The 72,089-nt window shown below is 35.5% G+C and overlaps 4 protein-coding genes, 1 non-coding gene and 1 pseudogene across 6 annotated transcripts in view; 5 read left to right on the top strand and 1 right to left on the bottom strand.

Annotated features, from left to right (window-relative positions):
* The window catches only part of LOC116144406, a 31,654-nt pseudogene extending 23,537 nt beyond the window's left edge, over positions 1 to 8,117 (bottom strand).
* On the top strand, positions 4,785 to 4,891 carry LOC116144461. The gene has a single exon (XR_004130258.1). It is a non-coding gene; the product is annotated as a small nucleolar RNA R71 (small nucleolar RNA).
* An 11,398-nt stretch (positions 8,118 to 19,515) lies between the features above and the next one.
* LOC116144422 (putative white-brown complex homolog protein 30) lies at positions 19,516 to 28,077 on the top strand. 2 transcript variants are annotated; one of them, XM_031429872.1, is made up of 14 exons: positions 19,516 to 19,748; positions 19,844 to 19,920; positions 20,367 to 20,636; positions 21,193 to 21,256; positions 21,355 to 21,498; positions 21,691 to 21,725; positions 22,232 to 22,305; positions 22,765 to 23,690; positions 25,086 to 25,382; positions 25,540 to 26,013; positions 26,502 to 26,650; positions 26,909 to 27,198; positions 27,290 to 27,423; positions 27,924 to 28,077. In XM_031429872.1, exons 1-14 carry the CDS (start codon positions 19,516 to 19,518, stop codon positions 28,075 to 28,077), a joined length of 3,321 nt encoding a protein of 1,106 aa, XP_031285732.1. The 2 variants fall into 2 exon arrangements, with proteins under 2 accessions (XP_031285732.1, XP_031285733.1); XM_031429873.1 differs by lacking the exons at positions 27,290 to 27,423; positions 27,924 to 28,077 and having other exon boundaries at positions 26,962 to 27,146.
* A 1,528-nt stretch (positions 28,078 to 29,605) lies between these two features.
* Positions 29,606 to 32,352, top strand: LOC116144425 (translin). Its single transcript, XM_031429878.1, has 7 exons — positions 29,606 to 29,972; positions 30,141 to 30,237; positions 30,330 to 30,445; positions 31,353 to 31,397; positions 31,660 to 31,685; positions 31,800 to 31,935; positions 32,033 to 32,352. Exons 1-7 carry the CDS (start codon positions 29,606 to 29,608, stop codon positions 32,140 to 32,142), a joined length of 897 nt encoding a protein of 298 aa, XP_031285738.1. The 3' UTR covers positions 32,143 to 32,352.
* A 10,706-nt stretch (positions 32,353 to 43,058) lies between these two features.
* On the top strand, positions 43,059 to 51,515 carry LOC116144398. The gene is made up of 10 exons (XM_031429841.1): positions 43,059 to 43,230; positions 43,333 to 43,405; positions 44,421 to 44,529; positions 46,674 to 46,866; positions 48,050 to 48,099; positions 48,400 to 48,490; positions 48,583 to 49,181; positions 49,838 to 50,065; positions 50,145 to 50,201; positions 51,038 to 51,515. The coding sequence occupies exons 3-10, from the start codon at positions 44,476 to 44,478 to the stop codon at positions 51,242 to 51,244; spliced, it is 1,479 nt and encodes a 492-aa protein (XP_031285701.1). The 5' UTR covers positions 43,059 to 43,230; positions 43,333 to 43,405; positions 44,421 to 44,475; the 3' UTR covers positions 51,245 to 51,515.
* A 20,156-nt stretch (positions 51,516 to 71,671) lies between these two features.
* The window catches only part of LOC116144390 (indole-3-acetic acid-induced protein ARG7-like), a 513-nt gene continuing 95 nt past the window's right edge, over positions 71,672 to 72,089 (top strand). Inside the window, exon 1 of the mRNA XM_031429836.1 lies at positions 71,672 to 72,089. This exon is cut by the window's right edge and continues 95 nt beyond it. Within this exon, the coding sequence (XP_031285696.1) occupies positions 71,738 to 72,089 (352 nt within the window). The 5' untranslated portion in view covers positions 71,672 to 71,737.

Raw genomic sequence — 72,089 nt, 5'->3', positions numbered from 1 at the left:
GTCAGCCATCCGCAAAGGGCGACGAACTATCAAACTACTGTGATCATAACCGTCATCGTACGTCGTCTCAACTCCGTACATGGACAGTTATAGTCGCCCACACGCGACAAAACCTGACTACCAAAGGCTGCCACATTTAATGTGACATGACCGCGTGGAAGTTACATAATTGTCATGACTATTCATATTCCAAGTTTGTTAGGTGTCGTAGAAGAGAGAAGATCCAAGTGTGGAGTACGTCGACTGGGAATGAGTTCGACCCTTGAAGCTCGACCGAACCTGTATTCGGTGACCTACTGATGATGCCGAGCTTGATATCAAATCAAGCAATAGTCTTCGAAGCTCGACACAAGCATCAAACACTAGGGGGAAGATGTTATGTGTGATTTTTCCATCAAGCTCGGAGTCTCGCGAGGTTATAGCCTGATCCAGAGCCAGCTCGATGCCACCGATTGTCCAACCCAGCATTAGCTCGTCGAGTTATAGCTCAACCCAACAAAAGCTAGTCGCAAACAATCCATGCGATTGTTCAACTAATTCCCAGAAAACTTCAGATCCCAGATATCTCAGGAGGAATCAGATTGACAACAATCTTTGCGCAATCACAACGCTCAATCACGAGAATATCGGAGTTGCATTTCAATTTAATTGTAATCTCTTTATTTTTGCTCTTTCCCTTGTACAAACTGTGTATATGAACGCCCTCAAACAATGAGGAAATTATTGTAAAATATTGCTAGAATTACAACTGTAAGCTCTCACAGCAAATACAAAAAACAATGGACGTAGACTCAAGAGTTTATTTCGCCGAACCACTTTAAAATTCTTTTTGCCATTTACTTTACTGCATTCATTATTCATTCATTGCTGGTTATCTGTAATCACGCACACACCAGTTCCGATCCTGCCAAGGTTGATCAGATCACTCTAGTTGGTGCAGAGTCTTGTAGCAACACCTAGAATCAATTCTCTCTCTCTCTCTCTCTTTTATTAGTTATTTATTGTCGAGTTCTCAAAGTTCCTTAGAAGGAATGTCATAAATTTTGGCGTGTCCTTGTCAAAACAAGTAATGGAAATAAATTGTTTATGTAAATGCCACCATAAAAACAATGAATTCATTTTCAATTCCTATGTGATAGACAAATTTTTATTCATGGGGAATCCCTGAGTCCATATACCTTATAAATGCTTCATGTCTTCTGCAGCTATAACTCGAGATGGAGTCAGTCATATATCCCCAAGGTAAAATATATTACCTTTGCTAGTTTATCTCTGCAATTGACCACTGAAGTACATAATATCTAAAATATTAATGCTCAAACCTGATAAGCACAATGTTTCAGGTATCCATATCTCCTGTTCTCTATTTTCTTCACACACCAAAAAAAAAAGGATCATCATCTTCTTATTTTTATTTATTTATTTTACAAGGGTAGCTTAAAGATGTAAAGATATTTTGCATTGAGATATCATAATCACATAAACAAAAGAAATCCTCAAAAAATTACATGGTGCAGGCAATTACAATAAACAAATGACTAATAGCCATCTGATTTTTTCACTTTCAAAGATTACTTTAGCTGAAAAGAAGAGTAAATGCAGGAAAGATCTTTTATTTAAGTCAGATGATAACTAATATGAAGAAAATTCTACAAAAGTTTCTTTTGATAATTAAGTCAGTATAGTGGCATAATTTTCGAAGATTTTGTAGCTTAAACTCTAAAGATATGCAAATTTAGGTTCTGTTCTATGCTAGTCTTATTTCACATAAACATAATGCCTAAGTTCAATGATTAAAGGGATAAATATCAAATAATGGCCGAATTATGTATTTTGGATATACCACAGTCAAAACATGTGTGAATCCTTCTGGAAGACCAAATCTTACCAATCCAAAATCTGATAGCTTTGCATTCCAATTCTCATCAAGAAGGATATTTGAAGATTTGAAATCTCTAACGATGATCTGTAATAGATACAACAGAATAAAAAAGACAATAAAGTAGCCTGCTAATGGATAAGCTACACTTGAATCACACTATTAACTTTTCATTGAAAGACCCAGGAAGCATCCAAAGCACTACTACGTATCTGCTAACAAAACCTTGAACATGTTGAAATATTAAAAGCATAAATACCTGAAAATCCATTTCTTCATGTAGGTATTTTAAACCACGAGCAGCATCTTGGGCTATTTCCAATCTCAAGGTCCATGGAAGCATTGTCTCTTATTGAAGGGATAAATGCTGATCCAAACTTCCGTTAGGCATAAATTCATACACTACAAGCCGCTGAATTCTCCTTTCATCGTCCTCAGCATAGTATCTATCATTAACATTCACAATCATTCGTAATTAAAGGCAAAAATTAATGTCATCTACTTGTTACATGTTATTGCAATCCTAGACATATAAATTAATCCAAGAATAAAACCAAATTTCAAAACAGAACACAAAAATAAAAAAAAAATTCTCATAAATTCAAAATTTTTGGGAAGAAATTTCCCTAAGAAACTTCCCTTGCCCCCAACTTAAAATCTATATTGTCCCCAATGTACAAATATAAACAAAAGGAAAAAGAGAAAAAGAAAAGTTACCCATTTTTGCAATAGTGAAGTGCGAATAAGCGTGAAAGTTTAACCTCCTTTATCATTTCATTCCATCTTTGAAATCAAATTCCTGCAAAACAAAGAAACTTTCGGTGTACCTTATCAGTAACACACATCACTAGTTAAAATTCATGAATTTAGAGAAACTCGCACAACATCACTAGTAAAAAAAATTGTAGAAAATAAAAATGACTCAAGTACAAACCAACACAAATTCAAAATAAAAAATCAAAATCAAAGTAAAGAGCTTGGGACCTCCCAAGAAGTGCGTAATTAGAGTCATAAGCTTGACTTTTCTTTATCTTCAGTCTGGATTGTCAAGGAGAATCGCAACCCACTCATCTTCAATTCCACCATCTTCATAAGGCTTCGAGTGTGGACCATTCACCCTCTCATTTTCAATTTCGGCCTCTATAGTCATAAAGTTAACTAAACAATTTTCTAGGTGTGAACTAGGATAGTTTTCTTCTAATTTTTTATTCACTATATTATCAAGGACACTAATCTCAAAGTAGGTGTCTAAGTCGGACGGGCGCATCATAGCATCAAAAACATTAAACTCTACTTGATCATCTTCTACCCTTAAGATTAGTTTCCCTTGATAAACATCTATCAATCTCTACCTGTTGTTAGAAAAGGTCATCCTAGGATTAAAGGCATTTCCCGATCTTCCTCCATGTCTAATACCATAAAGTCTACTAGGAAAATCAATTTATCTACCTTAATCAAGACATCTTCTACCACCCCCCTAGGATATGTTATTGATCGATCAGCTAATTGGGAGTCACGGTGGTTGGCTTCACTTCTCCCAATCCAAGTTTCCTGTAAAGAGAAAATGACATTAAATTTATACTTGCCCCTAAATCACATAAAACCTTATCAAAATAACAACTACTAATAATATAAGGGATAGTAAAACTCCCTGGATCTCGTAGTTTAGGTGGTACTTTCTTTTGAATCTGCGCACTACATTCTTCCGTTAACATGACTTTCTCATGTTCCTCGAATTTTCTCTTATGCATGAGGATCTCCTTTAGAAATTTCGCATATTTCGGCATTTGTTCTAACATATCAACAAAAGGAATATTAATGTGCAAACTTCGAAACATATGAATAAACTTACCGAATTGCTTATCAAGCTTCTGATTCTTCAAACGGTGTGGTTACGGAAGGTTTGCATGACTTAAAGAAACTTTCTACTCAGATTCACACTTGCAGTGGCCACCACTTTCTTCATCACGACGATCAGTGCAAACTTCTAAAGAATTGGGAGCTAATTCACGATCACTGCGGCCACCATTTTCCTTACCACGACGATCGTCCTACATATTGATGATCTTCTCTTCATCTTCACGATCACCACGGTGACTTCTGTTCTTCCTTTAGATTTTTCTCTTGTTCTTGCTTCCGTTTTTTGTCCTCTGAATTCTCTAAGGTTCTTCTACTCCTCAAGGTAATTGCATGCACTTGTTCCTTAATATTCTTCTCTGTATCACTCAGCAAAACTCTTTGAACTCTTCTCGCTAATATGTTATAATTTGCCCAATTTGAGTCTCAAGGTTTCTAATAGAGGCTGACTGATTTTGGGCAGGATTTCATTCTTCTCAAACCTCTTGCTTGTCTCTTCAATGAACATGGTAAGTACATTCTTCAAGTTAGATTTCGACTCTTGAGCTTGAAAAACAGGAGGTTGTTTATATTCATTATTGCTGTTCCATGAAAAGTTCGGATGCTTCCTCCATGCTGAATTATATGTGTTGGAATATGGATTCTCTTGCCCCCTTTGAAAATTATTGACGTAATTAACTGTTCAGGCTGAGCAAAAGGATTCCCTTCTTGACAACCCTTGGATGAGTGATTTCCTACACAAAGTTCGCATGTTAGAGAAGAGGATTCAATTACATTTATCTTTAATACATTACCTAATTGCTTCTGGATGTTTGACAGTTGAGTAGCCAATGCGGTGTAATCGTCAACTTCGTGCACTCCTACTGATTTCCTTGTTGAATTTCTCTCTAAAGTCCCCATGTAGTTATTGTTCGCCATCACCTCAATCAAATTGTATGCTTCCTATGGTGTTTTGTTATTCAATGCTCCTCCACTAGCAGCATCTATCGTGGCTTGAATATTTGGCAGCAACCCTTGGTAGAACGTTTGCACTTGCAACCAGATTAGTAACCCATGGTGAGGACACCATCATAAGAGATCCTTATACCTTTCCCATGCTTCATATAATGACTCAATGTCTTGTTGGTAGAAATTGGTAATCTCACTTCTTAGCTTGGTAGACTTGGCAGGTGGAGAATATTTAGTGAGGAATGTTTGAGCTAACTTATTCTATGTCGTGATGTTCCCAGATGGCAGAGAAATCAACCAAGCATTAGCTTTATCCCGAAGAGAGAATGGGAAAAGTCTTAGCCTAATTGCATCATCAGATACTCCATTATGCCTGAATGTGTCGCATAACTCCAGAAAATTGGCAATACGCAAGTTAGGATCATCATTAGACAACCCTGCGAATTGGACCAATTGTTGACTCATTTGAATAATTGCTGGCTTGATCTCAAAATTATTCGCTTGAACTGGTGATCTCCTGATGCTAGAATAGCACCCATCAACAGTAGGACTAGAGTAGTCCTTCAATGCTCTTTGAACCACTACCGCTCCACTAGCTGCACTGCCTCCTGGGATATCCTCATTCTCATTATCTTGATTTTCCATATTGGGATTTATAATTCTCCTATTAGCCATTGATTTTTCTAAGTTGGCGTGCCTCTTTTCTTTCCTCAACTATTTAGTCGTTCTCTCGATCTCAGAATCGAAGGGATTAAGATTAGCACCACCTTTAGAACGTAAGCTCTCCAAGATCTAAATAAAAGAAGCAAACACAACAAAATAAAATAAAAATTAGTTTCTAAGAAAAAATAAAACAAATCAAATTAGCAACTAAATATTTCGTATTGATATTGGTAAAAAAAATAGTTCCCTGACAACGGCGGCAAAAACTTGACAAGCTATTCACAAGCATACGAAATCGCGTAAGTAGTAAAGCTCAAGTAAACGACTGTCGAATCCCGTGAGAACTACTTACCAAGTACCAAACTAACCTATTTGATTACTATTTGATAAAACAGAATTTTAAGAGTGATTTGATAAAAAATAAAACAAACTTAAAACTAAAACAAGAGCAGAATTTTATTAATACTTTGGTGAAAAGTCAATAAGACTAAACCTGTGGCACATATTTCACACCAATTTAATCCTATGCGTTGACAATTATTGCTAACCTAATTAAGCTTATTTTAAAGGTCAAACTCCGTAATATTTCACTAACTTTCTGTCGAATAATTAGCGAATTAACCCTTAAGCAACAACCCAAAATATCTCTAAAGTGGATTTGGAAGCTAAGAGATCATTAAGTTCTATGGAATTTACCAAAACCTCACAGATCACAGTAACCTATCTCTAGCATTTGCTCAATCTATGGTTTTATTACTTTGGACTAATTAGGTTTCTTCTCTCGATCTCAACCTAACCCATAAAATCATTCAACTCTCAGACCTTAAGAATTGAAAGCATTAAGTGAAATAATAAAACTTAGAACAAAACTTGTATAATTCAATGCATATTTATAAGATTGGGCTATATCTTAGCCCTAGACAATAAATTTAGTTCATTCTTTCAATAATAAAAACAACCATTGTATTAACAACATGAGAACAAGAAAGAAAAATAGAAAAACTTCTCTAATTTGTGAACCAAAACTCTCAGAATTCTGATCTCCAAAGAGTAGCCGCTCTTTTTCCCTTCTCATCTCTCTAAAAATAGTTAAAAATCCTTATTTATAGTGCTAGGGTTTAGAGCTTAATTAGGAAATAATTAAATGCCTTAGACAAGTCAAATTCGGATAGGAAATAAAATAGCCCATCTAGGTCCGCATTCCATCGCTGCTGCAAGAGAAATGGACGATGCAGTGATCATTCTTTCTGTCCCACGAATCTGGAATATTTAGAATTTGGAAAAGTAATCAACACAAACTTTGTAGCCCTCTGAATAATATTTCCAATGCCATAAGAATCATAAAATTTCAATTTCTACAGCTCAAGTTATGATCAAAAAATTGAAGCATGCTCATCTTGAATAATTTCCAGGTTTCAAGTCCTATCTTCAACGCATCACAACTTTCTCATTTCAATTCCGATTCTTGCATAGTTTGTTTGTACTCGTCACAAATTTCATCGACATCATTCTTCTTCATTTGAATATCTTTTATAACCTGAAAATACCCAAAATACACCCCGTGATCCCATAAAAGGTATTTATGAAGTAATTAACTCAAATTTCACAATAAAAACACATTTTCCCACAAATAATCCAATTCAATCACCAACAAAATATGTATTTTCAAGCTCTTATCAGTATCCCACCAATTTTACAAGGTTTGGATTCTCGACAACCCAAGAAAATTCACCTCTATCACATATTCCTTGTGTCCATGTCAACCACAAGTTAAAAACCTTAATTCAACAAAAACAGAGCATCTTTTTTCACAATGTACATCAATCAGCCATAGGCTTAAGATAGTGTTTTCCAGCATTACGTACAGTATTTTACGCTTTATAACAAACTGTAGAATAATAAATTCTAGCAATAGAGATGATTAAGTCATTATAAGAAACAAATAACTATGGAAGAGAAGGGGTGGGGCAAAACATTTGAATTACTACTACATGGTTATTTTGTCCAAATGCTGAAGGCTTTGCTAATTTATAGAGTGAATGAAAAAGAATCTTACCATAATCTTGCACTAATTATCTTAGACTTCGATGAATTTATTCTTTACATGCCTACAAATTGAAATGCCATTTATTTTTAGCAGTCCTTGCACTGAATCTCCAAAACTATTAGCTGTATAATAATTTCTTCAAATACTTGTGAGATTGTAGCATCATTGAAATCATAAGATATAGAAGTGGGATTAAGCCTACTTAGCAGCAGTCTTAAAACACCTGAACCTGAAGTAATTTATGATAGTTAACAACTTTAATCGGTTCTAACTTTAAGTGCTTCTACAGTGAGTACAAAACAAGTGAACATTTAGAACATTAGCAATAACAAACTTCAGGCAAAAATCTTAAAATAGCAAAGAACCCTTGTCTGCATCCTTCTTTTACCAAGTTGTTTCACTGCAACTTCAACTCTTGGAGATGGATCTTCTGAATTCTTGATCAACCCCTTAAAAACATAACGGATCCCACCTTCTCCAACCAAAACAGAGGGACTAAAATTCTATGGTGAACACTTGAACATTACTGGGTTTCTCAGACATAGGAATTAGACGCCTTCCCGTGGAATCAGTGTCGATGACTGATACATTATGTGTATTTGGTTCAACTCCATCATCAGTAGCTATAGAACACGAAGACGGCATTGAAACTAATGACTCTAAGGTCCTTGGAAATATAGGTTTATCTCTCTTGTCTCTATTACCGAAATGGAATCGCTTCATATCCCTCAATAAATCAAAAGATAGAAATTTCCTGAGTGCAGAACCAGATGCGAGTAAAATAAGAAAGCAACTCAAATAAACAAATGAATCTAAAACTTCAATATCGGAGTCTGTGACAGTCAAAGAATGCAGAAATAATGAAAGTTGACCATGGTAATTGTTCAAGTAGAATAAACCAAAATCTATCTATAACAAAAATACAAACACATTCAATCAAATTCAATGAAATAACTATAAATTTCCTAGATGAACACAATTTGCATTCTTCTATCTTTTCTTCTACATAATTTTAGTTTTTTGGACAAAAGTCAAGCATATGAAAACCATGAACTCAAATGATATGAGTTATTTATCTCTGAAACACAATCTATAAACTTTCTGCAAGTTATCATCACAAAAAGTGACATAGAACGTCTGGCGGATGAATTCATGGATTGGGCTGAACATCAGAAGTTCGTGCATAAAGCCCAAAGGGCCTAAATTAGTATGCCGCATTCAAATGGCCATAACTTTTGATCCAAGAAGAGTTTCTTGGCCTATAAGATACCGTTGGAAAACTTATTTCGAGCCCGTAGACATGGCAACCACTTTAGTTTCGAGGTCAAAATCCACTTTTTTGGCATGTTTCGAGGCTATTTTAGTTAATTGTGTGTTTTTTCCTATTTTATTTCAAATTTTCTTGTTTTAATTGATTTAGTTTTTGTTTCCTGTTGTTATTAGGAGTTTATTAGGGTTGGTTGTCACCCTATATAAACCTATTTTTTGTTTTGGAGAGAATTCAATAAATTAATCAGATTTGACTTTTTGATTTTAAGCTTTAAGTTTCTGGATTGAGACTTGTGTTATCAGTTCTAAAGGCATAGTCGAGTGCTAGCCTTGTTTTATCACGCTACTCGCTACGTCAATTGGTATCAGAGCAAGCAAAGTTCGTCTGATCTAATGGCAGGTGATGTAGTTGTAGGTGGCGGCGGTTCTCATGACGAAGATCAGGGAGCTGAGACCTCGCAAGGGGTGGTGTTGAGTGCTTTGGAGCAACGAATCGATCTCAGATTCCAGTGTTTAGGACGACGCTTTGAACAACGATTTGAAGAAATTGTAGATCGACTTGATGCTTTGAGCATAGATGCCAACAAAAATAAGAATGACAAAAGACAACATACCGGAGATGATGTCGCTCACGAACGGCCTATTGGCAGACCTGTTTTTGCAGATAGAAATAGACAACCAGTTTACATGGAAGAGTCAAACGAAGAAGATGATTATTATGGAAAGCTTGAGCGGAACGTTGGGTGTGACAGAAATCAGTATGGTGACAAAGAATCCAACGAGTTCAGATAAAGGTAAATACTCCTTGATTTAATGGTAATTTAAATATTGAAGATTTTTTGGATTAGATGGCAGAAGTAGATAGGTTTTTTAATATATGGAGATTCCAAAGGGGAGAAGGGTGAAACTGGTCGCATGTAGATTGAAGGGAGGAGCTTTTGCTTGGTGGGAAAGATTATAGGCCAGAAGATTTCGTGAGGGAAGAGTACCAGTTAGAACATGGTATAGAATGAAGCAACTGTTACAAACGGATTTTCTTCCTCCTGATTATGAACAGATCTTGTTCCAACAGTACCAGAGATGTCATCAAGGACAGAAATCTATGCATGAATATACCGTAGAGTTTATGAGGTTGGCGGAAAGGAATGACTTGAGAGAGACTGAAGGTCAGCAGGTTGCAAGATATTTGGAGGGTTTGAAAGCAATTGTCAAAGACAAAATAGGGGTGCAAGTAATGTGGAATTTAGCAGAAGCATGAAAGTTTGCATTAAAGGTTGACCTGTTGTTGCAAGAGAAGGGTAGACCAGACTATTCGCGCAAGAATTACAGTGGGGAGAATTATATAACAAAAGTGAAAAGAATAAGGCAAGTCAGAATGTTCCTGCACGCAATGATTGGTTTAAAGAAGAAAAGGAGACTGGAAAACAGAAGATGATAGATACAAAGGAAGGGCAGAAAGATGCAAATCCCTATGCAAAACCGACCTCTAGGAAGTGTTTCAAATGTAACTAACCTGGTCATAGATCAAGCGACTGTCCCTTCAGAATAGCAATCCATGTTGTGGAACAAGGAGAAGAGGATGATGAAGTTTATTGTGGTCCAGCTGGGGATGATGACGAGTATGAGGATGATGAAGATGATGGCCAGAACTATGTGGTAAGAAGACTGATGCTAACGCCAAAACAAGAGGACAACACCCAGTGACATCAATTATTCCGAACCAAGTGCACTATCACTAACCTTTTATTTGATGTGATTATTGACAATGGTAGTTGTGAAAACATTATTAGCAGAGATGTCATTGAGAAATTGGGTCTGAAAACTGATAAGCACCCCAACGCATACACTATCGGGTGAATTAAGGCAGCGAAGAAACTTTAAGTAACAGAGCAGTGCAAGGTTCCTGTTTCCATTGGGCAATACAAAGATGAGGTATATTTTGATGTTGTGGATATTGATGCTTGTAATTTATTATTTGGTAGGCCATGGCAATTTGATGTGGCAGCACAACATGATGGGAGAGAAAATACCTATAAGTTAGAGAAAGATGGCATCAAATTCACCTTGTTGCCAATGAAAAAGAGTTCCAAAACCAAAGCTTCTAAAGTGGAGGGGCAAACCTTCTTTACTATTACGCATTTGGGGTTAGAGTTAGAAACTGCTTTCAAGGTGTCATGGGTGATGCATGCACTAATTGTGAAGAAAATATTGATGATCGAAGAGGAGTTAAAGACAAAAAAGTACCCAAAAACAATCAAGCCATTGTTAGAAGAATTTAGTGAGGTGATGCCGGAGGAATTATCCAATGGGTTACCACTTATGAGGGATATTCAGCACCATATTAATCTAATTCTTGGAGGTAGCTTGCCAAACCTACCTCATTATAGGATGAGTCCAAAGGAAAGTGAAATTCTGAAAGAAAAGGTGGAGGAATTACTGGCAAAAGGGTACATCTAAGAGAGCATGAGTCCATGTGCAGTTCCTGCCTTACTAACACCAAAGAAAGATGAGAGTTAAAGGATGTGTATGGATAGCAGGGCTATAAATAAAATTACTGTAGGGTACAAGTTTTCGATTCCTAGGTTGGATGACATGCTTGATAGGTTGCATGGGGCACAAGTGTTTATGAAGATTGATTTGAGGAGTGGATACCACCAGATTCGAATTAGACCTGGGGACGAGTGGAAAACAACTTTTAAGACAAATGAGGGCTTGTATGAGTGGCTTGTGATGCCATTTGGGTTGTCGAACGTGCCAAGTACTTTTATGAGAGTAATGAATTAGGTATTAAAACCTTTTATTGGGAAATTTGTAGTTGTTTATTTTGACAATATTCTGATTTATAGTCAAGCAGATGAAGGGCACATTCAACACTTATGCGAGGTACTAACAATTTTCAGAAAAACAAGTTGTACGTGAACCTAAAGAAGTGCAGTTTTATGACAAAGAGGTTGTTGTTCCTAGGCTATATTTTTGGGGTAAATGGTATTCGAGTAGATGAAGAGAAGATTCGAGCAATTAGGGAGTGGCCTACCCCAAAAACAGTAAAGGATATACGAAGTTTCCACGGGTTGGCGACCTTCTACAGGCGTTTTATCAGAAATTTCAGTAGTATTGTAGCACCTCTTACAGAATGTCTGAAGAAAGGGAATGTATACCCCCGCAGTCAGCATCCTGATGCTATAAGGTATGTAATTCTACCCTTAAAAGGATTTTTATCAATAAAAAGGTAAAATGGTCATTTTCCATGCATTATGAGACATGAATGTTGTAAAGTGTTAGGAATTGATGATACTGATAAGAAATATGGTTAAAGGGTCATGAAGGAGGTTAGTAGGGTTAAACGGCATAAACGGTTCCCAAGGGGTATAATGGTGTTTTCATAATAATTTATAGGAATCAAGTATCCATAAAAGTGTATTATGGGTAAATTAGTTAATTATCTTATGGAATTACTTGGTCACCAAGTAGAAAAGAGAAGTCAATTGGCATTAAAGGAGTGTAATAATTATGTTGTAGTGAAAATGACCAAAATACCCTTATATGCAAAATTTATACCAAATGACCCATATATCTAACTTTTGACGGCCAATCCCATTTGGGAATTAAAAAAATGAAATGTTTATAAGATCTTTTCTTGGTTAAGTCGGCTAATACTCTTAGAACACCAAACTCTCTTCTTCAATTCTTATTTTCCTCCATTAAAGGCTTTAGTTCAAGCTCTCTCTCTCAAAATTTTCATAGGATTTCAAGTTGAATTTTGAAGGACATCACCATCCACACTTAAAGAACTTCAATTTCAGGGTTTAAGGTGAGTTTTAAAACCCTAGTTTGTTGTCTTTTTTAGTTAAAAGAGAAATTCATAAGTGATTATGTGTGTAAGGTAGAAAGGGTAAACCTTTGGAGCTAAGAAGGAGTGTCTTTGTGCTTTGAATACTAAGGTAAGGAAAAAAAATCTCCTTTATGACTACAATTGATAACACTTAGGGTTGATGAAACTTACATCTATTTATGTTAATTTGAGTGTGATTGATAAGAGTGTAATTTATATATTTTTATTCCTTCCATATTATTTTTTTTGTTATGTTTTATGCCTAGTTGAGTTGATTAGAGTTTATTTTGTAAGTTTGGCATATTTGGATAGACTTTATGAAATAAGTGAGAAAAGATTAGGAAATTCCAGATTTTTTGTTATTCTGACCAGTGCTGCATTTTTCAGGTTTTTCATGGAGTTAGATTTCTTGATTGCAAAAGTGTTCTTCAGAAAAAGTAAAGTAGATGAATCAAGCTTTCCAGGAAGGTATTATGGGTGAGAATCCGAGTTTTTTTGGGTCCTCATTAGTTGTTGCAAAACCGGACCTGGAATCCTACTCGCAGAAGGATTCCTGGCTGAGTGTTGAGTTTTCGAATGGGCCTAACTGGAGTTTCAGATATTGGAAGCAGGTGATTCAAAAGCCCAGATTCATCTACACATATGGGACTACAACTTTTATGAAGTGACCAAGCCCAGAAGAGTTCTTTTACATTGCAAGAATCCTGGTGCAAACTGGAGATGAATTCTGTTTTCCATATCTTATAAGATTTTGACAATTTTGGAAGTCTATCTTTTAGCAAAGATCTAGGAAAGTAATTTCCGTGATTCCTAGGGTAGAATTAAGGAAAGCACATGTTATTTATTATGAGTTGTTAGGTTAAAAAGGGGGGAAGAGGACAGCAGTAGAGTTTAGTTTTTTTTCGGTTTTCTTTTACTTTCTACGTCAAGATTTGAGGTTGATCTTTCTTCTTTAGTTTAAGGGGATTTTAAGCCTGAATTCATGTCATTGGTGTAACTTAACTTCAGTAACATTGTTCTCAATCTCGTTTTTATTGGAATTGTTTATGTTATTCTGTTTCAATTGTTTATAATTTTCTATTTGAGTGATTTAGTAATGGCCTGCTAAGTTGTTTAATCAGAATTTTATCTGTTAGAATTAGGAATTGTGATACGTAATTGTCCTATTTCTATTCAATGAGTAACACATGGGGATAGATGATTATGGACAAGTTTTCAGTCTGTTATCTTGAATAACATAACCTAAGTTAAATAATTCGAGCCTGCGTGATTGTTGCTTAGATTGATCTATTTTCCTAATTCTTAAGGCTGCCATTGAATTAAACTTAGAGAGCTTATTCTAGGTTGTTCAAGGGTTAGGATCTAACTGAAGAGCTTATTTCAGTAGTGACAATTAAGGGAAAATTCGGGTAACAGAGCTTGTTGTTTCCTAGGGTCAATAGTTCCACAATAACGAGATAGAATAATGTTACGGTTAGTTCATGTCCAATGCATGTTGAGGTGGATCTTGAACCGAGAACTGATTGTCTTTAACCTGATATTTTCTACCATTGGAGATTTATTTGTTTCAATTTAGTTTGCATTGATTATAACCCCTTTCATTACTGTTGTCATGTTTAATGTTTAGGATTTTATTTTATTTTTCTGTTGTTTTCGTTGTGGTTATTGGTTGGAACATAGGATTTAATCGAATCATTCCCCGTGGGATCGAACCTTGCTCACCCTATATACAATTTAGTAGTTGGGTTAGTAAGGTTAATTAATTTGGTGCATTCGGCATGCTACCAGTGATGCTATGTTTTGGTTATGGATTGTTTAAATGGGTGTGTTGATTGGTGTATGTGTGCATATGTAGGATGATTATGCCAATTAAGAGATTTATAGATGGACGATGTTTTGGCACTTTTTGGTTTTGTAAAAAGGGAGGTTTTTATGGCCTTTTATACTTAGAATGATATGGCAAATACTATGAATGTGCAAATGAATGTGACATGGTTAAAAATGAATACAATTCGGACTTGGCTTTGGCTTTTTAAGACTTATATTGTACATGCTTCGCTGAATCAGTCATAACTGAAGTTATAAAAGTCTGATTGAGCTGATTCTTGAAGTGTTAAAAATTTGAGAAATAGACCTAAAACTTTTATGTTTTAGCCAAAAGTCAATTCGAATTGGAAGATGAGAAAAAAATTACTTGAAAAGTGACAAACTGTATGGCATCCACCTCCTTAATAAAAATTCCCATCTTTTTTATAATTTCTAATAAACCACTGAATAATCTTACTATTGAAATTCCTTGTGTTGTATGAGAAATCGAATGAATTATTTAATGAATTTAATAGCAAAATATTCATGTCATGGAGTTTTGCTAAATTGATTGATGAATTGTGCTATTGACCAAGGGTACATGTTAAATGAATGAATAGTATGATTGATCGTGGGAGATGTTATCCCATATGTTTGCATTCATAATGATAATGCATATAACTTATTTAGTTGACTTATGAAAAAATTTATGAAATGTTAAAGAATGAATTCCATGAGTCTTTGGAGGTATAAACCAAGATCAGAGGAATGAAATCTTTGTGGAAACCATGAGTCCTTTGAGGTGACGACCAAGAACAAGGTAATGGTTCAAATGAATCCAATTGGATAATAAAGACTAATGAAAACATCAAGTACAAAGATAGAAGAAATAGGCATGCCATGTTTATGAATATTGCACAAGTCATATATGTTCTATGTTATATTATATATGGTTATGTTATGACTTATGTTTATGAGGAAGGTCCAAAGTGTATGACATGTTTTATGAACTTGATAATGTTCAATGAATGAAGGTCATGTCTTGTAGCTAGGTATGGTCCTGAGTAATATGCTTGTATAATGAACCTTAATAGTTTATAAATGGTCGTATTCCCTTACTGAGCAATTAGCGCTCACCCCACGAAATTTTTTAAAATGTTTTGCAGGTAAGGATTGAAGCTTGAAGCTGGGAGAGGCTACCAGGGAATGACATGCGCATGAAGGAATGCTTTTTCTATGTTTTGAATTTTTGTTGAAAAATAACATCAAATGGTTTTTGGTTTATGGATGTTGAAGTAAATATGTTTTAATAAACCTAGTATGACCATTTCCTCGTCAAATGAATGAAAAAGGTTAAATGATATTATATACTTATGATATTAACTCCATAGGAAGCTAAATTTCTTGAATCATTTTATGGATATGGGATGTTTAATAACATGCTTTAAAAAAAAACAAAAACAAAAAAACAAAGACAAAGACAAAACAGACAAAAGTATCGGTTTTGAAACAAACTCATTTCCTATGCGTGTCTTTTCTAGGTTCTCAATGGCCAAGGGTTACTTAAAAATACCCGGCTAGTGAGGGGTTTTACAGGGAAGTTCCAATGGAGTGAGGAGGCTGAAACTAGCTTTGCTGTGTTAAAGGAGAGACTGTGCACTGCCCCTATTTTAGCACTGCCCAATTTTGAGGCCTTGTTTGAAGTTGAGTGTGATGCTAGTGGTGTGGGAATAGGAGTTGTCCTTTCACAAAATAAGAGGCCAGTAGCTTACTTCAATGAGAAACTCAGCGATGCAAGGCGTAAGGAGTCTACGTATGATAAGGAGTTTTATTTTGTTGTGCGTGCTTTAAAGACTTGGGAGCACTATTTAGTGGGGCGTGAGTTTGTTTTGTACTCTGACCATGAAGCATTGAAGTATTTAAATAGTTAAAAGCGAATTAGTAGAGACATGCATGCCAGGTGGACTCAGTTTCTGCAGAAATTTCCTTTCAAGCTAAGGCATAAAGTAGGAATATAGAATAAAGTAGCAAATGCATTGAGTAGACATGTTGATTTATTGGTGACCATGAGACAGGAAGTTGTGGGGTTTGAGACAGTGAAGGAATTATATGAAACAGATGAAGATTTTCAGAAGATATGGGAACAGTGTTTTACAAACCAATCTGCTGGAGATTTTCACATTCATGATGGGTTTATCATGCAAGGCAACCAGCTTTGCATCCCTAAAGTTTCTGTGAGAGAGAAGCTTATTCGAGATTTGCATGGTGGAGGTCTTGCTGGTCACCTCGGGCGTGACAAAACGCTTACTGCAGTTGCTGATCGATATTATTGGCCACACTTGAAGAGAGACGTGACAAAATTTGTGCAGCGATGTTACATATGCCAAACTGCCAAAGGGTAGTCCCAAAGCACTAGGTTATATATGCCTTTACTTGTTCCAGAAAATATTTGGGAGGATCTATCTATGGATTTTGTGCTTGGATTGCCTCAGACACAAAGGGGCATAGATTCTGTTTTTGTTGTGGTTGATAGGTTTTCCAAGATGGCGCACTTTATTCCTTATAAGAAGACATCAGACGCAAATGGAATAGCCAAATTGTTTTTCAAGGAGGTTGTCCGTCTGCATGGGGTGCCTAAATCCATTACTTCTGATTGAGACAGCAAATTCCTTGGCCATTTTTGGAGAACATTGTGGAGAAAGTTCGATTCGTCTCTGAATTATAGCAGTAAGGCTCTTCCACAAACCGATGGCCAAACTGAAGTTGTGAACAAAACTCTTGGCAATTTGATTCGAAGTATTTGTGGTGATAAACCAAAACAGTGGGATGTAGCCTTATCACAAGCAAAATTTGCCTACAACAGCGCTACTCATAGCGCCACTAGAAAGTCTCATTTTTCTATTGTGTACACCAAGACCCCGCAACATGCCCTCGACTTGATCAAGCTGCCGAAAGTTCCTGGTGTTAGTGTAGCGGCAGAAAGTATGGCTACTCAATGGCAAGATGTTCAAGCAGAGGTGAAGCAGAAGTTAGAGCAAGTTAATGCCAAATACAAGAAAGTTGCAGACCGACATCGCAGAAAACAGATTTTTGAAGTTGGCGATCAGGTTATGGTGTTTCTTTGAAAGGAAAGGTTCCCAGTAGGGGCGTATAATAAGCTGCAGCCTAAGAGGTATGGGCCTTACCAGATTTTGCAGAAGATCAATGACAATGCCTACATTGTGGATCTGCCAGACACAATGGGAATTTCCAAAACGTTTAACATGGCGGATATTTACCCATTTCACTCCTCTGAGAAACCCTTGTATCCCGATGCCTAACTTAACTCGAGGTCGAGTTTTTCTCAAGTGGAGGGGACTGACGTAGAACGTTTAGCGGATGAATTCATGGAGTGGGCTGAACGTCAAAAGTCCATGCGTAAAGCCCAAAGGGCCTAAATGAGCATGTCTCATTCAAATGGCCATAACTTTTGATCCGGGAAGAGTTACGGGGCCTGTAAGATACCGTTGGAAAGCTTATTTTGAGCCCGTTGACATAAAAGCCACTTTAGTTGGTTGGAGGTCATTTTTTAGGTCAAAATCCACTGTTTTAGCATGTTTTGGGTGTGTTTTAGTTAATTGCACTTTTTTTCCTATTTTATTTCGAATTTTCTTGTTTTAATTGATTTAGTTTTTGTTTCATGTTGTTATTAGGAGTCTTATTAGGGTTTTTTGTATCCTATATACACCTATTTTTCGTTTTGGAGAGAATTCAATAAATTATTCAAATTTGACTTTTCGATTTTAAGTTTTAAGTTTCTCGATTGAGACTTGTGTTATCAGTTCTAAAGGCGTAGTCGAGTGCTAGTCTTGTTTTATCACTCTACTCGCTACATCAAAAAGAGAAACTTACAATTATCAATCTTGACAGATGGGTTTGTAAAAACTTGTTCCATTTACAAAATTCCAATTTGAATGAATGTAAAGAGAAAACAAATGTTATGATCTTGAGATAAAAGTCCATACACGGCGACTAGAATACCAAAGCGAGTCAGTTCTTCAACCACAGCAATGAGTAAAGCCCCACATTCTTTCATCAAATTATTTTATTTAGGCTAAAAGTTTGACAAAGTGAGCGAAATGAATAAAAAATGGAACGGTAATTTAAGAAATTGGAATGTATTGATTGATATGGTCTAGCGTTTCATAAGTTGATCAATATTATTTAACCCCTTCCAAGTTTTGGCTAATCAATTCATATCCGATTTGAATGGGTCCGACCAACGGTTCAGGGGAATTAAATTTGATAAGGGTAGAGCGTACAGGTGATCGACCAAGGGACTACTTAACAATTAGCCGGTGCAATCTCAGTATGATCATTGACCCTTCCCGTACTCCTGTCCTTTCATATTCTACTTTTTTTTAAATTAAACATTTGTATCAATCTAACATCTAACCAGAGTTGTTTATGAAATGATAATGTTTTGATTATGACAATAAAGTTGTTAATGAATAATAATGGTATGTTGGGCATGCTTTGGTTAAATAATGGGGTGAAATCTCCTGGTATCATTTCTAATTCAAGATAGTGAAGGTCGGTTACCAAAAATCCAAAAGTGGGTTTAGTTAGAACAGAGTGCAGGTTCATCTCCAAGAATTGGATACTTCGTTTGGAAATGAATGTAAAGTGTTTGATGTAATTTCTCAATGATCCAAAGGTAGAAATATAAGGTAGATGTACAGTTTAGAAGCTAACACATAGGACAGTTAGGTATTTCAGTTGCTATGCACGCACACAATCACATAGCAGTTTCTCCTTTAATATAGCCACTCATTGCTTCCCTCCATTTCTCCACCAACTCCAAGACCAAAAAAAATTCACTCAAACCCTTTTGGCCAAAAATTCTTCTGCAACATTTCAGCATTTCATTAGCATTTTCAAGCACCCTGTACTTCAATATAATGAAGTGATGAGGTGTCACGGTTAATCGCATTGGTATTATGCAGAGATTTTAGCATCCCATTACTCAAATTCTTGATTGCTGACACGTGAAGGGTTATATTTTGAGTCCAACTGGTATATTATTTAAATTGGAAGTATTTAAAGGTTGTTGCTGGCTAGTGGCAATGCCGTAGTCAGTCACCGTTTGGATTTACATTATTCAAGGATTTTATTACCAAGTTATTGGATGGTTTTTGCTTAAATTTGTGATTGGGAGAGTTCTAGAGGATAGAAATGGGTGAAGTTCGGATTAATATCTACTGGGTACCCCATGTTATATTGTCTCTAATTTTAATTTTAAGTTTATTTCCAATTGTGCGGAGTGTGGATGAGAATGCCTATAGTAAGACAGGAGACCCAGCCATTTCTCGTCTAGTTACACAGTTCATCTATGCCCGCCTTTCCAATCTCACTAAAGTGTTAATCCGTGATATCCAGACTCAGTTGGGCTTCTGCATAAAGAATGTGTGCGTAAATCCAGAGTTTCTTTCGTTGGTTGCTTTTTTGTGTTTATTTTTCTTCTTTTTATTTGGTTTTAGTACCTGAACTCCTTGTTTTACAGTGATGCTGATTGGAATGAAGCATTTAATTTTGAAGGAGATTTGGATTTTTTGACAAATTGTATCAAGAAAACAAAAGGTATGACATTATGTATTGGTGTTGCGGTGATGCTCTTGAAGTTTCAATTCATACATGATAGAGTGCTGCAATGATGCTCATAATTGTGTGTATAAGCACAATTGAACTTTTTATACAAAACCTTGAAAAAGGGGCTAGTGACAATACATGTTTATAGTTTTCTCACTCAGTTGATTATTTCTCTGCTGAGTATTCCAAATGACGTGAACTCGCATCCTGTCAAGCTGTTGGTACATGATCATTGGAGTCAGTGTCTTGATATGTTCCTTTTTCTTGCCAACTACTTGGAGAATTGCGGGCTGATAAAATTTAGCCATAGCATTTCTTGTCTAAGTAGTTTGATGGCATGCACAAACATTTTATTTCTCTTCACTTCTGGCAGAAATATATCTATAATCCAAATAGTTCTCCTTGTTTCTAATGAAGGGTATCATTTTTACTAGCAGAGGATCTTGCACAACGACTATGTACAGCAGCGGAGATAAAATTCTACTTCAACAGTTTATTTGGGAGGGGTTCAAAAACAACCAGTTACTTGAAACCAAACAAGAACTGCAATTTGACCTCATGGGTTTCTGGATGTGAACCAGGATGGGGTTGTAGTGCTAACCAACATGTTGAACTTCAAAATTCAAAAGTCATTCCTTCTAGGACTCAGACTTGTCAACCTTGTTGTGAGGGGTTCTTCTGCCCACGGGGTCTTACTTGCATGATACGTAAGTATAAGATGATCCTATTTTTATTGTTAGCATATATTCATGTTTTATTTTGGTTGGAACATCTTTGTTCTTAGATGGTTCATAATTCACTTTTATCTCTTCTATATTGTTTATGAAACCATTTGCTTTGAACACGGTGATAATTTTTTTATTTGTGGGAGTTTTAAATACAAGAGAAATTCCTCAATTTTTTTTATCCTAATTTCAGAAAACATGAATAGTGATCAGCCAAAGTTCATTAATTCTGGTGATAGGAGAATTATATTATGGAACTAGAAACCATTTATAGAGAAACAAAAGGAATAGACTAATAAATGAATTATATTATCTTCTTTCATACTTGGGGAAGGATTTCATCTCTTTTAACTCGGAAGCATATGACCTGCTGTTGCCCTAAACAGTGGGATTATTGATTAACTTGTTCTTCAGAAAATATTTCAAAAACCTTGATGCCAGTTTTGTATAATATGTAAGTTGATGCAATGGACCTTTACTCATGGAAGCAAAAGGGTATCTAATGCCTTTGTTGTTTTCCATGTTCATATGAATGAAGCTTGCCCACTAGGATCTCACTGTCCACTTGCAAGACTAAATAAAGCAACTGGAGCATGTGACCCGTAAGTTCACGTCCGTTCTTCATATTCTTTGTCTTCCTCTCCTAGGTTCTCATAATCTATATTATGCAATAATGTTTATCAGATGATAAAAATTGCAGATACAGTTACCAAGTTCCTCCTGGAAAACCAAATCATACTTGTGGTGGTGCACATATTTGGGCAGATATTGAGAGTAGTGACCTTTTCTGCTCCCCAGGATCATACTGCCCAACTACCACTAGAATAGTTCCTTGCAGCGCTGGGTACTGATTTTATCCCAGAACTCACATTTTTTCTGCCACCTGTAGCAGTTTATGCAAGATATTCCAATGCTTGGACTCTGAATTACTATGAACAGTTCATTTAATTATCTCAATAAATGAATTGATGATATAGTGTAACTGTTTGATGATCCATATCTGGATTCACTAATATTATGTTTCATGCAATTGCAGACATTACTGCAGGAGGGGTTCCGTTTCTCAAGAACGTAAGTTCAGTTAGTTTTATTGGCTTATGATTTTTACAGCTTTAAATCTAAGTTCTTGACCTTTCTTGCTAGAATTCTCCATCAGTATATGTTGAATTCATACATGATCTTATATTATATGTTAGTCAATTCAAAATCAATCAAATTTAGGTAGAAAAATTTAGAGAATGGCGATCGATTACAGCAACAAGTGTTGGATGAATTATATTTCAACAAATTCTGAATATTTAATGCCTGTTTGTGGTTTTTGTAATTTATGAATCAAGCACTCATTCCTAAGCTTACCCTTAGTCTGGTGTAGTCAAATATGGATATGATTCTCAAAATATTTTGATTCTTCGATAAAGAAAAATTGAGTTGTTGTGTGTGAGTAAGATATCATCAAAATGGTTACATGTGTCACATCTTCTATGTTTTCATTGGAGTCTTGAAAGCCTGCTTAATGCTTTTGGTTGAATTATGAATGACTGGATAACTGACTAGATTTTTATATTACTGTCTTGCAGCATGCTTCAAGTTGGCTACATGTAATTCAAATACTGAAAACCAAAATATCCATGCCTATGGTGTCATGCTTCTTGTAAGTGTTTACGAAAAATTCATTTAAAAACTCTTTCTTAACCTGGTTATATGGTGAGTTGTTTATGCACAATCTAAAGTATTCTCAATTCTGGCTTTCAACTCATAGTTCGTGTCTGATACTCTCTTAAGATTTTCAATCAGAACATTGAATGCATTTGTGGTTAATTTATATGGAAAGTGTTATGCGGCAATATATTCCTACCCTTTTACTGTATACATTCTACTTCACTGATCATATACTAGTAGCATCTCAAAATTTTGTTCCCAAAGTCTTGATCACTCTTTACTCTGAACAAAGAAAAAGGAAAGAATAATAAATTCGTAACATCGTAGTGAAATCTCCAAAATTTTTAATACAGAGTGTCCTCTTGCACTTGCAAAGCAAGCAATTTTAGATGACCTGCTAGCACCTGTTTTAGTGTGATAACATATGACATTTCTTGACACGCCAATGTAGGTTGCATTGATTACTCTGCTGCTCATTCTTTATAATTGGTCTGACCAAGTTCTCAGCACTAGGGAAAGAAGACTGGCTAAACGCAGAGAAGCTGCTGTAAAGCACGTACGAGAAACTACACAAGCACGTGAAAAGTGGAAACATGCAAAAGAAGTTGCCAAGAAACGGGCAACTGGGCTACAACAACAGTTATCACGGACATTTTCTCAAAGAAAAACCACAAGGCAATCAGAGCAGCTGAAGGATTTTGGTCCAGCTAATCCTAGCTCTGATAATGTTTCTTTGCCCCTAAAGCCTCCAGGTACTTCAAGCTCATTTGAGCAATCATCTGCAGCTTCAAAAGCCAAGAAAAAGGAAGAAAATAGCCTAAAAAAAATGATGCATGCCCTTGACAGTGACCTGGATGGTTTCGAAGGCTTTAATCTGGAGATTGGGGATAAAAATACTAGAAAGCAAGAGCCTAAAGGTAAAAAACTGCATTCTGACAGCCAAATTTTCAAGTATGCGTATGGTCAACTTGAGAAGGAGAAAGCTCTGCAGCAGGGACAGAAGTTGACTTTCTCAGGATTAGTCTCAATGGCTGCTTATGGTGACATCAAGACCAGGCCTGTGACTGAGGTTGCTTTTAAAGATCTTACCCTAACTTTGAAAGGAAAAAACAAACATCTGCTGAGATGTGTCAATGGGAAAATTAGGCCTGGGCGAGTTTCTGCTGTCATGGGTCCATCTGGAGCTGGAAAAACAACATTCCTTTCTGCTGTAGCTGGAAAAGCAACTGGGTGCACTATGACAGGTTCCATTCTAATAAATGGAAAAGTTGAATCTATCCACTCATATAAGAAAATTATTGGTTTTGTCCCACAAGATGACATTGTGCATGGGAACTTGACTGTGGAGGAGAATCTCCAGTTCAATGCAAGCTGCAGGTAAGTCTACAGCATTCGTTACTGTTTAAGATTCTAAAATATTGGTGTCAATTCTCATAGAACATTAGCGACTGGGGAATTTTTCTTAAATGTTAATAGCTGTCATTAACTTTTAAGATTGTCGCATTTGCTTCATGTTGTTTGTGAATATTAACCTCCTTTAAGGACTAGGAACTTGATAGTATTAGTAGTGCCTCTTGCAATTGGAATCACTTGGTTTTGATTTTAATAATTGCGATCACTTTAAAGATGGTCTCAACTGGTCTACACGAATAAATTTTATATTAACTACTATCTTTCTGCTAGTTAGGTTAACAAATTCAGCTAACTCAGCTCCTTCAGTCTTCCACTCTCCCGTCTAATTTCTTGGGCTTGAGTCTCGTTCCGATGAATGACTTAAGTATCTTTCTGATAGTTTTAAAATTTTACTTAAGCTTTCAGGATCTTGCTCCCCAGCCCAGAATTCAAGAAATATTTTAAAGAATCCATTTCTATGAAAGACATCAGTTGGAGCATGCTGTGTCTTGTTTCATGCCGACAAGTTAAAAACAATCATACAGTTAACATTATATATGCCAAAGGAAAATATATTGAAAATCAAATAATTATACCTGCCTAGTTTTAGTATTCAGATCTTTGAATTCTTTCTAAATAGTCTAAGACCTTGTGTTCCTTAATTATGGCCACAACTTTTTTCAATGTTTGGAGCATTTATCATTCAAAAACATCACTTTCAAAATGCAATTTCCATAGGATTTATTTAGTAAGTCACTTATCCTTTCCTGTGGGAAGCAGACATATTGTCTAAGTTGTGAGCTCTGGTGCCCTTTAAATTTTTGTCTCCAAAAACTCTGACCTTCAGTAGTAGGTATAAACTCAAAGAATGGTTTACTTGTTTTCTTTTCTTGGTTCCTTTTCTTGTTCTTGTATCAAAAATTTATCTGGTTGTGGCACAGTCCATGCACCTTTTAGTTAATGTAACCTAATCTTCCACAACAATGATCTTCGCTGATGGAGAAAGAAACAAAGGCTACTCAGGCTACTCAGGCTACCTATTATGTTTATTATCTTTCATGAACAAGGCCTCTCATATCCAGTTATACAAGCATAAACCATCCTTTAAAAGGCATGCTCGTAGTTGATCTCTCCATCTGCTTTGAATGACAATGTCTTATTCATGCCAAATTTTGTCCTTTCTACTAAAATTTCTTACAACTATAATTTTCATTTTGGAACCTTCTTTCAAATTATTGCCGAAAAATTAGTCTGGTTTCATGTTGTTGATCCATCCCATAATTTTACTAGTGCATCTACATTCTTTTGATATTTTCATGTTTCTCTTTGTTCCAATCTAACTTTGTTTAACTGATGTTGCGGGATTCCAAAAATATGGAGACTATCTGCCGGTATGTCAAAACCTGATAAGGTCCTAGTCATTGAAAGAGTTATTGAGTCCTTGGGACTACAGACGGTAAGAGATTCACTTGTTGGGACAGTGGAAAAGCGAGGAATCTCTGGAGGGCAGAGGAAGCGAGTTAATGTGGGGATTGAAATGGTCATAGAACCTTCACTCTTGATCTTGGATGAGCCCACTTCTGGTTTGGACAGCTCATCCTCACAGTTGCTTCTTAGAGCGCTTCGACGTGAAGCTATTGAAGGGGTTAATGTCTGCATGGTAGTTCACCAACCAAGGTATGCTTGTAAAGGAAGAAATCATATGACCTTCTTTTCCTTGTTCTTCCCATTAACTCTGATCATCAAGGTTATAAACAAACTTTCGCATGATATAGCAATTTTTTTCGTTAAAATCTGCGTAGAGCAAAGATAACATTGCTTTCTTCTTATCCAGTTATGCATTGTTCAAGATGTTTGACGATTTAATACTTCTAGCCAAAGGTGGTCTGACCGTGTATCACGGATCTGTGAAGGAAGTTGAAAAATACTTTGCTGGCCTTGGGATCATTGTACCAGAGCGTATTAATCCTCCAGACCACTTCATTGACATTCTAGAAGGCATAGTAAAACCAAGTGGAGGTGTGAATCATCAACAGCTTCCTGTCAGGTGGATGCTACATAATGGGTATCCTGTGCCTGCAGATATGCTGCAATATGTTGATGGAGATTGTTCCTCCTTGGTCAGTCATGTAGCAGATCCTAGTGCTGGAGCCACTGAACAATCTTTTGCTGGAGACTTGTGGCAGGACCTAAAGTCTAATGTTGAGCTAAAGCATGATCATATACGACACAACTTCTTGAACTCTAAAGATTTATCCAACAGAAGAACTCCTGGCATTGCTCGTCAGTACAAATATTTTCTTGGGAGGTATAAAAAAAATTTATCGTTCTTTCCTAATGTAGAAACACGAGTAGGCAGCTAGCCAAAATTCTTCATTTCTTAAGATACCAATGGAGGAAAATTAACATAAGGTTTACCATTGTCTTCAGAGATATAATATGGATGATTGACTAGAGCAGAGCCATGCCCCTTTTTATATCACACTGACAATTTAAAACCTTCAAAAGAAAGTTACACACTTTTGATTGGCTATTTTTTTCAGTCACAGACAATTATATAATCATTACTTCAGGCAGAATGCTCGCTCCCTGGTATCATAAGTTTTCTATCAAATTGTATGAATTTTAATATGGAAGTTAATCAGTAGTTGGGCAACGTACCGATTACTTAAACTGGTCTTTTTAGATTAAAGCTTATCATTTATTTGAAAAGGTGGAGCTGGTTTCCTTTTGGGGACTACATGAAACTTATTTCAGTTTGTCACAATTTTATAATATAGAAAAATATTTTTTCAGGGTTGGAAAACAGCGACTACGTGATGCCAGAATGCAAGCAGTTGATTATCTCATTCTATTAGTAGCAGGTGCTTGCTTGGGAATTCTTGCGAAAGTGAGCGATGAAACATTTGGTTCCCTTGGCTATACTTATACTGTCATTGCTGTTTGTAAGTTGCAAAACTCAAAGTTGCTGCTATTCTTGATAATAATCAATTTGATTTTTTTTTTTTTTTTTTTTTTTATTGGTATGGACAAAGAGATCTAGAAGTTTTACTTTGCCACTTCTCATCCATTTCAAATAATACACTACTGTCATGGTCCTTTCCAACTAGAAACTGCTGTGAAAAACTTAGAAATATAATCTTCAATTTATGTTTCTATTGCTATTTTCTAGTCTTATTTTGCATAAACTTGCTGATTTGCAGCACTACTATGCAAGATCGCAGCATTAAGATCATTTACTCTGGACAAGTTGCAGTATCAAAGAGAGACTGCATCTGGGATCAGCAGCCTAGCTCATTTTCTTTCCAAGGATACATTTGATCATTTCAATACGGTCATCAAGCCACTGGTTTTTTTATCAATGTTCTTTTTCTTCAACAATCCCAGATCAACCTTCGCAGATAATTACATCGTCTTAGTTTGCCTTGTATATTGTGTGACTGGAATAGCTTATGTGTTTGCAATCATCCTTGAGCCTAGTCCTGCCCAACTGGTATGTTCTAGAGGATATGAATTTGCTTTGTCTCATTAACTGGAGGATGTTCTTTTATCTAATGAGATGATTCTTCCTCATTTTCTTGCAGTGGTCAGTGCTTCTTCCTGTTGTTTTGACTCTTGTCGCAACCCAGGACAAAGATAGTGAAATTGTAAAACATTTGGCAAAATTGTGCTATACAAGATGGGCTCTAGAATCTTTTGTCATTGCAAACGCCCAAAGGTTTGTGCTGACTGGAATTCTCTTTTCATTATGTATGATTGCATAGGCACCAAATACACATTCATTATGCAGTAGAACATTTCCACTGAGCAATTTATTTTTTCTTACGGGGTAGAAGGCATGAGCTCAAATATATGGAGTAGAGAACCAAATTACTTCATAATTCATGAATAACTGCACACTGAAATTTGCGTGCTCATGAGAAGTTGTTTAAGAGATGATTCACCTGTGTTGGCTGTCTTTTCAGTCTTTTTATAGCGTGAGAACACAAGAACACATAGATATTAACATATATGCCATAGATGTGATCTTCTAGAGACTATTGCAAATTGCATAAGGAAAAATGATTCTGATTGTGACTATTTGACATCACCTTTTTTTTTTTTTTTTTTTTAAATTCTTCAACTATGTAAGCAATAGCTCTCTCATTTTAAGAGTTGAAAGCCACTGATACGTTTCCAGAACTGTGATATAAGCTCAACATCTTTCTTGTTCCTCAGATACTCGGGAGTCTGGCTGATTACTCGTTGCAGTTCATTAATGCAAGGCGGGTATCATATTGACGATTGGACTCATAATCTCATCTTCCTAATTCTTACAGGCATCATTAGTCGCATTGTAGCTTATATATCTATGGTGACTATCAAGAAGTGATTTAGGAGGTTCATTTTAGTTGATTCAATGGTGTTTAGCAATGAAAAGTCCGGTTGATGTCTCTTGTATCATGGTAAAAACTCAACATGAGAGGGGATCATGTAAATACCCAAAAGAGAAGCAAAATTCTCTTTAGCAATAGGAATTCACTACTAACCGTTAGGTAGACATGTAGATAAATAATAAGATAGTAAGCAAAAAAAAAAAATTGCTTCTTGTATAGGTGAAAAGAATTTAAAGAAAAAGGAGTTTTTAGTTCATATTGCACCTTGTTATTCTATAGAGAAAATGAGGATAGCTAACAGTATATTACACTTCTTGTTATGGAAGAGTGAAAAGAATTTATAATATTTTACAATTTTGTGTCAGTATCATGGTTTAAGGAATAAGGAGGTATTTGATTTGTAACAAATACATAAATGTAAAATGTAATTTATGAAAATAATCAAATATAAGCTAATGCAATTCTGTATAAATTAGGGGTGGGTGGGTCCCCGTACCTGCCCAAATTCAAAGGAACCGGAATTGGAACCAATCGGTTCCTTAGATTTAGAATTGGAATCGAAACCGGCCGATTTTGGTTCCCAGAAGCCAAAAACCGAAACCTGAAACAGAGGTTTTGGGTACCCAGGTTAATTTTAATTACCCCTATTCTTTTTTTAAATGACAAATAAATCCTCCAAAAATTACAAATACACCCCCAATTGTTCACAAAAATTATAATTCAATCCTAGTTCTTACTTGGGTACCCAAATCTTAGTTTTGGTTTCGTTTCCACCTTTGTAGGAACCGAGAACCAAAACTGGAACCAGTTAGTTCTTAATTTTTAGAATCGAAACTTACCTTGTGAGGGCCAGTTTCGAGTAGGAATCGGAACCAGAACCCCAAATACTTGCCAGTTCCGGTTTCAATCAGTTCCCCCTAGTATAAATAATAGAAAAAGGTAAAAATCCATTTTTATTTAAAGAAAATATCAAACCTACATAATTTTGCTTTGAATTTATGTTTTATATATCAATAATATTATTTTCACAATTTTCTCTCACAACTTCTGACATGGTAATTCGTTATTGGTTAGCTCGCAAATAGGTAGACAAGACCCATACAAGCAGGCATGACTCATTTTACGAGCTGACCAATAACGAATTATTACATCGAAGGTTGTGAGAGAAGGTTATGGGCCTCGCATTACTCTTTATATATTATGGATTTATTTCTCGTGGGATTGTTCAATTTTAACTACACTCAACCTATTTGAAAACTATCAAAAACCCTTAAATTTATTAAGAATCTTCCTAAAATATCAGATTTTTAATACCGGCTTTAATCAAAAAAAAATATGAGCCCTTGGATTTTAAAGTGCTTAATATCCAATCGACTACATTATTCATATAATATTCAATTTAGGCTGATGTGGCACGACACGGTGCCGTTGATTAACAAGTGTTAAATTGCAAGCGTCAAACATTTCATCGTCAGAAATATATACACGTATATATATATTCAAAAAGAAAATCTACTTTAAAGCATGAAATCGGCGTTTAGGAACGCCGTCGCTTTCAAAAGACTTTCTCACCGGTCGCTCCATAAACCCTCACACTCTCCTCTCCACTTTCCCCTCACTGCCGCTCCTCCGCCATCTCCGTCGCTTTTCTCTGGCATCAAATCCGAAACTTTTCGCCCGCTCTCTGCACCTCTACGTTACTCCTCAATGACGGACGGTGGGAGCAACGCGCCGAGCTCTTTACAGAAGCAGTTCGAGGACTTCCGTGTCCAGCTGGAAGAGTCTGGAAGCGTGCGTGAGCGAATAAGAGGCATTGTTCTGGAGATCGAGTCCACCACGAGGCTCATGCACGCTGGCCTCCTTCTTGTTCACCAGTCCCGGCCACTTCCTGGTAACCAAATTATTTAGATTTAGTAGAACTTTTAGCTTCTTCTATAAAACATGTAAAAACGCTTATATTAGTTTGAGTAAATTTTTTTTTTTTTTTTCTCTTTTAATATATATGACAATTTTGTAAAAGGAATGAAATGGTGTAAGTTTCACTATGATGTGGGTGCAGAGGTTTTAGAGAAGCCTAAGGCTCAAATTGATGTGCTGAAGGAGCTTTACGGTCGACTGGCTAAGGTTCTATTTGAATGTCCTGGGGAGTATTACAGGTGAGCATAATTTCTTAGAAAGTTGGGATTGTTGATTATTTGAATTCAGTAATATATGGTTGGTGGTTTTTTTTTTTTTTTTTTTTTTTAAGGTATCATGGTGATTGGAGAAGTGAAACACAGAATGTGGTTTCTCTGCTTGCTTTTATGCACTGGCTGGAGACTGGAACTCTTCTTATGCATGCGGAAGCTGAACAAAAACTTGGCTGTATGTTGGCCATTACTTTTGGCGCTTTTTATTTCATCATGTCTCAGCTTCTTGATTTTATGAAATTGATTTCTTCTTGTTCTGTGATCCCTACATAATAGAGTAGTTCTTGGATATATACACTGGTAAGAGAACATAAAAAGGGAACTTTTTTTATAATCATCTATGTTTATATAGACTTCTAACTTCTTGTCTACCTGTTTGTATTACATTCTGTTTCATGAGTGACTTGATAAGGTTGCGAAGTACTTGACTTGATAAGGTTGCGAAGTACTTGACTTGAACATGTTGCAAAGTACTTTCAACGAATTTGTTTAGAAAGAATCATATATGCTTTGCCAGCCAAGTCATCAATCCTCACCGATTATCAGTAGAAATCTAAAGTTCAATATAAGATTTTGGTGAGTCATCTTAGAAGCATTTTGAGATAACTTATATATTTACCTCATTCAAACAAGACAGGACCTGAAGTCTGTCTTCAATCATATTGGTTTTGAACTGGAACCATTGTTTGATTTATTCTCAGACTAGTTTATCATTCATGTTTTGCTTTTTGGGACTTAATATTGGTTGGAGCTATCTGCATGAAGTGTCTAGTTTATGACTCTTAAAGCTTTAGAATTAGGGGACTTTATGTTATAGTGGATAAAATATAACATTCAATTTGAGTATGCTGTGTCCATTTATCTTTTTAATTTATTTTGGGAGGTATAGTTGATGTTGTCTTGATAGTCTTCTGGTAAGGCATGATGAATGGAAGAGAGATTGCAACAGTATGCGTATTATTACAATTTCTGCTTTTCTCTTCCCCTATATGTTATTTTTTTCCCTTTCTGTAATTACCCAAGATCTTCAACTGTGCGTTGTAGTCTTGAGCTCAAATATTATTTGGTTATTTATGATGCAGTGCACCATCCTGAGTTTGCTTTGGACATTGAGGACTACCTTGTTGGTGAGTGTTCCAAGAGATTTTGTTTGTATTAGCTTCTAGAGAATATTTCTGTTAAATAACTTTGTGACAATGTTAAGTTCTTTTGGAGTTATACTTTTTGTTAATGAACGTTGAATCTGTTTTCAATTTAAATATATCTTTTTTATGGCTGGGGCGCTGCTCTTTTTCCATTTGTGGTGCAAGAATTATAATGTGCTGTGGTAATGGCTGTTTTTTTTTTCTTTTAAGATATGCTGATGGATATACTTTTTATATTATGCAGGTCTGTGTTTCCTTTCTAATGAAATGGTAAGTTTTGGCAAACTCGATATTGGCAAAGATGGTGATCTGATTAAGTTTGGCATCCAACGAAAATAATTGATAGTAGAATAAATCATTTTGTAATTTGTTGCGGTTTTGCAGCCAAGGTATGTGGTAAATCAAGTGCTTGCCGGGAACTATGATTGCCCAAGAAAGGTATTGAAGTTCTTAACAGATCTTCATGCTGCCTTCCGTATGCTTAATCTCCGAAATGATTTTCTGCGCAAGAAGTTTGACAGTAAGCTTTATCCGCCCTTCTTATGTCTGAAATGCCTTTAAACAACTTATTCTAAAGTTGATTTGGTGAAATCCTACTCTCTTGGCTGGCGCAACAGGTTTGAAGTATGACTTAAAAAGGGTTGAAGAAGTTTATTATGACATGAAGATCCGACAATTAGCGAATGGGGATTCAACTGAAGATCATGGAACCAAAGCAGAATCATAGATTGCAATCATTCCTCATTTCATCTTTGATTACTGAACAGTCTTAGATTTTATGTTCTTTCGAAGATGATCAGGAAAGGAATTAATCGAGATAAAATAGGGTAATTTTCAGATCTTGTAGATCTTTTTTTGTGGCAGTTTATTTCCTTGGGAGAATTTTATATTAGAAAACTTGATAAAATAATACTATTATCTTATAAAAGTTTTTTCATGTGTGAAATTTTAAATTAATAATTTTAAGGTAGAAAATCTTAACCGTGGATGTAATTTCTGATAAATAAAAGTATATATTATGTTATTTATCTGCTGGCATCACTAGATTGGTAAAAATATTTGATTAATATATGAATAATTTTAGAAAAATGCTACAGACATTGACGTTTTGCATCGAATTTTTACACCGAACGACATGTCTACTGAATCAGACGAGCCATGTAGCATATTAACAGATATTCTGCAAATGAACGGTCGTCTATTAAATATAGACGACCGTCCATTGTTATTAGACGGCCGTTCATTTTAAATGGATTCTTGTCTATATTATATAGACGGCCGTCCACCTATAATGAACGTCCGTTCATAATTTAAATTAAAAAAAATTTGAAAACAAAAATTATAGATGTCTATCCATATATTATAGACGAGCGTCCTTACTGAATAGATGAGCATCCTTATTAGATGAACGTCTGTCTATTGTTTAAATTAAAAAAAAAAAAAAGTATTGGACGGGCGTCCTCTTAGATGGACGCACGTCCATTTCTCTATTTAATAGCACCTGTTTCTTCACTTTATTTTCATGACACCTGGTTCTTCACTTTTTTTTTTCCATGGAAGTATTCCCAAACATGTAAAGAGTCATTCTTGAAGAAGACTCTTTCAACAACTAAAGTTGCTTTTGACATTTTCAACAAACAACACTCAAATTCGGCCTGCTTTTTTAGCTTACACAACTTTGATTGGTGCTCTTTCTACAGTTCATGAATCTAATCTCATGCTTGCAGACGTTTTGCAAAGAAAAATGCTATTATTTAGTATGGACGGGCTTCTAAGTCAATCAAGCTGAGTGAAGCTTCTTTTTAAGTATGGATAGGCGTCCTTTTTATGTGGACTTCCGTCTATAGTAAATGGACTCCCGTCCATATAAGATGGACGAGCGTCCATTATTTTTCTTTTAAATTTTTTTGGACGGGCGTCCATCTCATAGTAAATGGACACTCGTCCATACAATACGAACGAAAGTCCAGTAAATATGGGCGGGCGTCCATAAATGTTGGATGGTCGTTCATTCACAAAAGACTCCAGCGTGGTCGCGTCTGACTAGTTTTCATGTCCTTCGGTACAAAAATTCAGTGTAAAGTTTCGGTGTCTGTAACATTACTCATAATTTTATATCAACTTCTCTTACAAATTGGTTAGTTGACAACAAGTTTTACATAGTTCTCATTAATTAATTGCAAATTAACCAATTACGAATTATCACGTTAGGATTGTGAAAGAAAATTTGTAAAAAAAGATTGTTGGTATAGGGTGCGTATCTTTTGCAATATTGAACTGCATTAAGCAAATGAACAGTTTTGTTACAGTCTAGGTTTGGAAACCCGGACCAGACCGGGCGGTCGAACCAGTCTGACTGGGACTCGCTTGCGTTTCCGGTTTGAAGAGAGTAAATAATCGGGATTTACAGTCAAGCTGTTTCAAACTGCGGTTGGACCGTCGCACTATAGCAAACCGACGGTCCAATCGGTATTTAACAGATTTCCGATCCACACCTTTCCGGTTTAACACATGAAATAAAAAAAAAAATTAAAATTTAAAACCACAGTTGCGCACACATAAAGTCAAAGTGTCAAACTCAAACCAAACCCTCAAAATTTTTAACACATTTTCAATTTGCTTTTGAGCTACATATACAGAGCCGTCTTGCCCCTTCTTCAGTTTTTCACTTTTTCATCTTGGTTTGCTACTGCCGTTCGCGATCTCTTCCACTCTCCAGTCTAGTCCTCCTCTTCGTGTCCTCCATTCGCGATCTCAGAAGTCAGATCTCCTTCAAGCTTTCAGCTAAGCTTCAGCGATTCAGCCTCACGTCTTCACTCTTCAGTCTTCAAGTCTTCGATCTGCAGTCTGCTCTACTCTGCTTCAGTGCTTCTTCCTTGCCGTGGCTGGTCTGCTGCCTACAACTCTTCATTCTTCAACTTCCAATCTTCAACGTGAACTCTTCAATCATCACCATCGTCATTGCTGATCTACCAGATTAGTCATTTCAGCTCAGCTTCAGCCTTCACATCTGCTGCTGTCTGTCGCCATCTACGAGCTGCCATTTGCCGTGACCAAGTAACAATCGACAGATTCCTATCTTTCTCTGTCTTCTATGCTTTATGTACAGATTTATGAACTATGTTAGTGGCTTGCTGATTTATGAACTTGCATGTTAGTGGCTGGCTTTTGTATTTAATATTTATGACTTTAATGTTGTTTGAAACTTTAGAGTTTAGACTTGAGGATTGAATTTGTAAACTTTAACTATCAAACTTTGATGGTTTTATTATTGTTGTAGGGTTGGTTTGATGGTTTTTAAACTTTAATTAGATGGAGAAATTATTGTTGTAGGGTTGCTTTTGATGGTTTTTAAACTTTAATTAGATGGAGAATCTGAATTTTTTGCCTTTTTTACGTTCTTGCTTATTTTAGCATGCTGATATCAGCATGACATCATGCTGATGTCATCGGTCCGACCGACCAATCGGACCGGTCAAACCGTTCGAACTGGGAACCGAACATTTGGTCGGGTCAGCTCTCGGTCCAGTTTTCAGAACATTACAGTATTTATTTTTTTTTTTTGTCACATGTTTGGCTCCAATTTTGGGGTGTCTATTCAAAGAATCAAAATAAACCCGCAGCCCACCATGGACATGGTGGGTTTACTCAGCACTAATAATTTCATTCATTTAACAAAAAAAAAAAAAAAAACACAAAAACAAAAACAATTTTCAATATAGAATTATTATATGATACTTATAGATTCTAAAAGTCAACTTTTTTTCAATGTTTATTTAAAATTTTAAAAAGTTTAATTTTTTATAAATATTTTTATTTAAATAATCATTTCAAATTGTCTTGTTGTCTCGCACTTGACAATAATTTATTCCAATTCAATTTAATCTAGTGCGGCGTGCTAAACGCACGTTAATGAGAGTTGGAAATGGATCATTGTAAACGTTTTCTTTATCAAAGGTTTCCCTTGAAAGGCAAACAATAAAATGCATCCAACTTGTCTTGTTGCTCGCACTTGGCAGTGATTCATCAAATTTCAGACAAGAAATGTAGTTTTGGATTCTAATTTGAATGCATAATTCATAAAAGGGTTAGAACATATATAACTAACATTCTTAAATTATAATATAAATGTTAAAAGAAAAAAGAAAAAAACTAGATTTTTTTTTTTTTTTAAATAGAATCTTTAATATTCTAGTTTTCATTGTGAATGTGCTTTTAATTGTTTATATTCTGTTCATATTAATTTAACTTTACTATAATTTTTTAATCTTTAAAGTCTGAATTTTATGTTTAGTATTTATTCTTTCTAATGAGATAAACAGGGCATTATAGGCATTTCATATCTCAAGCATCAAACAGATACCAGAATTTTCTAAGGGCAGTTATCTGAACTGAAAATGACTACATTGATTTTCTCAAATTTCACTGGACCAAACTGACATTTTTCTCAAACTCAGGGACGAAAATGTTATTAACTGATAATTTTAGTGGAAAGATGGGTAACAAACACAAATGTCAATTAGGATCGTTACATAATGTGATATTTACAATAATAATAACAAACTTACTATAAAGTTTTTCAATTTTATATCCTAACTGATGAGTTTGAAGAATTGTAAATTCGAATTTTAAGTAAAATAACTTGATAGAAATATAAATTTCTACAATTATTTTAATCTAATGATTTGGAGAATAAAAGTAAAAAGTGGAATTTAATAAATAAAAAACATATGCATTTTTATATTAAAAACATAGACATCGTGTCTTTAAAAAATAATTAAAGCATTTTTGTTACTTAAAATAATAAAAAACCATTTCAATACCTTTTATATAAAAAAATGATAATAGATTTCAACTCAATGTTAAAATCTTTTGAAATATCCAGAAGTGTATGTTTGGTTTAGTATTCAATACAATTATTTGTTTTTAGAACAAAAAAACAAGAAATTAAAAGAAACATGTTTTGTTGTAAGAATAATGCTATGTGCACTAACCAAATCATACAACCCAGATACTAACTGATGTGCAGCCCTCTCTTATTGTCACGCTAGTTCCCTTCAAAAACTGAAAAAAAAAAAAAAAAACTTCAAAATTTCAATTGTTAGTACTGGATTATTCTAATTGGTTAGTGCACACAATATTACTCTTGTGTAATATTGTTAGGAACAATTTTTGAATACAATTCTATGACTAATGTAAATTAGAACGAAAATAATTCATTAGTTTTTGTGTTTTTTAATCTAAAACCTCTTTTTGAATATTATTAAACAATTGTTCAATATTGAAATATTGGTATACAACTTAAAATATTAAATTATCTCATTTTTTAGTCACAAATGAGATATATAATTGAACTTGAAAATGTGGGTTGGACCATTTGTAACCCTCTTAGTTCGAATATTATTATGAATTTTATAAAAAGCTACTATAATATATATATATATATATTTATATTATATATATATACAACGCTAAGGGCGAACTAATCCAACCCACATTTTCAAGTTCAAGTCCCAGCTAGACGCAAGGCAATTCATTTGCTTATGATTTACTTAGGAGTCACAATGGTGGGTTACTGTGTAAGCTCCCCCTAAGGATTAATCGAGATGCACATAAGCTGACTCGACACTTCAGTTATTAAAAAATTAATTAAGTTCTTTTACCATTAAAAAAAAAAAAAAAAACTTAAAATCATTCACAATAGTCAATATGTATATTATCAAATTAAACCCTTAAAACCAAACGCCAAAAAAAAAAAAAAAAAAAAAAAAAAAAAACAATTTCACACTCTTTAGGCCCAAACCTATAATGTAAAAACAACCTCCAATCCAACACTAGGCGTTTGGTTCAGGAAATATTGGATTAATAGAAAGTTAGATTACCTTGAGAAGGTGTTTGTTTCAAGGAATGTTAGATTACTGGGAATGTTGGATTACTGGAAAGTTAGATGGAAATTTTTAGGAAAATGTGTTTGGTTAATTGGTGGGTATGTTATATTAATATGTTTGGTGGAGAGGAATAAATTGGTGGGTATGTTATTTAAATTACTGAATTGTCCTTTAATTAAATATTATTATTTTTTAATATTGATTATTATTTGGATTATTATAACCCCTCTGTATTTAAAAACTTAGCAAAAACAACCACATAATAAAAGTTTGAAAAATCAACAAAGAACCCCCACCAACCCAACCACTGCTGCCCGCTAGTAACCTTACGGCGCACGGTAGGTAGGAAATGGCCTTCGTGCTCTGTATGGCCATTTCCGACCAGAGATCTACCCGAAAATGGCCTCCGTGCACTGTATGGCCATTTTCGACCAGAGATCTACCCGAAAATAGCCAGACTTGACAGATATGGCCATCGATCTGCCCATCACAGCTAGATCGATGACAGATCTGATCGTCAACAGTTAGATTCGTCGATCTGGCAGTCAACGGCCAGATCTAGCATGATCTGGCTGGCTAGATCTAGCATGATCTGGCTCTGGCCATTTTCGGCCAGATTCCAGCCAGATATCTGGCCGAAAATGGCCATATCGGCGCACAACAACCATTTTTGGTCTTCCGTGCGCCGCTTCGGCGGCGACTGTAGCTGGCTACGGCGGTGGTTGCCAGCGGCATGTGGGTGGGGGTGGTGGCTTGGTGGGCTGCAATTTGTTTTAAATTTAAGGGTAATTTTGTTCAAAAAGTTATTTAATTGGGGGGACATAGTAAAAGCTATATTTATGTAAATAAATTTAAAAATAAGGGCATTATTGTCCTAAAATTTTATTAATAAGGGATAGAATTGTAACAAAAAAAGATAACCTTGGTAATCTTAGAATACCTAAGAAAATGGAGGTAATCAAGTTACCTCCAATATTATCAATAGCAACCACTATTGGTATTTAAAGATTACCGGTATCTTATATTACTTGACAACCAAACATGGTAATCAAGTAATATAAGATGACTTAACCCTAGTAATCTCACATAACCCCTAACCAAATGGCCCCTAAAGACTACTAGGATTCTTTAGGAAAATGTGTTTGGTTAATTGGTGGGTATGTTATATTAATATGTTTGGTTGGAGGAATAAATTGGTGGGTATGTTATTTAAATTACTGAATTGTCCTTTAATTAAATATTATTATTATATTATTTTTAATATTGATTATTATTTGGATTATTGTAACCCCATGTATTTAAAAACTTAGCAAAAACAACCCCATAATAAAAGTTTGGAAAATCAACAAAGCACCCCCACCAACCCAGCCATTGCTGGCCGCCGGCAACCACCGCAAGATGCCTGCAGCCGACAACCTAGCAGGGTACAGAAGGTGGGAAATGGCCTTTGTGTGCCGTATGACCATTTTCGGCCAGATATCTGGTCGAAAAAGGCCAGACTTGATAGATTTGGCCGTTGACGGCCAAATCAACGGATTTAGCTTTTAAAGGCCAAATCTGGCACGATCTGGCCATTTCCAGCTAGATATCGGCACACGACGGCCATTTTCGGCCTTTTGTGCACCGTTCCGACTACGGTGGTGGCGGTGGTTGTCAGTAGCAGTCGGTGGCAGGTGTAGGCATGGTAATGGGGCGGGCCGGGCCAAGGATCTCATTCACCGTACCCATCCCCACCCTCAAAATTACTCCCCACCCCTGCCCCATCCTCGTTACGGGGATGATAGAAATTCCCCTTCCCCGCCCCAAAGGGGAATGTGGGAGGCCCGTCCCTGCCTTATTAATTTTACATAAACATAAATTAATTTGAGCATTACCAAACATAATAGTTAATTCTCGTTTACATAACAAACACTTAAATTAATCGTTTAAACATATGGAATTTTACATAAATATGGGTTAGAGTTTGTTCTTGTTCAATTGTTTAGGGTGAGGGAAATGGGAAAAATATGGGTTTATATATTATATACGGGACGGAGTGGGGGAAATGCATCACCCACCCCGACCCTATCCCCGAGGACAGGGATTAAAACGCCCCCCACCCCCACCCTTTGTCCCTGGAAAAACCGGGGCTTCCCCGCCCCATATAGGGCAGGGCGGGATGGGTCATTGGAATTTCAGGGAACATTGCCATGCTTAGGCAGGTGGGTGGGGGTGGTGGCTTGGGTGGGCTGCAATTTGTTTTGAATTCAAGGGTAATTTTGTCCAAAAAGTTAATTAATTGGGGTGAAATAGTAAAAACCATATTCATGTAAATAAATTTAAAAATAAGGGCATTATTGTCCTAAAATTTTATTAATAAGAGATAGAATTGTAACAAAAAAAAAAAAAAATTACTTTGGTAATCTTATAATACTTAAGAAAATGGAAGTAATCAGATTACCTCAAATATTACCAACAATAATTACTATTAGTATTTGAAGATTACCGGAATCTTATATTATTTGACAACCAAACATGGTAATCAAATAATATAAGATGACATAATTCGAGTAATCCTATATTATCCCCAACCAAACGCCCCCTCATAGTAATCCAATAGGTTCTTGATGGCTATTGTTAATTAAAATAATATAATTATGTAGATATTTAAAATAAAAGATAATTAAATAGAATTTGGGGAGGATTTTCATAAGACAAAATATATATTATAGTATTTTTCTTAAAAAAAAAAAAGTTCAAATTTCAATAACATTCGTTAAACATCTAGCTGTATTTGTCACTTTCAGATTGTATTGGGTTAGATACTAGTCACTATAAACCTGATCAATGAAAATGTCTTCATCCTTTGCAAATTACAACTCGAGTTAGTATTGCCCAGCTAGTGGCCAGTGGCCAGTGGTCCAGTGCTAATATCTAAACAGAAGAAGAAGATTCCAATATCAGAAAGGTCGGATAATATGGTGACCCTCAATCTATAGCAAATTACATTTTCGCCCTTAATTTCAGAACGACCCATATTGTCCCCAAAGTTATCCCCATCCATCTCATTTTCTATTTCACCGTTAAAATTCTAGTTTCACCATTCTTTTTCATTATTAGAAGAATCAATATTTTTAAATTTAATAATAAAAAATTTATGGAAAATAAAATTTACTAAAAAAAATTAGAAAAAATAAAAAACCAATCCTAAATAGTCCATCCAAAATCATAGCCAAATTAGTAAAAATCCCTATACTCAATTAATCAAAACAAATCCTAAATTAATTCCTAATCAACCAAAATAAAATTTCACCGACACCTCTACTCTCATCACCAATTTTGAGACATTCTAGAATTTATTAGGCTTCGATTGTTTCGCTTTTGGGAATACTATTATTAGTATTCCCAAAAAAGTTAAATAGTAAAATGTTATTATTCCCAAAATATTATTCTATATTTTTTAATTTCTTTTAAACATCCTAAATTTGTTAATTTAATTAAACACCCCCAAATATTTTTTTTAGAAATTGCAAAACTACTCCAGCCACCCTCCGGCGGTGGTGGCCGACTGTCTGTATTTAATGGTTGGGTTGGGGGTGTTTTTGTTAACTTTTAATATTTTATTATGAGGGTGTTTAGTAAATAAACAAATATAGGGGATATTTTTGTTAATTTCCAAATCCTACATTGTAATACCCGCCCGATTTAACTTTTTTTAAAAGATTATTCTAAAAACTATCAGAATAATGAACCAAACGGAGAGTGTTTAGTTGATGGATTATAGTCTTTGAGTTAGGTGTTAGGTTTTCTGTTTATATAATGAGGTAAAATGACAAGATGATCCTTTTACAGGTAACTTTAACGTATGAATTCTCAAAAAGAGGGTGACATAGAATGCTTGCAAAACCAAAGGTGGGAAATTTTACTGTGATAGGTTGGGGTTCAAATTGTTATTTGGCCATATCAGAAATAAATTAATCCAAATTCCAAACAATTCCTTATCCTGAATCATGATATTTTTTTTGTCATTTGTTTAACTATTTTGAGTAGTATTCTTGAAATATTATTATAAAATTAAGTTGAGTTATTATTGCGATAATAGCATTTGAAAAAAGATGTGTTTGATAGAGTATTTAGTTGAGTTATTATTATGAAAATATGATTTGCTGTTTGATAAAATATTTAAGATAATATATTAGAGTTGAATAAATTGTAGAAAAATTATTTGGTATATTTTTTTTATAAAAGATTTATTGATAGAATTCTTTATGGGGGGAGAGGGGGTGACTGTGATCGTACCTATTGGCCTCGGTTTGTCAGAGGAAACCGAAAGATGGTGGTGTTTCTTGAGTCTAAGCGACGGAAGAAGATGTTTTTGGGTGGTGTTTTTGAATGCAGGTGAAAGAGGGTGTTATGGTGGTTGTAATCAGGAAGAGGGTGGTGGTTTCTGTTGTAATTTTTAAAGAAGAAATGTAAAAGAGGGTGGTGGTCGCTTGTTCTGATCTTCGAAGAAGAAGGTGAAAGTTTTGGTATACGAAGGTGAAAGCCGTAGATAAACTGAAGAAGGAGAGAAAAGCGTAGCTTAAATCAGACTAGTTAGAAATTAAGTTTTTAAAGAGTAAACGACATATTCCCACCCAAGGTTTGACAAAATCCTAAGTTAGTACCATATGTTCCATTTATTCCAGATTCCCACCCTTAAAGTAAAAGTGTTATGAATTTTTAGAGTTTAGAGGGTGCAATTACCATAATGCCCTTAACCCTAAATTAATAAATTATGTTTTAACCCCTAAATTAGTAGAATTATAACTTACCATTTTATTTTCAAATTATATCAAAAACACCCTCGTCGGAAATAGCCCGATTTGGGCTATTTCCGACGACGTCGAACCCCCTGGTCACCTCTATCACCTTCCCCGTAGTCCGTCGTCCAAAACCCCTTTGGTTCCCGACTCGTTTGCCCTTCCAATTGCCGGCGCCGTTAGGCTTAAGGTTTCGGTGTTCTTCACCAGATTCTGGTCGATTCCGGCGGCGAAAATCCAATTGGACACCACCAATGCAACCACCGTCTCTAAATCTATAAAACCCCTATGTCCCCAGCAACCATTTCGTCATCATTCGCCAGCCGAGAGTTCTTGTTCATTGACTGCTTTTCGATGAAGTGGTGGACGACAAACAGTGAGCTACTGTGGCTAGAAAGGTTAGGGGTTTTGTAGGGGAGGATGCGAGGAGTCAAATAGTGGTGACAAGGGTGATTTTGGATGGAAGAATCTCCGAAAAAAGAGCAAAAAATGTCGGGAATACCGACTGCTAATGTGCGCCGGAGGACTGTTACAAGCGGTGGTCTGCTAACATGCGCCGCCCATGTAAAATGACTAATTTACTCCTTTATCATTATATCAAACTTTTTTCTGTCACTTTTAAGGGTAAAAATCTGAAATAAATAGAATCTGTGATACTAACTTGGGATTCGTGAAACCTTGGGTGAGAATATATTTACTCAATTTTTAAATAATTTGCCAAACGTACATTTTAAAAGCCTGACTGAAAAAATTAATAAAATACTGAGCCCAATACATCCTTTATTACCCTTTGTAATTCGTAACGCTCGTCAACGATGCCAACGTGGGCGGCCACCCACACAAAATTATTTGTATTGATGCTCAGCTGTCTCTTACCCAATGCCGGACTCCAAACTCACATTATATTACCACACTTCATAAAAGAAAAATAATAATTTATAAACCATTTCAATTCCGTCTCATAGAACAAATAAAAATAAACCCAGCCCAAACAAACCAAACATAACTTGACATAACGCAAACCAAATCCCACTGTTTTTGGTCCCTTTCCGTGTCGCCCCTTGTTCTCTGTTTGGCGGTTTTTAGCGATTCGGTTTCTAACATTTCCCGATTTTTTCTTACACACTCTCACTCCCTGTCGGTGAGGTGAGCTTTTTTTTTCCTATTTTTGTGCAATCTATTTTTAGATCTTTTGATTTTTATTTATTTATTTAGGTATATGTTTATGTTGGGAGCTGTAAGTTTCAGGTTTGGTAGATCGGAGAATCTAAGCTCGTTGAGTTGAATCTGAGCTAGTTGAGTTAGTTGATTGATGAATGAGGTAATCTTTTTTTTTGTTAATTTTTAGTTTTTGAAGTGGCTGTTTGGTTGCGTAGAAAATGAAGGAAAAGAAAAGAAAATTGAAGTCTATGGTTAATTATTTTGTGTTGTCTGTTTCTTATTTGCTTCTTTAGAGTGGATAAGCTTTACTCAGAGCCGTATTTTACGCAAAAAATTAAGAAAAAAAAAGCGCAAAGTGCGGTAAACAGCTGTATTAGGCCCACTTTAGGTTTTTATTTTATTTTTTTACTTTTGTCTTTTTATAAATATTTTATAATAAATTATTATTATTATTATTTTTTGAAATTTTTGCTTACAATTTCTCTCTCAAAAAGAGAAAGCTAAGTGTGATTTTATGTGGAGTTCTTCGGTTGATGTTTGGACTTAAAAGGCTGTTGTGCTTTACCTTCATTTCATGTTTGTGTTTTCTTTGTTGTTTTATTAATGTATGAGCTATTTCACCTAGGGCTTGTTTGGATGTTCGTTTTAATGTGATTTCTTTAGTCAAGCGAGTTGATTTTTTAACCATGAACGCGACTTCATGATACTTCTTGTGCAATGTATCTTGAGTTGGTTTTGGCTTGGTTTTGACTTTTAAAAGTATTACTAGTGAAAAATGAAGGGGGTACGAGCTGCATTATGGTTATAGAGATGTTGATATCTCAATAAAGAGAAAAAAGATCAAATTTCACTGCATTGGCAACAAGATATACAAATATGATAAATAAGGAAAGTGAATTATCGAGTGAAAGACTGAGGTAGATTTGGTCAAACTCTGGTTGAGGCCATTTCCTTTGCTAAATAAGTTGGCAAGTGCCATCAAGCTGTGGACACATAATTTTTTTTTTCCATTGCTTCTGTTTTTTAGTCTGTATTTGCACAATTTTCTCATGATTGTTTTTGTCATGATGTCATGGAAGGATCAAGTGTCTGTATAATTTGTTCCCCTAGGTGTATTGTCTTGTAATAATGGTGAACAGTAATTTTATCAATATTCCTTTTTTACTCTATGATAGGGAACATGAACAAGTTGGTCCATTGCTGGCTTATGAGTTAGGAGCATAGCATGAAATGGACAAAGGACCACATGTGCATGAGAAGTTTGCCAACATGAAGAGCCAAAGGGTGAGAATATCCTTTTTATTGCAAATTGTTTCCACTGTATAACTATCATTCACTCAAATGCTTAGATTGTATTATCATACTACGCTTTAGCCATAACTTTTCATGCTACTTTCAGATGTGGAATTCAAGGATGCGTTATGTTGTTTCTTTTGATTTTTCTTTATAACAGTACTATTGGAAAAAGGGGTGAACCATCATAAGTTAAATGTTATAGGAAAGTCTTTATTGTTCACTTTTATTGAATATGCACACATCTTATGATCAAAGCAGGTGTATTTTTGATGGGACTTGGATAATGAGGGTGTCGGAAAAGTGAAATAAGATAACAAGTAGCGGATTGAGGGGGTGTTGGCATGAAACTTCCATGGGTTTAGGCTAGGACAGGTGACGATGGGGGGTTGGGACAGCAAAGGAATTCAGTTAGGGGGGGAGAGAGAGAGAGAGAGCTGGAGGATAAAAAGAGGGGGAGAGAGCAGATTAGGGCAGAAAAAGATAGGGAAATTTGGGAGGAGCTAACCCTTGAAGTTAGCAATTAGGGAGGAGCTGGCCCTCGAAGTCCAGCATGTCTATGTCCATTTTTGTCATCCTTTTACTGTTTTTTTGGTTGTGTTAATTTTCTTTTTTGGTTGTTCTTGTCTGATACAGTTCTTGTATATATCAATATACTTATCATCTTTCTGGGTTTTGGCTGTGCCTTACACCGTTTTGCTGCTTTTTGCTATTTTGGTTTGTTGTGGAATTGTTGCTTGGTTCAGTTGTGGAAGAGGGTTCCATCAATTTTCTTTTTTTAATTTGTGTTTTTCTTGTTTGATATACAAGGCATATGCCAGCCTGGATCTCTTCTCTGCAAAATAATGTTCTCTTTGTCTTGCCTTTTCATCAATTCTTGTATTATGCATGGAGAAAAATCCAACCTCTTATGGACTTGTCAACTATTACTGGTCTTTGTTTTTAATTAAATTAGTTTTTACTTATTTAAAATTAAGGTGGTGAGAGATTTTCTGCTTTTTGTCTTGAAGAGAAATGAATTCTAGCTTTCTGTTTGTTTTCTATTGTTTGGATGAAGCTGCATGATTTGTGGTGATAACATACTGCTAATTGAATATAAACCTTGATCCATTCCTTGGGAGAAAGCTAAAATTTCAATTCTCATGGGTTATGAAGATTGAACTTGTACTAAGCTTGATTTATGTGTCACCATTGTTCGTCTTATGAGAGTAGTATACTTGAATCTTTTTTGGGGTTTTTCCTTATACTTTTATTGCTTATTTTCTTTAAGCAGGCTTTTAAATCCATGACTTTTCCACAAATTTTCAGTCATAATCTTGTTAGTTAATTGTGTCTCCAATTTTTCTTTATTCTATATTAGCCCTTAAATTGTAGAATCAAGTTGTTAGTTAGAACAATATTTAGTGCCTGCCCCACTGATTCAAGTGATATCAATTCTTTTAGTTTTAGTTGTAAGCTAGAACGATAAATGGCCTTGCTACCCCAGTGATCCAAGTGGTATAAGAGCTTTTACCTTTGCCAAACAACTTGTACATACATCTGCTTAGCCATCCACACTGTCATATTGTTTATTAACTTTCAACCCTTTTTGTCCGTCTTGCGTACTGCATAATGTGAGTAAGGTCCTTGATTTTGTCTTCTCATAGTTGTTACAATTTTTTTAATCACTAGTTACACATCATCCCCTCTTTGCCAGCTCTTGTTTGGTTTGGAACATTTGAGTTTGTCATACTTTCCTTCTGGACTTTGAACAGGATGATTTGTTCAAGGCAACGTGTATGGTGTGTCTTTTCCTATTTTCGTAGTTTCTTGTGCTATAATGTAATTGTAATGTATGTTGATGCTAGATCCTTATGATTTTAATAGTGGACTATAGGCATGTGCCTTGGCGCTGTTTGAAGTCTTTTGCTATGAATTCTGCTCTATCGTGAATAAATTCTGTTTGTAGGTGTCTTGGGAATTAGTTTTTCTCATGACTTTTGGGTTCATAATGTGGTCGAGTTTTCTTTAATTTTGATTGTTCTATTTAAAATCTTTGTCTACTTTAAACTTTTTCACTTGCTAACTTTCCTTGAATACTCTTGTATTTTCTGGGATTTTTTTTTATTAAAAGAATTGGTGTTGTTTTTTCTTAGGTAAAGGTAGAAGAACCTTTTGCTCCTGCATTAGAAGATGAAGCAGCTGAAGTTTCCAATTTACTTGCTGAACCTAAAACTGACCATGTTTCAGTCGATGGTGTCCTATGTTTTGGTAAGGAGAATCCAGGGAAATGCTTGGACATGGAGGATTTTACCTATGGATTCGAGTATGGCTTCAGAACAAATTATGGTAATGCTCAAATGGTTCTTGTTTTGTTTCTTTAGTTGGTACAATTGATCAAATATATAATGAGTCTGTATTTGGACAAGAGCAACGCCTTAGTTTAAGTTTAGACGATTGACTACTGTGTTTGTCATGAGGACGAATCTCAACATTGAAAGAATGTTGAGATCGTGTTATTAGTCTTCTTTGCATTGCCCAGACTGATATTGTGAGCACTCTCTTCCCACGAGGAGAAGAAAAATAACATAATGAAAAAGGATGGAGAGATGGAGAACATGCGCATGTGCACACAACAGGTGTTTTGGAAAGGGCTAGTGGTACCCCAAACCCTGCTGCCTTGGGCAACAGAAGTGCTTGAAACTACTTAAACTCACATTGAGTGAGGATGGACAAATCTGTTGTTACCCAACCATCTATGTGGTGGTATGTGGTTAGAATGAATACATTATTATTTGATCATTTGGAGTTTTGAACTAATATGTTGTTGTGCTATGGGTTTGTAATTAACATGTTAAAGTATCTGCCTTAGTAGCTATAAATAAGCAGTAGAATTTGGAAATTTCCAAGTTTTGATAGAAGTCGAGTAGATGTAGATAATGACATATCAGATTCAAGTTCTTCTTTCTCTTGATAGTCCTAAGTATGTTGGTGATGGGTACCATGTTCAAATTGGAGGCTATTGCATTACCTATGGTTTGGAAGGATTTGAAAGGAAAGTAGATAGCCCTGGGGGGAACAAGCTAGAACAGTGAAGTCAATGACTTGTTTGACGGAAAGCCAGGGACACCCAGGACTTCAACATCATTAGTCATAACTCTTAACTGTGCCTTGGAAAAGCTTTAAAGAGCATGGTGTACTCATGCCTCTTCCCCCATCTCTGCCACCTGATCCTCCCCAGTTTATATAACATTCTACGTAGTTGGCCCCATATTTTTTGAACCTTGGACCTCATAGTCATATCATTTCTCTGCATCTTACTCACCTTAGGGTTATCAAAGTAGAGTATTCAAATATTTGCTCATATATTTAGTGTACATTTATACATAGATGCATTTGATATGAAAATATAAACATTGGTTGATGTTATGTTTAACATGAAGTGCTGGTTTGTGGTATGTGGTTGTTCCTTAGTTTCTCTATTTGTTTTTCCCATCTGTAATACTGGTTATTTTTTGTGATCCTTGGTAAGGTGGGCTGGATTCTTTTAATACTCCCGGAGAAGATGATTTGAAGCTTGAAGTATGTATCTATCTTTATTTAGGTTTTAATGTCAGGATTAGTTACTATGATAAACATCCTTATCAAAATATTATTGTTCTGTACTCTTTTCCCTTTGCAAAAGTCACTTTCTCTTATCAGTTATTGCTGATCAGATGCGGTTTCCATTGTTGATGACTACAACCATTTTTTACATCTGCACTTTGCATCACTCATTTGGTTTTTTGCCAGTTGCTTCTCATTTCAGGGTTGATAATATTTTGTGCAACATGTATATTTTTCAGTCTGTGATTTTGATATGATCAGATAATGATCTACCAGGTTCTTGATGGATTGCTTGATGATGTTGATGAGGTGGATGATATTCATGCAGCACATGATCTCTCTAGCGTATGTGAAGATTTTCTTTTGGGTAAATCTCGTGGCTGTCTTTTGTGGTTGTCGGTTATGATACTTCAACTGAATACAATGATTTTTTTTTTTTTTTTTTTTTTTTCCGTACAGATATTGAATTTACTGAACAAGTTACCAAATTGGATTGTGGTGAAATTAAAGGACCGCATTTAGGTAACTCAAGTTCTGAAAGCCATTCTCCAGGCCTCAGCGGTAGTAGTAATGTCGCTATTGGGATATCTGATTCGTCAACAACAACTGTTCCAGAATCTGAATGCAAGAATGATTCACTCACCAAGATGATCACCTGTGAGCTACATAGTATCAGTAAAAGTGAATGTGAGTGTGAAGTTCCAATTGAGGACAACGAGGACCCTAGTTCTCCTGATGTGCTTAAATTTGATGAGTTGGATAACGATGACAATTGTTTATTAAGTAGCATATTGTCTAAGTGTAAGAAGAGGGCAAAGAGCTCTTCTCTAGGAACCAAAGTTAAGCGATCGCGTAAACCCACTCAGAGATACATTGAAGAATTTTCAGATCAGAAGTCGAGATCTGTATTGGATGGACAAAAAGTTTCGGCTCCTGCATTGAAGGATAAACGCTTGAAAGTCAAATCATGTAATGAGTCTTCTAATCAATGTAGCACTCAAGTACCATCAGCATCACGGTTAAGAGGAGGATGTCTAAAGAAACGTGCACCCGTAACGGTATGGAAAGTTCTCATCTTAACTTTTTATTATTATTATTTTTTTTTTAGAAAAGATTCTGCCTTTCTTCCATTGAAACAGAGGGTTTTGGGAAGTACTTTAATTATTTGTTCTGCTATCTGTGTGTCCAATGATGTGTGTTCCTTTGTGCATGTTTGTATGTTTCCATAGCTTAATTGGGTTTATATATATCTTCATTTGAGATAGTGTGGCAATGATCCTTCAAAATGGAGTGAAGAAGAATTATACTTTGCTACTAACTTTTAGAGCAATGCCCTTTTCACTAGGAAATGGGGTGAGAAATATCAAGTATATAGCTACGGTTACAGAAGTTATATGCTGTGCTTGTCAATAATATACCCTGCACCCTTCTATGACAAGTTTCTTTTCCCTGCATGTTGGTGGGTTGTTATTCTCCTTTTAATTCTTGTGTATGAATGTTCTGTTCCTGGCCATCTGATCCTTCACTGCTGCTTAAGCTGTAACTTCTTTACAAATTTATCTATTGTTTACGTGAAAAATCAGATGTCTGCATTTAGTGGTAGGAAAAAGGTGATAAAGAATTTGCATAAATGACGTGAAATTTAGTTGACAAATCATTTTTTTCCTGTGATACCTTCAAATATTTGAAAATTTTCTGTGCTTTTGCTGTGCAGGGATTTGAATCTGATGACGATCTTGATGCATCCGAGTCTGATGACGATCATGTGAGAAAGAAAAAAACTAAAGTAGATGTTGATCGGAGGAAGCATCAAAGGATGTGGACTCTTTCTGAGGTGATGAAGCTGATTGATGGTATAGCTCAATATGGAGTTGGAAGATGGACTGACATAAAAAGGCTCTTGTTTCCATCATCTGCTCACCGCACGCCAATAGATCTGAGGGTACTGTCCCTTTGCTTTATCTAGTTGAACAATTCCTCAAATTTCAAGTTGAAAAGTTTATGACTGGTTAAGTCTGCAGGACAAATGGCGAAATCTTCTAAGAGCTAGCTGTGCACAGAAGAAAAACAAGAAAGAGGTTAGATTTCTATTATATTTTAGTGGGAACTTTGATATTTGCTTCTTATGGATGGATTCATGTTCAATTTGTTCTACAAATTCTTTCTTATAATTTTACTCTCAGATTATTGAGAGATCATTGTTCCTATTTTGGAAACTTATGAAGTACATGAATTTCAATTTTGAATTTTCACTTTGCAATGAAGTTGGGAATTTTTGTTACAATGAAGCATGGACATTATGTATTCGTGTCGCGGGTAGAGGTTATGAATTTGCTGTAACTGTTTTTAAAATGCACCTGATTTACCAGTTCAGCAGTGGCTGATCAAATGAGTTCATGGTTCACTAAAAGTCTGAAAAACAGCATTTTACAATTTGTTTCTTGAATATCACTATATGAGTGTAAATGTCAAACATGATCTCCTGGGGACTATATCCTATGCTGTAGTATATAATAGGGCTCGGTGATTCAACAATTCTTGTCTCATGTGGTCCTCAGCTTAAGGTGTTAAACAAGTTTGACAGTTAGACACGCCTGTGACATTATTTCTATAGGTTTGTATGGATAGAAATGTTTTAAACTTACATACTGAGATGTTATAATATCAATAGAAATTTGTTTGTTACATGTATGAACTCCTTTGAATGTCATGCACATGGCACTAGCCTGAAATCTGTATCTTTTGTATTTTGAAGTGTATCATCATCTTTAAATCATGTATGATAGCCTAGTTACTTTTTTCATAACAAGTGGCAAGGATGGTATGCAACAGAGTGGTCCTAGGGATAACAACTTTAGATTGGTTGACAAAATGTCTCGTGTTGACATTGATGAACTTAAAATGGCTGAAACAGGTTGAGCAAAAGCATGTCGTACGGACTTTACCAAAGCCTGTGTTATGCCGAATTCTTGAACTGGCAACTATTCATCCGTATCCAAGAGTGCATAACTCAAAGACCTCATGCGATAACAATATTGCTTCACCCAAACTTCCTGCCAAAGCCAAAGGTGCGCAACCTAGCTCTTGTGGGAGAAATGTACGCAGGAAGAGGCATACATGAACGCCATTCATTTCAGTCGCAGTAAATCAGTCAGGAATTTTACAAAATTTAGTTGTAAAGAAACTATTGTGTTGCTTACAGTCTTTTTTTTAATCTTACCTTTCTTTTGTGAAATGCACATACACATGTTCTCAGATCTGTACTTTTCAGATATTAGGTTACAGAATCTGGAAAATGTTGCACAAGTGGGTCTAAAATTGTTAATTGTAACTGCCAGGGATATGGCCAGCTGATGTTGAAAGAGAAGTAGAGGTTCACTGACATAACGTTATTTCCTTGTGCATGATGTTTTGCTGCATTAACATGTAAAGTCCATAGAATGAAGCCGGCAGAAAAGTCGATTGAGATGATGTTATTTGTGGGTAATTGACGTGGGATTTTTAGGGAAGGAGAAGTAGAAGTTTATGGTATAGCAAATGAGTGGCTGGGTCAAAAGAATACTTCCATTCCGAATAACTTGGATATTAGAGAAGAGGTGGACGGTGATCCGTCTTATGTTAAAGAACTAAAGATTAATTTACATCTAATATGTTTGGAACTTTTACTCAACACATGAATTTTAGCAAAATAGGAAAACACATCTGTAAATTTTCTTCCATCAAATCAAACGTCTATCTTTTTCTAAGAAAGTAACTGATATTACCATTGTATTTGTGGCACATGACCTGATCACCCATATATGAAATACAAGTTTTATTTTTTCAGTTGAATAATCACCGTAATATTATTAGTAATAATAATAGATAGAAACTAGTTCATTGGATTATGATATGATTAACGCGATGTCCTATGCATGTTCACCTTAAACTTAAAAGACTTGTACAGTTACTGAAAGGAAAATTTCAAAATATGAACTGAACGAATCGCTAAAAAGTACTATTTTACTGTATTTATATATAAAATATCTTCAATGTAGCAGGTATATATAATACGTACACTCAGTTAAATACGTGTCTTGACCTGCATGTGTTAAATAGTTCGATGAGGGCACAAATTCTTTTTCCTTCATTTAATTTTCCAATTTCGTATAAAGACTTTTTTTTTTTTTTTTTTTTAAATAACCAGAGATGTTTAAGCTAGTTTATGTGTATCTCAAATAATCATTCGAAACCCTAGAACTATCAATCGAATAAAAACTTCAGTAACTACTCATATTAATATTCAATGAAGGAATCAAACTTAGAATCTTTTAAGTAATTTGTATAAAGACTTGTTTTACAGTTCAAGGTAGGTTATCTCTCTATTTAAACAATACTGTTGGATAATAAAAGTATAAAAAATTATAGTTATATGAAGCAAAGCCTACCTACCTCATTAATTATATTTATACAGGGAAATCCATAGTAAAAACAAAATCTGTTGTTATTCATGCACAAGTGGGTGAATGAATCAGCTACTATTGTAAAGATACAAACATTTATAAACAACTCACTTATCCTTCCCACTTCTCACAACACCTAGCTTTTGTTCATCACACACCAGAAAACTACAACACAAATTTCACACTTATTCACACCATTAATTCATCAATTTATCATAAAACATCCATATAATAATCCATGCGTGCATATATATATATATATAGCTGAGAATTACCCAGTTCCATCATCACTGTTATCACCACCGTTATCTCCTGGGCTCCCACTCTTGTCATTGTAATTTTGTCTAGGTATGCTATGGTGGTTGTCAATGGTTTTGCTTTTTCCAGGTTTCGCTTCCACAACTTTTCCCTTCTCGGCATGGTGCCGCTGCTCTTGTCCATATATCCGCCCAGAGCGGCTCTTCTCGGTGCCGCCAGACAGCAAGAGATCTCCATCATCACAACCACAAACAACAACACTAACACTGCAACCTTCATTTTTCTTTAATTCACAATATTATGTTTGTAGTACTGATACTGTTAATTTAAACAAACATTTGGGCCACATTTTATAGAGTGAGAATTATTATTAAGAATTGAATGATGGGATCTCCACCAATATGAGACAAGATTGAGCGGGGAGTCACATTATTTCAACTTAATTTTATTATAATTTGTTGGATGCTTTAATAGGGAAGTTCCACCTTTTGAGTGGAGTTTTTGTATGATAATTTTACTTATTAAAAGTCAATCAATCATAACATGGTTTTCCTATTTCGTTTATTGCCTTATGATGTCAACTCTTTTCTTTATTGTCACCTTTCATTTATACTATATTTAGGCTCCATTTTCCTGTTTGAGCAAAACCCTTTTATATTACATGTTTAAAACTGCTATTTGACTTTCTATAGCCTTCCATTCATCATTTTTTTTTTTTAAAGGTCTCCATACCCATATTGGAGTGTACTAATCTTCAAGGTCACAGAAAACCCTATAAATCCAACAGACCAAGGTAATTACACAAATGTGATAGATATATTTCTCTTGCGATTTGAACACAATATCCTCTTAGTATAATTAACCTCAAATACTAAAAAGTTTATCACCCAACCACGAGAGGATTGATTTTGTAATACAAAAACAAAAAGTTAATAATATTGAATTAACAGTATTCTTTTTGAGAAAAAAGAGTATACGCAATACCATAATTTATGTATATTTATTTTCTCTTTTATCTATCTAATTGAGGAATACTATCAACAATCGTTTGAACACTTACTCCAACACCTTCTCATATTAATGTCGATACACGTGTCTTAAAAGTTTTATTGCTTTATCCTCAACTTACTTCAATATTGTTAAAAATGGTGCGTAAGGAAACTCAACTTCATTGCACTAGCAATTGAAAATTGCTTGTGGTTGATGTTTAGAGTGACAACACTAGGCCTTTCAATGAGGCTTTGGAGGCCTGGCCAATAGATGGATAACAAGTGTCACTTTCCACTAAGATATAAAAACCCGGCCCAACTAACTTTAGTTGTGAGAGCAATGGCAAGTTGCCATTTCAATAATTTACTCAAAAATAAATGCCCATGTCAGTCTAAATCTAACTGTTAATTAAGCTGATTCAAATAGCTGCATCAAAAACATGGTAGGTATATCTATAAGTTAAGACAGATTCTAAATTTGGATCTTACATTCAACTTCAACTAACACGTTATTGCACTTTTTTTTTTGTTTTTATAAATAATACAGAGGATTCCTCGCTCTCGTACAAATGTTAAAAAGATTTTATGTTTATTGAAAAAAATAAAATATAAAACTATAAACGTAGTCATAATACAAATTGAAATGACACTACGGTGCGGAGTGAAAAAACCTCCCAAGAAACCGCATTGATCACAAGATCGATCCATAAGACAAGACTGAGATAGTTTGTGAAATTTTAAGTTACTAATGAATAAAAATCTCAAACTTGTAATAGCTCACTTGCTTAATCTGAAATGAGTTCATTTTCATTCTCTTCTGAATTGTAATAATGGATTGATTGCTTAATCTAAAATAAGTTCATTTTTATTCTCTTTTAGATGTGATTGAAGAATTTTAAGCTGTCTCAAACTTTATATAAGCTTTATTCAACTACTTAAAACATCTTACTAAATACCAACCCCAAAGGGTTGGTTTTGCGGTCAAAGAAAATTTGCCAATTTCTTTGAGTTTCTAAGTTTAAATCTTAAGCTACGTACAACAATAATATTGTGATTTTCCTCATTTTTTAGACTTTCCAAATGTTTAATAGACTTTGAGGATTGTTAAGATGTGTACAAATTGGCCCGAACACCTCACACGGTTACCCAAAAAAAAAAAAAAATCAAACTAAATACCTCTCACAAATGCATAATGTTCATAACCTTTTTCTTTCTTTTAAATAATTAGACCTTTTTCTTTCTTTTAAATAATTAGAATCGACAACTAAAAGTTAAAGATATTACAAAATTTCAAGAGAGAGTTCTGATGAGAACCTATATATGTATGAGTATATCACCACAAATATGTAGGAAACACCCTTGATTATAGCACATTAAACTAAATTGGACCGTTGTCATAAACATTAATTTATAATCAAATGACTTAGTTGGTAATTTGCTCAAAATGCACAAAGATAATTGAGTCCAGCTGGAAATAATGTAAGTTAGTGACATTGAAATCAGCATAACAAAATCAGGCAGATACATGCAATATATACTCAAAACTCAAACAATCGAAAGTGATCAGAAGCAGTTTGCAGATGAATATTGGTGGTTAGGAGAATTATCATCAATAAAAATAAAAGAAAAGCAAACGGGCGAATCTAAGCCAATGCTTCCCAAGAGGAAGCATGGGAAGGAATTAATACGAAGAGATGATACCTTACGCATAGAGGTTAGTTGAATTGGGGCAATATAACAATAAATAAATAATATTAAAATGGTATATGGCAGAGTGTGCCAGCTAATAAGAACTGAAGAATACACGTGCAAGGTCGTCTGAGAGAGAGTCCTATCAAATCATTGGGTCACGGTGGCCGCTGAGCTTAGCCACACACAGACATATACAAATATGGAAGAGTGAGTTCATGCACTCACTCTGAGAATTGAGGTGTCACCAGACCAACTATTCCTTTTCCATCCTTTATAATTTCTCATCACTACTCTCTCACCCGTGATCTTCCTCCTACTTCTTCCCCACCAAAATTTATCCTTTTCTTTTACTGTTTGTCTCATCCCACCTCTCTGTTGCTTAATAACCAATGTTTTTAACATTGGCCATGATTAATTCCATTAAACATATATATTCTAGCTGTCACATCCTAGATTGAACAAAGTAGAAATTACCCAACTGCATGGATTTATATTTATATTTTACGTAAATGTTGTGCAAACCTGCACCTTTTTTTTTTTTTTTTTTTTTTTAAAGGTATGGTAATTGATCACCTTTGATACTATTCGAACTCAAGACTGGGGGAACGCTTTTAACCATGCACCCCTTTATCCATCGGATCATACAAGTTTAAGATTTACTCAGATTTTATTTACCCAAAACATATCTACTAGGTTAAATTTTAAAAGGATCCAAGATGAATATGCACTTTTGAGGCGGATATAACTTATCACCTTCTAAAATTACATTTACCAAAAATGTATCTATGTTATGTATAAAACAAATAAACAGTATAAAAACAAGCAGAGTTACATTTTAAGGTAGCTACATGTGTCTAAAAGAAATTATAAAATTTAAGCTGAAAAGCCTAGTGTATGAAAGTATCTTCTTCTCCATTTTGGTGCCAGACTTTTTTACACAATTATGGTCCCCCAAATATTAAGTTGTAATAAATGAAAAATACATGGATGTTGATTGTTCTGAGCTTCATGCATCGCTACTCATTTCTTTCAATTTTAGATACTGTCAAGTTCTAGTTTCCTTTGTTAACCCATGAATTCTCTGATTCCCTTTTATTGAAATGGGGTTAAATCTCAGATAAATAAAATTTAGCGGTTGGTCATAAAAGCTCGAGGAGAGAGGGAGAGAGAGCTTTCAAGCAAAGTTTACAGGAGGAACATACAACTGGACTTTCATTTTCCAAGTTGAATAGTGCCATAATATTAAGTTAGAGTGGCTCTTTTATGTCCGCAAAAATGTGAGCACATTTATTCAAACTGATGTGTACATATGAGGTTCTCTCTTTTTTCATCATCCGAAAACCAGCACAGTATCCATTGCTTTCCAGTGGGGAGGAGGGAGATGGATCTGTATCTGTCTCCCTTCATTAATTCGAATAATATCTCACTACAAAAAATACCTTCAAGAATTAGAACTAACCAGAATAATTCATCGTCTTTTAATTATCAAAATCTATTAAAATATTGCACTCCTTGTTCCATTTAAATAAGTTATAAGATGCATCGTCATTTCATTATCAATTGCATTAGTCACCTAAAATTTGCGAACAATTGTCTCTTTAGAGTTAGCTTATCTGAAGATTCGTGGTTTTATATTTTCAGCTAAATATCACTAAAAATTTCTTAAACTATTGCAAATTTTAATAGGGTATTTAAAAAATTGCGAGGACCGACAAATTTTGAAGGTAAGACAAGGGAATTCTATAAATGTTTAACTCAAGTGTTTGGTTATATTGCTATGTACGAGAGGATTTAGGATACAACGAAGAATGAGATTTCATACTAAAGATATTTTGAGATATCTTCTTAATCTATGCATTACTGTCACTATGGATGAATAGAAGCTAAAATAATAGAAGAAGCTTGGAATTGGTTGGTAACATAAACTGGAGTACTAAAAATTAATGAATTTAACATGGAATGTTCATTAAAGAAACACATAGGTTTGAATGGTCTTTGAAAGTTTCAAAAACATGACTTTCCAATCTAATGCTTTTCTCTGCAACTCAAGATATTTCTCTATATCCATTTTGCAGTCGATGGCCCATCACTTGCATGCATGGTCAGGCGATAGGCACAGTGCAGAGATACGCAAAACTTATCCCGAATCTATCTGGATTCTGCAGGGAGTCAATTGAATCAGTTTTAAATCAACACTGTTATCCATATAAGTTTTCTCAAATGTAATGTTCATAACTTAAGAAATTAAAGACAATATTTCGATTAAAATTTAGATAGAAATTAATCGAAATATTTGTACTCTCTTGAAGTATATATATTGATGAATCTTACAAACTTACCCATATTTATAAGGCCGAATGACATGCACCCACCCATAGTTTGCCGTAAAGACAAGTTGATACCCAAAAAGTTTGAAAATGAAAAACACTCATTTTCCGTCAGGTTTTGTTGCTGAATTCCGTCTGCTGAAGGACAATTTGGTAATTTTTTATTTAGTTGAAAAAAAAAAAAGCAAACAAGTGGTGGACATTTTCAAAACAAGGAAATTTTTGGTCGCTGGCGGTAGAGAAATGACTAGGGAAATCTTACAATCAGTCACCAACAAAAAAAAAAAAAAAAACTCCAATAGTTGGTTTCTTGCCAGATTGGGAGCTGGATACGGCAAAAGGTCGAACAGGTGGTGGGCGATGATTAAGCAGATAGGTTGGAGTGATGGGGGAGCGGTCGATGACTAGAAAAAAACACCACAATAGTGACGCAAACACTTCTAAATGGCAATCCACTGATCAAACACCAAAAAACCAACAAAACATGAAAGAAAAGGCCGCAAAACGCGACTATATCACGGTCGCAGATGTAGGTCACAGGTGGAAAATGGTGAGTGTGGAAGGGTAGTGGAGGGATGGGTTTTGAAAAGGAGAGGATGAGGAGTCGAATGGTGGTGACAGGGGTGGTTTTTGGTGTTAGAAACGGACGAGATCTAGCCGAAAAGCTAAAAAAACGCACAAAAGTGTAGTGGTCGTCGGTTGGCGATTTAAGGGTGCACTAAGGTAAGAGGGGCATGGGTTTTGGAGAAGGTGATGTGGCGATTCAGATGGGAGTGAGGGCGACGTCCATTGACACTGAAATTCAATTAGTTTTGGCTTGATCTGATGGTTGCTAGGGTGAAGATGGGTCACATGAAAGAGGAAATTTTGGTAAAAAATGGGTCAAATCTGGGTAGGGATGGAGGAGGATGGTGATGGGAGGTGAGATCAATTGAAAAGGTGTAGGAAAAATGAAAGAAAGCTGGCAAGAATGCCGGTTGCAACTGCTTTGAAGAAGGAAGGTGAAAGAAATGTGAGTTTAACTGAAGAAGAAAAGGTTAAAATGACATAATTTCCCTTTATTTGTTTTTGAATTTACTATCATATATTTCTCCATTTAAATTTAATGAAAAAATATTAGCGAAAAGTGGGTGTTTTTCATTTCCAAACTTTTTAGGTACCAAATTGTCTTTACGGCCAACTATGGGTGGGTGCATGTCGTTCAACCTATTTATAATTATAAATGGAGTAAACTATTGTTCTCACCCAAGGTTTAGTGAAATGGCAAGTTTCCACCTTTGGTTTCATAAATTCCAGATTCTCACCTTTAAATTAACACTGTTTCGTTTATTTTAACAATTAAAGGCTAAAATGGTCATTTATTATATTTTAAATTTCTGCAAAAACATCTCTCTCAACTTTGGGTCTTTAGCCGGTGCGATTGGCAATCCTTGGCGCGATCTCCGGCATCAAATCGTAGCTCACTTGCTTTGGTTCACCTCCTGGCCATCCTCCTCATCATTTCTAGTTTGTTCGTGCTGCAACTAGCTCCCAAGCAAAGAAGGCTGCGCGCTTTTGGGTGAAGACTGAGAGGGGTTTTTGTTTAGGGCAGTTTAACAAACAACTAGTGGGTAAGGTGGAGGGTTGGGGGAAAAAAGTTGTGGTGGTGGTAGGAAAAACCAATTACCCGGCCAGATTCGCCTCGGATCTGGCCGAAAAGGCCAGATCTATTTCTGGCCTTTTTCGGCCTCGATGGCCAGATCTGGCCTTTTCCGGCCAGATCACCACGGATCTGCCGGAAAACGCCATACAACGTGTTACGACACGATCCGATGGGTCTGTGTCGTAACACAATTTTCCGGCATTTTTCGGTCTTGACGGCCAGATCTGGCCGTAGATCTGGTCTTTTCCGACCAGATCAGCCACGGATCTTGCCGAAAAATGAAAGATCTACGCGTTACGACACAGATCCGATGGGTCTGTGTCGTAACGCAATTTTCCGACAAGATTCCGGCGGTGGTGGCCGGAATCGACACTGCAGGGTGGCGGGGGTGTTTTTGTTATTTTATAAAAATTTTATATATTGGGTGTTTAATAATTAGCAAATCTAGGGGGTTTTTAGAAATTTTTAAATTTACAAAAAACTAAAAATTAAACTTTCAAGGGTATTTAGTCTTTTCACTATTATCTAACCAAATCACTAACAGAACATGACGGAAGGTACCTATTTACGTCAAAACCTTTTAGAGTATCAACTTATCGTTCAACAAACCTGGGTATGCATAGTCGTTCGGCCATAAAATAAAGAAAATAAACGGGCGAACTAAGCCAATGCTTCCCAAGAGAAGCATGGGAAGGAATTTACGAAGAGATGATACCTTACGCATAGAGGTTAGTTGAATTGGGGCAATATAACAATAAATAAATAATTTAAAATGGTATAGTGCAGAGTGTGCCAGCTAATAAGAACTGAAAATACACTGTGCAAGGTCGTCCTATCAATCATTGGTCACGGTGGCCGCTGAGCTTAGCCACACACAGACATATACAAATATGGAAGAGTGAGTTCATGCACTCACTCTGAGAATTGAGGTGTCACCAGACCAACTATTCCTTTTCCATCCCTACTCTCTCGCCCGTGATCTTCCTCCCACTTCTTCCCCACCAAAATTTATCCTTTTCTTTTACTGTTGTTCTCATCCCACCTCTCTGTTGCTTAATAACCAATGTTTTTAACATTGGCCATGATTAATTCCATCTAGCTGTCACATCTAGATTTACAAAGTAGAAATTACCCAACTGCATGGATTTATATTTATATTTACGTAAATGTTGTGCAACCTGCACCTTTTTTTTTTTTTTTTTTTTTTTTTTAAGGTATGGTAATTGATCACCTTTGATACTATTCGAACTCAAGACTGGGGGAACCTTTTAACCATGCACCCCTTAATCCATCGGATCATACAAGTTTAAGATTTACTCAGATTTTATTTACCCAAAACATATCTACTAGGTTAAATTTTAAAGGATCCAAGATGAATATGCACTTTTGAGGCGGATATAACTTCACCTTCTAAAATTACATTACCAAAAATGTATCTATGTTATGTATAAACAAATAAACAGTATAAAAACAGCAAGTTACATTTTAAGGTAGCTACATATGTTTAAAAGAAATTATAAATTTAAGCTGAAAGCCTAGTGTATGAAAGTACTTCTTCTCCATTTTGGTGCCAGACTTTTTTACACAATTATGGTCCCCCAAATATTAAGTTGTAAATAATGAAAAATACATGGATGTTGATTGTTCTGAGCTTCATGCTCGCTACTCATTTCTTTCAATTTTAGATACTGTCAGTTCTAGTTTCCTTGTTACCCATATTCTCTGATTCCCTTTTATTGAAATGGGGTTAAATCTCAGATAAATAAAATTTAGCGTTGGTCATAAAAGCTCGAGGAGAGAGGGAAGGAGCTTCAAGCAAAGTTTACAGGAGGACATACAACTGGGCTTTCATTTTCCAGTTGAATAGTGCCATAATATTAAGTTAGAGTGGCTCTTTTATGTCCGCAAAAATGTGAGCACATTTATTCAAACTGATTGTACTATGAGGTTCTCTCTTTTTTCATCATCCGAAAACCACACAGTATCCATTGCTTTCCAGTGGGGAGGAGGATGGATCTGTATCTGTCCCTTCATTAATTCCAATAATATCTCACTACAAAAAATACCTTCAAGAATTATAACTACCAGAAAATTCATCGTCTTTTCATTATCAAAATCTATTAAAATATTGCACTCCTTGTTAAAAAGTTTATCACCCAACCACGAGAGGACTGATTTTGTAATACAAAAACAAAAAGTTAATAATATTGAATTAACAGTATTCTTTTCGAGAAAAAAGAGTATACGCAATACCATAATTTATGTATATTTATTTTCTCATTGAGGAATACTATCAACAATCGTTTGAACACTTGCTCCAACACCTTCTCATATTAATGTCGATATACGTGTCTTAAAAAGTTTTATTGCTTTATCCTCAACTTACTTCAAAATTGTTAAAAATGGAGCGCAAGGAAACTCAACTACATTGCACTAGCAATTGAAATTGCTTGTGGTTGATGTTTAGAGTGACAACACTAGGCCTTTCAATGAGGCTTTGGAGGCCTGGCCAATCCATGGATAACAAGTGTCACTTTCCACTAAAATATAAAAACCCGGCCCAACAGTTGAAACCTAACTTTAGTTGTGAGAGCAATTTCAATAATTTACTCAAAAATAAATGCCCATGTCAGTCTAAATCTAACTGTTAATTAAGCTGATTCAAATAGCTGCATCAAAAACATGGTAGGTATATCTATAAGTTAAGACAAATTCTAAATTTGGATCTTACATGCAACTTCAACTAACACGTTATTGCACTTTTTTTTTTGTTTTTATAAATAATACAGAGGATTCCTCGCTCTCGTACAAATGTTAAAAAGATTTTATGTTTATTGAAAAAAATAAAATATAAAACTATAAACGTAGTCATAATACAAATTGAAATGACACTACGGTGCGGAGTGAAAAAACCTCCCAAGAAACCGCATTGATCACAAGATCGATCCATAAGACAAGACTGAGATAGTTTGTGAAATTTTAAGTTACTAATGAATAAAAATCTCAAACTTGTAATAGCTCACTTGCTTAATCTGAAATGAGTTCATTTTCATTCTCTTCTGAATTGTAATAATGGATTGATTGCTTAATCTAAAATAAGTTCATTTTCATTCTCTTTTAGATGTGATTGAAGAATTTTAAGCTGTCTCAAACTTTATATAAGCTTTATTCAACTACTTAAAACATCTTACTAAATACCAACCCCAAAGGGTTGGTTTTGCGGTCAAAGAAAATTTGCCAATTTCTTTGAGTTTCTAAGTTTAAATCTTAAGCTACGTACAACAATAATATTGTGATTTTCCTCATTTTTTAGACTTTCCAAATGTTTAATAGACTTTGAGGATTGTTAAGATGTGTACAAATTGGCCCGAACACCTCACACGGTTACCCAAAAAAAAAAAAAAATCAAACTAAATACCTCTCACAAATGCATAATGTTCATAACCTTTTTCTTTCTTTTAAATAATTAGACCTTTTTCTTTCTTTTAAATAATTAGAATCGACAACTAAAAGTTAAAGATATTACAAAATTTCAAGAGAGAGTTCTGATGAGAACCTATATATGTATCAGTATATCACCACAAATATGTAGGAAACACCCTTGATTATAGCACATTAAACTAAATTGGACCGTTGTCATAAACATTAATTTATAATCAAATGACTTAGTTGGTAATTTGCTCAAAATGCACAAAGATAATTGAGTCCAGCTGGAAATAATGTAAGTTAGTGACATTGAAATCAGCATAACAAAATCAGGCAGATACATGCAATATATACTCAAAACTCAAACAATCGAAAGTGATCAGAAGCAGTTTGCAGATGAATATTGGTGGTTAGGAGAATTATCATCAATAAAAATAGGGAGAACGACTTATACATACCCAATATTTGTCGAAACGACAAGTTGATACCCAAAAGGTTTTGAAACGACAAATGGATACCTTCCGTCATGTTCTGTTAGTAATTTTCATTAGATAATAGTGAAAAGACTAAAATGCCCTTGAAAGTTTAATTTTTAGTTTTTTATAAATTTAAAAATTTCTAAAAAACCCCCTGGGTTTGATAATTTGACTAAATACCCCAATATATAAAATTTTATAAAATAACAAATACACCCCCGCACCCACAGTACCAGATTCCGGCCACCACCGCCGGAATCTGGCCGGAAAATTGTGTTACGACACAGACCCATCGGATCTGTGTCATAACACACCGATCTGGCCTTTCCGGGGGGACCAGATTCGCCTGGATCTGGCCGGAAAAGGCCAGATCTATGTCTGGCCTTTTCGGCCTCGATGGCCAGATTGGCCTTTTCCGGCCAGATCATCCAAGGATCTGGCCGGAAAACGCCATAGCAACGTGGTTACGACACAGATCCGATGGGTCTGTGTCGTAAACACATTTTCCGGCAAGTTTTCGGTCTTGACGGCCAGATCTGGCCGTAGATCTGGTCTTTTTCGACCAGATCAGCCACGGATCTTGCGAAAAATGAAAGATCTACGCGTTACGACACAGATCCGATGGGTCTGTGTCGTAACGCAATTTTCCGACAAGATTCCGGCGTGGTGGCCGGAATCTGACACTGCAGGGGTGGCGGGGGGTGTTTTTGTTATTTTATAAAAATTATATATTGGGGTTTAATAAATTAGCAAATCTAGGGGGTTTTTTAGAAATTTTTAAATTTACAAAAAACTAAAAATTAAACTTCAAGGGTATTTTAGTCTTTTCAATATTATCTAACCAAAATCACTAACAGAACATGACGGAAGGTACCTATTATCGTTCAAAACCTTTTAGATATCAACTTATCGTTTCAACAAACCCTGGGTATGCATAAGTCGTTCGGCCAAAAAATAAAGAAAAGTAAACGGGCGAATCTAAGCCAATGCTTCCCAAGAGGAAGCATGGGAAGGAATTAATACGAGAGATGATACCTTACGCATAGAGGTTAGTTGAATTGGGGCAATATAACAATAAATAAATAATATTAAAATGGTATATGGCAGGTGTGCCAGCTAATAAGAACTGAAGAATACACGTGCAAGGTCGTCTATCAAATCATTGGGTCACGGTGGCGCTGAGCTTAGCCACACACAGACATATACAAATATGGAAGAGTGAGTTCATGCACTACTCTGAGAATTGAGGTGTCACCAGACCAACTATTCCTTTTCCATCACTACTCTCTCTCGCCCGTGATTCTCCTCCTACTTCTTCCCCACCAAAATTTATCCTTTTCTTTTACTGTTTGTCTCATCCCACCTCTCGTTTGCTTAATAACCAATGTTTTTACATTGGCCATGATTAATTCCATCTAGCTGTCACATCCTAGATTAACAAAGTAGAAATTACCCAACTGCAGGATTTATATTTATATTTACGTAAATGTTGTGCAAACCTGCACCTTTTTTTTTTTTTTTTTTTTTTTTTTTAAGGTATGGTAATTGATCACCTTTGGTACTATTCGAACTCAAGACTGGGGGAACGCTTTTAACCATGCACCCCTTTACCATGGATCATCAAGTTTAAGATTTACTCAGATTTTATTTACCCAAACATATTACTAGGTTAAATTTTAAAAGGATCCAAGATGAATATGCACTTTTGAGGCGGATATAACTTATCACTTCTAAAATTAATTTACCAAAAATGTATCTATGTTATGTATAAAACAAATAAACAGTATAAAACAAGCAAGCGAGTTACATTTTAAGGTAGTACATGTTTAAAAGAAATTATAAAATTTAAGCTGAAAAGCCTAGTGTATGAAGTATCTTCTTCTCCTTTTGGTGCCAGACTTTTTTACACAATTATGGTCCCCCAATATAAGTTGTAATAAATGAAAAATACATGGATGTTGAGTTCTGAGCTTCATGCATCGCTACTCATTTCTTTCAATTTTAGATACTGTCAAGTTCTAGTTTCCTTTGTTAACCCATGAATTCTCTGATTCCCTTTTATTGAAATGGGGTTAAATCTCAGATAAATAAAATTTAGCGGTTGGTCATAAAAGCTCGAGGAGAGAGGGAGAGAGAGCTTTCAAGCAAGTTTACAGGAGGAACATACAACTGGGCTTTCATTTTCCAAGTTGAATAGTGCCATAATATTAAGTTAGAGTGGCTCTTTTATTCCGCAAAAATGTGAGCAAATTTATTCAAACTGATGTGTACATATGAGGTTCTTCTTTTTCATCATCCGAAAACCAGCACAGTATCCATTGCTTTTCAGTGGGGAGGAGGGAGATGGATCTGTATCTGTCTCCCTTCATTAATTCCAATAATATCTCACTACAAAAAATACCTTCAAGATTATAAACTAACCAGAAAAATTCATCGTCTTTTAATTATCAAAATCTATTAAAAATTGCACTCCTTGTTCCATTTAAATAAGTTATAAGATGCATCGTCATTTCATTATCAATTGCATTAGTCACCTAAAATTTGCGAACAATTGTCTCTTAGAGTTAGCTTATCTGAAGATTCGTTGTTTATATTTTCGCTAAATATCACTAAAAATTTCTTAAACTATTGCAAATTTAATAGGGTATTTAAAAAATTGCGAGGACCGACAATTTTGACGGTAAGACAAGGGAATTCTATAAATGTTTAACTCAAGTGTTTGTTATATTGCTATGTACGAGAGGATTTAGGATAAAACGAAGAATGAGATTTCATACTAAAGATATTTTGAGATATTTCTTAATCTATGCATTACGTCACTATGGATGAATAGAAGCTAAAATAATAGAAGAAGCTTGGAATTGGTTGGTAACATAAACTGGAGTACAAAAATAATGAATTTAACATGGAATGTTCATTAAAGAAACACATAGGTTTGAATGGGCTTTGAAGTTTCAAAAACATGACTTTCCAATCAATGCTTTTCTCTGCAACTCAAGATATTTCTCTATATCCATTTTGCAGTCGATGGCCCATCACTTGCATGCATGGTCAGGCGATAGGACAGTGCAGAGATACGCAAAACTTATCCCGAATCTATCTGGATCTGCAGGGAGTCAATTGAATCAGTTTTAAATCACAACATGTTATCCATATAAGTTTTCTCAAAGTAATGTTCAAACTTAAGAAATTAAAGACAATATTCGATTAAAATTTAGATAGAAAATCTGTACTCCTTGAAGTATATATATTGATGAATCTTACAAACAACCCATATTTATAAGGCCAAACGACATGCACCCACCCATAGTTTGCCGTAAAGACAAGTTGATACCCAAAAAGTTGGAAATGAAAACAACCCACTTTCCGTCAGGTTTTGTTGGTGAATTTCGTGTGAAGGACAATGTGGTAATTTTTATTTAGTGAAAAAAAAAAAGCAAACAAGTGGTGGACATTTTCAAAACAAGGAAATTTTTGGTCGCTGGCGGTAGTGAAATGACTAGGGAAATTTACAATCAGTCACCAACAAAAAAAAAAAAAAACTCCAATAGTTGGTTTTGCCAGATTGGGAGTGGATACGGCAAAAGGTCGAACAGGTGGTGGGCGATGATTAAGCAGATAGGTTGGAGTGATGGGGGAGCGGTCGATGACTAGAAAAAACACACACAATAGTGACCAAACACTCTAAAGGCAATCCAGATCAAACACAAAAAAAAAACAACAAAACATGAAAGAAAAGGCCGAAAACGCGACTATATCACGGTCGCAGATGTAGGTCACAGGTGGAAAATGGTGAGTGTGGAAGGGTAGTGGAGGGATGGGTTTTGAAAAGGAGAGGATGAGGAGTCGAAGGTGGTGACAGGGGTGGTTTTTGGTGTTAGAAACGGACGAGATCTAGCCGAAAAGCTAAAAAACGCACAAAAGGTGAGTGGTCGTCGGTTGGCGATTTAAGGGTGCACTAGGTGAGGGGCATGGGTTTTGGGTGGAGGTGATGTGGCGATTAGATGGGAGTGAGGGCGACGTCCATTGACACTGAAATTCAATAGTTTTGGCTTGATCTGATGGTTGTAGGGTGAAGATGGGTCACATGAAAGAGGAAATTTGTGAAAAATGGGTCAAAATCGGGTAGGGATGGAGGAGGATGGTGATGGGAGGTGAGATCAATTGAAAAGGTAGGAAAAATGAAAGAAAGCTGGCAAGAATGCCGGTTGCAACTGCTTTGAAGAAGAAGAAGGTGAAAGAAATGTGAGTTTAACTGAAGAAGAAAAGGTTAAAATGACATAATTTCCTTTATTTGTTTTTGAATTTACTATCAATATTTCTCAATTAAATTTAATGAAAAAAATATAGCGAAAAGTGGGTGTTTTTCATTTCCAAACTTTTAGGTACCAAATTGTCTTTACGGCCAACTATGGGTGGGTGCATGTCGTTCAACCTATTTATATATAAATGGAGTAAACTATTGTTTCACCCAAGGTTTAGTGAAATGGCAAGTTTCCACCTTGGTTTCATAAATTCCAGATTCTCACTTTAAATTAACACTGTTTCGTTTATTTTAACAATTAAAGGCTAAAATGGTCATATTATATTTTAAATTCTGCAAAAAACATTCTCTCAACTTTGGGTCTTTAGCCGGTGCGGTTGGCGATCCTTGGGCGATCTCGGCATCAAATCGTAGCTCACTTGCTTTGGTTCACCTCCTGGCCATCTCCTCATCATCTAGTTGTTCGTGCTGCAAACTAGCTCCCAAGCAAAGAAGGCTGCGCGTTTTGGGTGAAGATGAGAGGGGTTTTTGTTTAGGGCAGTTTAACAAACAACTAGTGGGTAAGGTGGAGGGTTGGGGGAAAAAAGTTGTGGTGGTGGTTGGAAAAACCAATTACAACTCAAAATCACAACAAATCAATCAAACAATCAACACTCTTCCAAATCAATCAACACCAAAACCAATTAACACAAATCGACCTCCATTTTACCCAAAAAGCGGCAAACGGGATTCCTAAGTGGGGTGGAGGTTGGCGAACGGTGAGCTATCGTGGTCGAGGATGATGGGATTAGGTGATGAACACAATGGTGGTCTCAAGGTTTTTTGCGATGGAATCAACAAAAAAGGAGAATGTCACACGACACAAATAGGAGGGCGATAACCGATGATGATGGGTTCAAAAGGTCGAGAAGGTGGGGTTTTTTTTTTTTTTCCGGGGGGGGGGGGGGGGGGGGGAGGATCAACGACTTTGAAGATGGTGGGGTCAAGGGGTACTAATAGTGTTGAAATTAGGTTGATTTCACTTGAGATCGAGGAGTCGCATAGAGAGGGAGTGGGAGCAAGAAAAGGCGGAATCCAACAGATTTTTTGGTTAAAGGGTTGGGGAAGATGTAATCAATGTGGGGGAAGAGTTCTTGCTGTGATTGGTGAAGAAAACTAGTGGGAGGCAACCAAAAGGCCGACGACAGTGAAGAAGAAGAACAACTTTGGTAATAGTGGAGGAGGGGAAATGAAGAAGAAAAAGAGGGTGGGTAGTTTGGTAATAGCACCTTCTGCATTTGTGTCGAAGACTCAAAATCCAACAGTTACTAACGGTATTACAGGGTAAGAATCTGAATTTATGAAACAAGGGGGGGAACTTACCATTTTGCTATATTGCGTGGGAACATTTGTTTACTCTTATAAATAATAATTTTGCATCCATGCATACGAGCCGAGTAGTGGCTGGCTCGAGCTCGGCTCGAATTAGTTAGGCAGTGGCTCGAGCTCGAGCTCAAGCCCACGAGCTCGAGCTCGGCTCAATAAGGAAAAAGCTTAGCTCGAGCTCGTCTCGGCTCAACTCGATCTAAGTACGAGCTGAGCTGAGCCGAGCCAAGCTCGGTTAAACCTGCAAAAACCAACTGCTTCTGTCTCTTGCTGTTCACTCAGGCAAAAACTCAAACACTTAGGGTGCAAACCTTCATCCAAAAAACAAGCTCTAAAATAATTCAAAGCAATCCAAAAACCAAGCTGTTATATCAACTTCAACAAAATTCTTTATAGACAGCCCACATTAGGAGCACAAAAGGCAAAACTCTATACAAAAACCCCTAAACACCAGCAAACAGAAAAACAAAACCAACCTAGAAAACAAGCACAAAAAGTAAACAAAAACCAGCTCCACACAAAACCACCAGCCCCACCAAAACCCCCAGGCTCCCAAGAGGTTGACATCAACTCCACACAAAACCCACCAACACCACCAAACCACCTAGCCTACTGTCCCTCTCCAACCATTTGCACACAAAACATAGCAACAAGCAAACAAAGAAGAAGCCAGCTAATGGTTGCTCAATGAAGAGTGGCGTCTCAGACTTTGCGGTGTGAAGAAGTGAAGATGACGGTGGTGGAGGTGAAATAAGCTTGAAGGGAAAATGTCTCTGTTTTAGGGATTTTGTGGCCGAGTTTGTTTTAGATTTTAGGGCAAATCTGATCTTACGCAAGCTGAAACGATCGATCGAGCTCACGAGCTTCACTAACTCGAATGATGACGCTAGCAATTTGAAGATCGCAAGCAGTTCGAATTGAGGCCAGAAAAGCTCGACACCTTTCGCGAGCTTGAAGGTGAACTCGAACTCGTGAACTACTCGTCTTTTGATGAGCTAAGTCTGAGTTCGTGACGAGTCGAGCCCGAGTAACTTATGAGCTACTCGGTTTGACTGCACCCCTAGTTGTCACATTTTATGGAGAATAATAATTCGTGTATATAGCTCTACGATCACATCAAAGAGCTGGTTATCAAGGTTTTAATATAGTTTTTGTGTGCTGAAAGAGCTGATCCAATTAGATAAGGGAGCAAAAATAGCAACAAAATGGTGCTGTTATCAACAAAGATGCTGGTGATTTTATTAAAGTGATTGCTAAGCTAATCAAATAATGTGTTATCAATCCCTAATTGTGATATCCAGCTGAGATAGTCAGCATCAAATCAAAATAGTTAATTGATTAACTAGTTGCCTTAAATCAATATCTTTAATCCTTAATCAAAGGGAAATAATTAAACCCCATTTTTTTTTCCACAAAATCAAGAGTATATAGTACTGTGACATTTGCAAAACTTAGTTTAGAAAGTAAAAATAATATATATAACTCTCTCTTTTATTGCAGCAAACTGATAAATATTATACAATATCCAATAGAACATATTTACAAAAGAAGCGGAGATCGCACTTTGCCCAAGAAACTTATCCCATGCCTCTCTTCATATCTTATCTTTTCCATACTCACTCTCAACTAGTGGGGTCTTAACTTCGAGAACTTCGAAAGATCACTGATCGAGCACCATGCCCTCTTAAAACTTTGCCTTCCTACGTGACCTTTCCACTAATTATTTATATAAATAATCATCAGATCAGAATCAGATGCATGTTCGTACATTTTCGTATCAAAGATTTTCTCTACTATATATAATCATATATAAAGCTAAGTCGAGTACAGCACGGGCAAGGGCACGGCAAAGTGTAAGTTTAAAAGCAAGGAAGAACGGCAGTTTTCCACCAAGGTTTGATGAAACGATCATTCCTACCCGTCAAGTTTTAAAATGACACTTTTCAACCCTTTATTAGGTTCTATTAGTATTTTATATTAATATTTGATCAAAAAGACGAAAATATTCTTAAATAGTTTATTTCTTAATTAGTTTATTATAAATTAAAATTTAGTTAAGTCAAGTTTTTATTCGATTATTTATTAGTCTAAGTGTAAAAATATTTTTTTCTTTGTTTATTTAATTAATAAGGAATATTAATTTTTTATGTTAATCAGTTAAAAAAAAAATATTATAAATAATAGTGATGAAATATTGATGATATTATAAATAAATATTAAGATTATTTAACTTTAAAATTTTTTATAGCATTACTCTTAACTTTTAAGGTAGGGTTAACTATTTTTTCTTTTCTGACTTTTTAATATTTAACTTTTTGGCTAATTAAAAATAGTTTAAAATTTATAAAGTAAAATATTTAAGGGTATTTTCGTTTTTTCAGTAAAATATTAACGAAAACATAAGAGAACTTAACGAAGGGTGGGAAAGTGTTATTTTAAAACTTGATGGGTGAGAAATAGTCGTTTTGCCAAACCTTGGGTGGGAAAATGTTGTTCTCCCTAAAAGCAACTATCGTATATTTCAAGTTTAGAAATATTACAACTGGGCTCATTTATACATATCATATCAAACATTTAATGCTCCAAAATTGTGTCTTCTTTCCCTTCAAACGCCTATATAAACTTCTCTTTTTACACTTTTGGTACTACACCATTCATTTTCTTCTTCACTTTAGAGTTTAGAACCCCCTTTATCTTTCTGCGTCTCCAGGAATTTAGTTACACATTAAGATAATGAAAAAGAAGTTCCTTAAGGCGTACCTAAACAAGTGGAGGAAAATGGGGAGTCGAGTCATTCCTTGTGCCGCTGGAGGTTGTGAGTATTGTTGTCAGTGGAGTTTGTGGCCTTCCATGCATCGCGAGGGAGACGCCATTCCCAGAGATGTGCCGAAGGGTCATTTAGTAGTTTATGTTGGAGAGAATTGCAAGCGTTATGTGATCAAAATCACTTTGCTCAAGCACCCACTTTTCATGGCATTGCTGGATCAAGCTCGGGATGAATATGATTTCGCCACTGACGCAAAACTCTGCATTCCTTGTGAAGAAAATACTTTCCTTGATGTTGTTCGTTGTGCCAGTCAGGATC

This window comes from Pistacia vera, unplaced genomic scaffold (genome assembly GCF_008641045.1).
Source record: "Pistacia vera cultivar Batoury unplaced genomic scaffold, PisVer_v2 Contig445, whole genome shotgun sequence".
Taxonomy (NCBI): Eukaryota; Viridiplantae; Streptophyta; class Magnoliopsida; order Sapindales; family Anacardiaceae; genus Pistacia; species Pistacia vera.
Note: the sequence above shows the minus strand (reverse complement) of the source record. Positions and strands in the feature narration are given on the sequence as shown.

Bases quoted from the DNA above. Each gene is read 5' to 3' on its own strand.
- LOC116144422 (XM_031429872.1), top strand. From the start codon at position 19,516: ATGGGTGAAGTTCGGATTAATATCTACTGGGTACCCCATGTTATATTG. The intron at 21,499-21,690 runs GTACTGATTTTA...ATGCAATTGCAG, and splicing joins ATAGTTCCTTGCAGCGCTGG to ACATTACTGCAGGAGGGGTT. The intron at 22,306-22,764 runs GTAAGTGTTTAC...ACGCCAATGTAG, and splicing joins CCTATGGTGTCATGCTTCTT to GTTGCATTGATTACTCTGCT.
- LOC116144425 (XM_031429878.1), top strand. From the start codon at position 29,606: ATGAAATCGGCGTTTAGGAACGCCGTCGCTTTCAAAAGACTTTCTCAC. The intron at 30,238-30,329 runs GTGAGCATAATT...TTTTTTTTTAAG, and splicing joins TGTCCTGGGGAGTATTACAG to GTATCATGGTGATTGGAGAA. The intron at 31,398-31,659 runs GTGAGTGTTCCA...TATATTATGCAG, and splicing joins CATTGAGGACTACCTTGTTG to GTCTGTGTTTCCTTTCTAAT.
- LOC116144398 (XM_031429841.1), top strand. From the start codon at position 44,476: ATGGACAAAGGACCACATGTGCATGAGAAGTTTGCCAACATGAAGAGC. The intron at 44,530-46,673 runs GTGAGAATATCC...GTTTTTTCTTAG, and splicing joins CCAACATGAAGAGCCAAAGG to GTAAAGGTAGAAGAACCTTT. The intron at 48,491-48,582 runs GTAAATCTCGTG...TTTTCCGTACAG, and splicing joins ATGTGAAGATTTTCTTTTGG to ATATTGAATTTACTGAACAA.